At 43.0% G+C, this 71735-nt stretch overlaps 1 protein-coding gene and 3 pseudogenes across 4 annotated transcripts; all 4 read right to left on the minus strand.

Moving 5' to 3' along the window:
* Nucleotides 1–5097: 5097 nt before the first annotated feature.
* On the minus strand, nucleotides 5098–16506 carry LOC311609950 (cell adhesion molecule CEACAM6-like). The gene is made up of 10 exons (XM_084860751.1): nucleotides 16333–16506; nucleotides 14831–15190; nucleotides 11022–11300; nucleotides 10360–10614; nucleotides 8754–9032; nucleotides 7695–7815; nucleotides 6707–6759; nucleotides 6343–6374; nucleotides 5927–5968; nucleotides 5098–5684 (listed from the first exon to the last, which is right to left on the minus strand). Exons 1-10 carry the CDS (start codon nucleotides 16394–16396, stop codon nucleotides 5619–5621), a joined length of 1551 nt encoding a protein of 516 aa, XP_084716877.1. The 5' UTR covers nucleotides 16397–16506; the 3' UTR covers nucleotides 5098–5618.
* A 9763-nt stretch (nucleotides 16507–26269) lies between these two features.
* On the minus strand, nucleotides 26270–27544 carry LOC311633933 (E3 ubiquitin-protein ligase RNF14-like; annotated as a pseudogene). Its single transcript has one exon. The product of its transcript is annotated as an E3 ubiquitin-protein ligase RNF14-like (transcript).
* A 7917-nt stretch (nucleotides 27545–35461) lies between these two features.
* On the minus strand, nucleotides 35462–45061 carry LOC311633875 (ER membrane protein complex subunit 2-like; annotated as a pseudogene). Its single transcript has 3 exons — nucleotides 44871–45061; nucleotides 40716–40758; nucleotides 35462–36225 (listed from the first exon to the last, which is right to left on the minus strand). The product of its transcript is annotated as an ER membrane protein complex subunit 2-like (transcript).
* A 3965-nt stretch (nucleotides 45062–49026) lies between these two features.
* LOC311633876 (peptidyl-prolyl cis-trans isomerase D-like) lies at nucleotides 49027–53014 on the minus strand (annotated as a pseudogene). Its single transcript has 3 exons — nucleotides 52826–53014; nucleotides 50222–50495; nucleotides 49027–49515 (listed from the first exon to the last, which is right to left on the minus strand). The product of its transcript is annotated as a peptidyl-prolyl cis-trans isomerase D-like (transcript).
* Between the last annotated feature and the right edge of the window lie 18721 nt (nucleotides 53015–71735).

Below are 71735 nucleotides of genomic sequence, written 5' to 3' on the forward strand. Positions count from 1 at the left end.
TCACAGAAAATTGGCCTGGAGTCAATTCCTCCCAGTATTCCAACAGCAATCAAGGCTTAATTACACCAAGACTTTGCACTCAGCCCACAAAGGGATATAGCAAAAGCGACCACCTCAGGTGATTGGGGAAGCTGAGCTACTGACCCCTATAGGTCATCGACCACACAAAGCCACTCCATCAACACAGGGAGGCAGCCAAAATGAGGAGACACAGAAGCATGTCACGAATGGGAGAGATTGAGGAAAGTAAACTACTGGACAACACAGAGTTCAGAATCACATTTATAAGGTTACTCAAGAATCTTCTTGCCAAAACCAGTTTGGCTCAGTGGATAGAGCGTCAGTCTGCAGTCTGAAAAGTCCCAGGTTTGATTCCGGTCAAGGGCATGTACATTGGTTGAGGGCACATCCCCAGTAGGGGGTGTGTAGGAGGCGGCTGGTGAATGTTTCTCTCTCATAGATGTTTCTAGCTCTTTATCCCTCTTCCTTCCTTTCTGTGTAAAATCAATATATATATATATATATATATATATATATATATATATATATATAAAGGATCTTCTAAAAACCTTTTAGAAACTTGATGAGACCTCCAAGAAGCTTTGTGAGACCTTCAAAGACCTTAATGAGAATACCAAAAATATAGAAAAGACCAGCCAGAAATTAAGCATACACAGTCTGAAATAAAGAATGTACAGAAACTCAACTATAGATCAATGTGCCCCAAGAATCAAACCAAAGATCTGGAATATAAGAAAGCAAAAATCACCCAACCAGAGATTCAAAAAGAAAGAAGAATCAAAAAGTGTGAGGATAGCATACGGAGCCTCTGGGATGGCTTAGCAGGGGTCCTCAAACTTTTTAAAGTGGCGGCCAGATCACGGTCCCTCAGAGAGCTGGAGGGCCGGACTATATGAACTACTAATTCCTACTGTAACACCTCGGCTGCGCTCACTGCTCAAAAAACCTGGCGGGCCGGATCAGACTCCTCTGCGGGCCGCATGTGGCCCGCGGGCCATAGTTTGAAGACCCCTGGCTTAAAGCCTAACAACATCCGGATTTTTGAGGTACCAGAAGAAGAGAGTGAGCAGGATATTGAAGGCCTTTTGGAAGAAATAATGATAGAAAACTTTCCCTACCTGGTGAAAGAAATAGACCTACAAGTTCAGGAAGTGCACAGGACCCCAAACAAGAGGAATCCAAAGAGGACCACACCAAGACACATCATAATTAAAATGCCAAGGGCAAAAGACAAAGAGAAAATCTTACAAGCAACAAGAGAAAAACAACTAGTTACCTACAACGGAATACCCATACGATTGTCAGCTGATTTCTCAACAGAAACTATGCAGGCCAGACGGGAATGGCAGGAAATATTCAAAATGATGAACAACAAGAACCTACAACCAAGATTACTCTACCCAGAAAAGCTATCATTCAGAATTGAAGGTCAGATAAAGAGCTTCACAGACAAGAATAAGCTAAATGAGTTCATCAACACCAAACCAGGATTACATGAAATGTTGAAGGGTATTCTTTAAGAAGTGGAAGAAGAAGAAAAAGGTAAAGGTAAAAAATTATGAACAACAAAAAGACATCAAATACATACCTACCAACAGTGAATCTAGAAATCAAGTGAATAAAAATTCAGAAGAACAAAATGGACTGGTGAATACAATAGAATCAGGGACATAGAAAGGGATTGGACTAACAATTCTCAGGGGGAAGGGGGTTTGAGAGGTGCAGGAAGATATTGGACAAAAATCTTACACCTATGGATGAAGACAGGGGTGAGGGCAATTTTCCCTATTGGGAAAATTGGGAATGGGGTTGGGAATCAGGTGGAGGGGAGCTATGGGGGAGGGGGGGGGAAGGAAAGAGGAACACCTGCAATAATCTGAGCAATAAATATTTATTTTAAAAAAAGCATAAAAAATAGATATGATCAACATTTAAGCAAACAACAACAAAAGGCCAGAGAGAGAGAATCCAAAATGGCTGCCCAGGTAAACACCTTGCCGCAGCTGCACACAACAATTTCAATAAAATACAACTAAAATATAAAATGGACATTACCCAGAACTACAGGAAAGTCTACTAACTGGAAATTCTACAACGAAAAAAAAAAAAAAAAAAAAAAAAGGGAAAAGTTAGGAAGAGAAATGATGGCATAAAGGTAAAGTTGAGAAAGGGTAAAACTATGCTAAAGGAAACATGAAAATAGGATGTAGAACCCTGATCCCAAAGTAAAATAAAGAGAAAATAAAATGACACTAAAAAAAATTTAAAAAAAAGAAAAAAGGTAAAATAGTAGTAGTAATACTGATTGAAAATAACAATGTAATAATTAAAAAGGTAAAATCAAGTGAGGAAAAAAGAAAAAAAATAGTTTCTTAAGTAAATGATGCAAAAAAGGAAAATAAAAAACATTTTAAAAAATGTGCAGTAGTGAACGTCATTCACTTCCTCTGTTTGTTCTGTTTGGCACATCTGTTTTGCAGGCCAGAAAGTATTGCAGTTCCCTGTGATCCTCATTATTGTATGCCAGTCCTGTTTTTTAATTGTGTCTTAATTTCTCGTATTACTTCATTTTTCATTACACAGAGTCAAATGTAATTTAGCCCCTGGATGACAGTGTTTCTGGATTGACTTCCAGGTCTCTCTAGACTTCTTTCTCTGTGGCTCTCAATACCGGTTTGTGGAGGTTGGCTGCCTCAGAGCTGGCTCTCCGATGGTCACTCCCAGCTCTGATCCCTAGCTTCCAGAAAAACTACTTCCCCCTGCAGTCTCTCAGGGTATCCCCAACTGGGTTATGCTATGTACTGAGCTTAGTAATCAGAATTGGGAAAAGCCCAAGTGTGCAGACAGTGGGTCTGTGCATTAGACTAAGCAGCCTGGCACTCCTTTGAAATTCTTAGTCTGACCCTCCGCATTAGATCAAAATGGGTTGCTTTTTAGAGATCCCTTCTATTAGCAGCTCTGAGGACCCCCTTCCACATTCACAGATAACACCAGCCCCAGCAGTCACGGATTTTTCTTGGCACAGACTTCCCTGGTCCTCCAGCTCCATCAAAGCTTGCATTTCTCTCTCCTGCCAGGACTAGAGACCTCACCTTATCCCAGGTGAAATCTGATCTTTTCGTGGTGGGGTGAAGAGCTCCTTTGAATCCCCTTGTTTGTGTTGATTGGGGACTGGTGTTCTGGAGCTCACAGCTACCAGGTGATCATGGCACTTGTGGATTTCCAGGCTTCAGATAAGATCCTCTTTCCCTTTTAAGATGGCTGGTGCAGTTTCCGAGTCCAAGCCAGTAGCTCCAGGAAGGGACCCAGCCTCAGTGGGGGCTGCCAGGTCAGAGGAACCCCATCCAGCAATCCCCCACCTTCTCCTGGAGTTTAGCTGTCCCTTAATTTGCTAACAAACACTCCCCATGCGACCCTCAGCCGTTCTTTCTTTCTGCTCTGGGACAAGGCTCAGGACCCATCTGTCTATTCCACTGCCCTTTTCTTGTCCTCCTGAATCAACTCTTTGTCTCCCTAACACTCAGGCAGCTCTGTCTACCCAATTACCCAGTCCCCCCAGAACTACAGAATGATCATTGCTGTCCCTGACCCAACAATCTGGAGGCCCAGTCCTATCTTCCTGGTCAGCTGTGAGACCAGACTCTCAGGCTCCATATCCTCATTACCATCACCTGCCAGGAGGTGGCAGCAGCTGAACAAAGGAGAGATGCAGGGACAATTGTTATCACCCTGTGAGTCTACAAGTGGGCATGTGGGGGAAGGTGCTGGAGGTTGGAGGGTTGGGGGAACATCAAGGAAATGATGGAATTTCCTGCTAATTTAGATGCTGGTAGTGTGTGCCTTGGGAATTTAACAGAGAGTTCATGAATATTTTCTTGGAGATAGATAATAAGGTAGTTGTAACTTAATATTTTGGTTCAGATTCTTTGTTTCTTTATGAGTATGGCTAATGGTTTATCAATTTTGTTTATCCTTTCATAGAACCAGCTCTTCATTTCATTGACTTTTTTGTTGATTTTTAGTCTCTATCGCATTTATTTCTTTTCTACTGTTTATTATTTCCTTCCTTCTATTACTCGGGGCTTTTCTTACTGTTCTCTTTCTAGTTCTTGAAGTTGTAGGGTTAAATAGTCTATTGCTGATTTTTCTTGTGTGTGTGTGTGTGTGTGTGTGTGTTTTATTTTATTTATTTATTTATTTATTTATTTATTTATTTATTTATTTATTTATTTAGCTATGCCTGTAGTGCTATGAACTTCCCTTTCAGGACTGCTTTTGCTGTGTCCCAGAGATTTTGGGTTATTGTGTGTTCATTTTCATTTGTTTCTAGGAAGTTTTTGATTTCTTTCTTGATCTTGCTGGTAACCCATTCAGTGTTTAATAACATGCTATTTAATTCCATTTGTTTGAATGTTTTGGGGTGTTTTTACTGTAATTGATTTCTAATTTCATTCTACTGTGATCATTCTGCTTGATCTTATTTCAATCTTCTTGAATTTGTAGCGACTTGTTTAGTGTCCTATCTTTGTGAATGTTCCATGGGCACTTGGGAAGAATGTATATTCTGCTTCATTGTGGTAAAATGTTTTATAAATGTCTGTTAAATCGATCTTTTCCAGTGTGTCTTTTAGTCTCTGTTTTCTTGTTAAATTTTTGTCTGGAAGATCTGTCCAGTTAAGTCAGAGGGTATTTAAATTCCCCTACTATGACTGCTTTGTTGTTGATGTCTCCATTAAAGTCCTCTAGAAGATTTTTTAAATATATTTAGGTGCAGCTATCATGGGTTCATATATGTTCATCAGGGTTATAGCCTCTTGTTAGATCGATCCCTTTAGTATTATGTAGTGCCCTTTGTTGTCTCTTGTAATGGCCTTCATTTTGAAGTCTATTTTGTCAGATATGAGTATTGTTCCTCCAGCTTTTGTTCTTTTTCCATTTGCATGGAAAAGATTATTTTCATCCCTTCACTTTCATCCCGTGTGAGTCTTTTGTAGACAGCATAGAGTTGGGTCATGTTTTTGTATCCATTCAGCTACGCTATACCTTTTGATTGAAGTATTTAATCCATTCACATTTAGGGTTATTATTGAGAGGTATTTATTTAGAGCCATTTTAATTCTGAATGGCTAGGTTTCTCTGTTTCTTCTTTTCAGCCATCTCTAAGAGCACTTTATAAATTTTATTTTTATCTTAAGAGAAACTGTTTTAAATAAAATAATGTTAAATGCAATAAGTATAAACTTCAAGAAAGATGATCTTATTATAAAATTCTATGCAATAAACATTGATATGTTAAGAAAATAGGATTTTAAATATAATAGTATTATCAAAACTGTAATATGATATCATAAACATTGTAGGAAATATTAAAAATTTGCCAATAGCAGGATTATTACTATTATATTCAAAAATATGTTTCCCCTCCTGGTTTTATTTTTGTTCATCAGTTTATCTTGTTCATTATAGTCCACAAATGAGGGAGATCATGTGATATTTATCTTTCTCCCATTGGCTTATTTCACTTAACATGATGCCCAGAGCTGGTTCTCTGGCGCAGGCCACATCCACAGGGCCTGGGGTGTCAGGTCCTGGAGGAACTAAGAAGCCACGTCTGCTCTGGGAATGATCCGGCAGTACACCTCTGTGTTTGGGTTGACTAATTCCTGTCAAAGAAAGAAGAGATCTCTGAGCCCTTCAGCCTTCTCAGAACAAGTGCCATGTTTCACAGATGCCCTGGGGGCTGACTGTGCTTGGGTGTCTGTTCTCATGCTCCTCCCTCCTCTCAACCTCTGTTGTCACTTTCCACTGCCCTTTCCTGAGCTGGAAGCACAGCCAGGGCTGGGCTGGGGGCAGGTCCTGGGGCCTCAGGGACCTGCAGGTTAGAAGGTTCATACCCCACACTCACCTCGTAGATGGGGCCTGCTGTCTTGGGGTCGGGTAGGGGGCCCTGTGCAGAGGGGAGAGAAGTGTCAGATGACGGGGGCAAAGGGCTGCTTTGCCTTTTGAGCAGCTGTCTTCACACCTGTAGCCCAGAACCCCAATCTCAGCCCACACTGCACCCCCACACCCTTGTTAGTCTGGGACCTCTGACTGGTGCTCCCAGTGCCCATTCTGCTCTGTGCTGGACTCCAGTGTTTCCTTCAGACTCCGGCCCTGCCCTGTCCACTCCTCACTGAGGGTCTCAACAGGCCAGGGCGAGGCTCCCCTGCTGGCTGTTCTGGGGAAGGGGTCTATGCTGTGTTGGGAGTTTGGATGGTGCCCCTGCCCTGAGTGTGGGTCACTGAGGCCCTGGGTGAGGGAACAGGGAGAGGATGGACTTACCCGGAAGGCAGAGGTTCCAGTGGGACCCTGGCCTGGGAGCAGAGACAGGAGGCATTAGCACCCAGGGGGGAGGAAGCTTTGGCCTATTCTCCCAGGAGGGGGTGGTTCTTAAGCTCCCAAGAGCCAGGGGTGAAAGGTCATCTCCCAGGGCAAGAGCCTCTTGCCATTTCAGGGTCCAGTGAGGGAGAGGTGGTGACACATGACACAGCCTACACGTTAGGTTGACTGGTGAGTAGGGATCCCTGTACAGAGTGGTGATGAGAATCCCCCTTGAAGCTTAGGGAAGGGCCAGATCCTGAGGAACAAGGGCAGGGGTGGTCACTGTGGGGCAGGCCCAGGGGCTCCATGCTGAACAGACACTCACCTGGGGTGGCTGCTGGAGGTGGGTGCTCTTGGAGGCCACGCGGGTCACTGGCCCTGGGAAAGGACAGACTTACTTGTGAGGGGTGCAGGGAGCTTTGGTGTCACAACAGGGGGCAGGGAGGGTCTCCTTTCCCAGCAGAGGGTGGAGGCCTCTCTCCACTATTTAGGGCGGATGGACCCAGAAGAGGGCAACTGAGGCAAGGCCTTACGGATCCATGGCTGGGCCCAGAGGGGAAGGATTCAAAGGTAGATGGGGGTCTCGGAGGATTAACAGGGAGGAGACTGAGGAACCAGTACAGTAATCCATCCACAGAGTCTGACTTAATGGAAAGGTCAAGGGGACAGCAGTGCCAGCCTCATGTAGCATCGGGATGAGCGTGGTGCCCTGCTGTGGCCAGACCCACCCCTGAAGCCTACAGAGCTCCACTGTGAGAGTGGCTTGTCCTGCCTCCATCCACCTGACATAGAGGCAAAAACTACACCACAGGCTCTGCTGTAGTGCAGTGTCACACAACAGGGTCGTGGTTACCAAACCCTCCTTGTGGGGGCATTTGACCCAACCCTGCCATTTGTCCAGGCTCTTCCACCCTCAGCTGTGTGGCCTTGGCCAGGATGACTTTCAGACCCTGAGGCAACCCATCCCCTCACCTGGGAGGGTGGACTTAGATAAACAACAGAAGGTGCCTTACTGAGCACTTAGTACCTGCAGGCCCCTCTTCAGGTATGTGCAGATAACCAGGACAGTCCTGAGGGCACAGTTCGTTAATCATGCCTCATTTATAGGTGAGGAAGCTATTGAAAAAACCACCTGGTCAGCTGCTGTTGAGGGAGGAGCTGGATGGAAAGAGTTAAGGACATCCGTGGGGAAGTTGGGAGGCTACAGAGAGCAGGTCCAGAACCCTTTGAGAATGGGTTCTTTGTCCTCCTGGCTTGGGCTCTTGGGGGTCAGCCTAAGTCAGGGGACAGGATTAGGGTGAGGGTGAAGGTACCTCTTAGTCCTCCTGAGATACAGGAAATAGCCCAGGGAGGCCCCCAGAGCCACCAAGACAAGGACCCCGATCACACTGCCAACGATGGTCCCCACAGAGTAGTCTGGGTAGGTTTGTTCTGCTGAAAGGAGAAGGGAAAGGGAGATGGGTGAAGGTCCAAGTCCATTCAGGGGAAACCATGACCGTCCTTGCAGGGGGAAGCCTGGTGAGGGAAAAAGGAACTGCCACCTAGTCTGTGCGGTTTGGGAGTGTCAGTCCTCCTGACACCCCACTTCTGCTGTTGCATCATTCTCTGTTTTGTGCATTTGAAACATTCCATTTGCTCTACCTTTGCATGTACTCTCACACCCACTATTCCCATGTCCTGATAATTTTCCTCTTAACTCTTCTTTCCCTCACATATTCTGTCTCTTACCCCTATTTCTTCTTTTCCATCACTATGGACAGTCTTATTATGCACCTTACCTGCCAACTCAGTGCTGATGAGTAATAAGAATGTGCTGAGTATTTTTGATGGTCCAGGCAGGGTGGGAATTACTTTACCTTCATGTCATCTGGTCCTTCCACCCCCACAAGGGATGGGTGGTGTCACCCCCATGAGCATAAACAGAATCAGGGATAGGAGGTGCTTAATTAATGGCTGGCGGTCACAGAACTGGTAAGTGATAAACGACATTTTCACTGATATCTGCTTCACTTTACAGCTACTGACAACAGCGTTCGTAAAAATACCAACAATAATTGATACACTGAATGAGCATGGCCCTGGCTGAGGGCTGTAACTCATTAACCTCACAATAAATATCCTAACAACAGTGTTTAGGTCCAGCTGTTTTATTCCAGGTTAGAGATGCAGAAACTGAGGCTCAGGTGGGTGAGAGCCTTCCCCGTGGTCAGTCTTCCTGTACTCATAAAACCGAGACAATGATGAGATTACTCTAATCCTGGGGTCCTTACCCATGTGCTCTTTATCTCCCATCTCCTTAAGGCTTTCATCCATCTCACCCCCCTACCCATGAAATCTACAAAAGCAAGTGGGAGAGGTCGAGGGTCACTCACATTGCACATCCAGCCTGAAGGGGTCACTTTTGCCGGAACTGCCGGGGTTGAAGACCTCACACTGATAACCCCCAGCGTCCTCCGTCCTGACGGGGTCGATGGTGAGGGTGCTGTTGTCCCAGGACAGCTTCATCCTGTCCGTGAGCAGGAGACTCTGGTTCTTGAAGAGCCACCGGATGGAGATCCCTGCGTCATTTGTGAGGCAGGTCAGGACCACGGCATCCTTATGCTCTGTGACTGTGGCATTGCTCCCTAGGAGGGCGGGCTTCCTCACTGGTTCTGTGGAGAAACAGAAGAGGTGACTGACTGAGGGTGGGCTCCTTCCTCAGAGATGTCAGCCACTCACAGGCCACAGTGATCTCTGTAAAGGTCACCAGAGGAGGACTCTGACCTTTGCAGGGTGATGATATTTGTTTAGGTGACAGACTAGATCAACTCAGGTTGACCCCTGACCTGTTTCCCTGGACATCTGAGGTATTAGCCCCATATCGTGTGTCCAGCATCTTCATCCTCAGGTGGCATTTTCCACCCATTGACTTCTGTCTGACTCTTTTCCAGGCCTTTCTGTGACTTTCTAAATAATCACACCCCCTCTCTGGTATGGTAGCTACACATAGAGATGGGAAGGCATTTCCCTGTTGTTAAATAATTTATTAGAGGATGAGAATGGCCCAGCTATGACCTTAGTACCTAGAGAAGTTTCAATCTAAAGGATTTCTCTGAATAGGACATTCACTTCCTGGCCAATGGATTGACTATCAGGGAGAAGAAAGTCCCTAGAGAGAAGTAATCAGTTTTAACAATAGCTGGTTGTCTTAGCTTTCTCCGTAAACTACATACTTTGTGGCACTGCCCCATCTGTCCCATGAATCTACCTACTTGCCAAGTTAGCACCACCGTTCACTGCTCTCGGTAGGAATGTCACATACACTGGTGTCACACAGTGTTGTACAGCAGGTGACTTCAGAGTCCGGACATAGCTCAGAAGGGTCTACCCTGTGGCTCACTCTCTGGTTTGAGGGAGGCCATGATGTTGATTGGTGATATGATTTGAGCAATCAGAGAATAGACCTCCCATGCCCCATCACCACAGACCCCTGTCTGACCTCAGAGGGCACAGAGCAGCCAGTCACCAGGGGAGCCTGAAACAGAGCAGGGAGCAGGGGTCTGACCTGCTAACCCACCTCATTGGTGGTTTCCCCCATTAGTTTGGGGGAAAGAGGTGAGCATGCTCAAAGCCTTGCATGTTCTTTGTAGCACATGGAGCAGGTAACAGACAAGAGGTGACAGAAGGAAAGTGTTAGTGACAGAAGAAGCAACTTGACCTTGAGAACCTTTGTTTTCCCCTCTGGGAAGCCTCCTCCCTCCACCACTTGACTCTTTCTAGGGCTGGGCGAACCCCTCTTCACTTTCCATGGCTGGACTCCAGAGATCAGAAGAGTAAGGGAGGGGAGTCTACAGAGATATAGTGGGAGGGCTCAGGGGAAGACTGATTTGCTTGTGTCCATGGCCACAGGAAGGGAGACAACACCCTCCAGGTTCTTTTGTGAAAACCAGACAGATATGAACCCCAGAGCCTAGTGCTCATTGTCCAGGAGGCACTTACCATAGACTGTGATATTCTTGATCGTGGTCCTATTGAGCTTAGTGTCAGAGTTATGGGCAAGGCAGGTATAGGATCCACTATTATTCAAAGTGATGTTGGAGATAAAGAGCTCCTGTGTGGGTTGCTGGGAACTCCCATTGATAATCCAAGAATACCGTGCAGGCGGGTTAGAGGCTGCCTGGCAGAAGAGGCTGAGATTTGTCCCACGAAGGTAATGGGAGTTGGAGGGGGAAATGGTGGGGGTGTCTGGGCCATCTGGAGCAGAAAGAACACAGCCACACATGATGTAATCAGAGGGAAGAGCAAGATCCTGGTCTGTGTAAGGGCCACATTCTCCCTCTGAGCTGGGTCAGAGCCTTGTTTTTAAAAGTCCCAACCATAGCCCCTGTGTTCACTGAGCCTGAGTCTGAGACATTAACCTGTTTGTCCCATGAAAGCTTGTTAACCCTGAGCCTCTCCAGACAGGAGTATCCCCTCCCCTCCCAATCTTTCCTCAAGGCCGAGTTTGCCCAGATGTGCCTGGTCCAGGAACAGATCGTCACCCTGGATGTTCAGAGTGGGGGTCTGTGTACATTGACCTGGGGGGAAGGGATGTGGCCTGGCCTCTGGCAGTGTGGATTTGGGTGGGCAGCTTGGCCCAGGCAGGGATAGAAGTTACTCACAAAGAACATTCAGGGTGAATGGGTCACTGCGGCTGGCACTCCCGGGGTTCTGGATTTCACACTCATAGGGTCCCATGTCATTCCTTGTGACAAGGAGTAAAGTGAGAGTCCTGTTGTCCTTGGACAGCTGCAGCCTGGCACTGTCCTGGAGACTCTGACTGTTGATCAACCACAGGTAGCTGGTGTTCTCAGTCTGAGGTTCACACGTTAACATGACAGGGTCCTTGTGCTCCTCCGGGTTGGAGTTGTTGCTTGTGATGTTAGGTTTGGGTAACACCGCTGGGCAGACAACAGAGAGAAAATTGCCCATTGAGACCTCCAAATGCTTCTTCAATCAGAATTGGTGCCTCTCAGCTAACTAGAGTTCTTAAAGAAATAAGGCAGGTCTGTGCATAACAAGAGAAAACAAATGTATGAGGTGCTGAGCACTCCGAGAATGTAAAGCTGCCTGCTCTATGTCTGGGAGAAAAACCACAGGCTTTCTCAGGTATCAGACATCTCTCAGGGTTTGATCACAGAGAAACACAGGACTGGGAGTCAGAGACCACCCAGCACCTGTCCTGGTTCCTCACTGACCAGCTGACTGCCTGGCTGACCTTGGGGTCTCACCCGGAATGTGCTGGTGCTGAGTCCCTTCCAGCTACACAGACCTACATTGCCAGGTTGAGATGTGTTTCCACTGAAGCCTCACATTTTAGGGTTAACCTAGAGATGAGCAATGATTGGCCACCCTATAGTCCTTAAACCCTAGAGGACTGTGCAGTGTGGCCCTGAACTGAGTGTCTGAGCAGAATCAATACATAGGAGACCAGAAGCAAGTCTGGCAGACAATTTATTTCACAGGCTTCAGGGCCATGATTTAGTAAAGAGTGAGGGATAGGGGAGCTGGCTGGCGGTGGTAGCAAAGTCGTGCTCTCTGGCCTTGGTCTGTAATGTCCTTTCTGCCACTGCAGAGGACAGGAATCCTTCCTCAACACCCAGACAATAGCATCTACAGAAGGGGGACTTGTGGAAGATCAGGGGGCATGAACTTGCTGGCCCTCATGGACCATTTCTGTTTGTCAGTTATGAGATAGATTTTGAATTAAACTCTGAAAGAATGTATGAAAATCACGCATGCCCCAAAGTTCTAATGCCAATTTTTCGTGGAATTTCTGTATAAGAACACGAAGTTCATAGACCAAATTCTGCCATACAATCAGGTCACACTGTGATAAAAAAAAAAAAAAAAAAAAGATGCCACAGTTTGTTTGAAATCAGGGACTCCCAGAGAGAAGGTGAGTCCTGCTAAGAGAACAGAAGTGATGGGGTGATGGGGGGGGGGGGGTGAGGTGGAGCATGAGTCCAGGTGTCTCTGCTTTATACAGGGAAGCATGACACCAAATTGGTGGAAAAGACATGTGCCATGTTAGTAAAATTAGGAAAAAGGTCCCCCCCCCCCCGCTTCTATGGACAGTCAGGCAGAGGGGGAGGATCCCCCACATGAGCATGTGGCATATGCTCTTCCTTGTCTTTCTAACTCAGGAAAAAAACTGGAGTTAACTAGTAGTCATATTCATTCAAATGGGCAGCATCTAAGAGAAAGGAGAGTGGCTGGTGCATCTCACAGTCTGAGAGGATCCCATCCTGTGGTCAAGGTGTCTTTATGACACATGTGTGTGAAATAGTCAGTGACCAGTCAGATGGTGCAGGGTCACCAGGCTCACCTTGGGAAGGTCTTGGGAGCCAGTGGAAAAAATGGGAGCCTCACACTAGGACAAGGGTGTGAATCACCAGTCAGAGGTGGAGTGAACCTGTGAGCTTTGGGGGATCAGACCTGTCCTTCTGCCTTTGACTTCCTGGTTGAGTCATGTAGAGAGTCAATATTTTACATGTCCCTGTCATGTGGCCTGTTCCTCTTGGCCTCATGGGGAATAGGAGCATTGATGGGCCCAGCAGAAGCTCTTTCTCTTGGTGACCTGGGAAACTGGCTGATGAGGGAGCTAAGGCTGCTGCTCCACTGTTTTCTGTGTTCTCTTCTATTGCCTGGGAGGTAGGGCCTGGACACAAGTGTTAGCAGGACAATCTGGGGAGACTGCTTGGTGGAGGAAGCAGAGCAGAGCTAGGCAATGTGTCTGGCATGAAGGAGGAAGCACATAAAGGACATGGAAGGAGCAGAGAGAGGCAGAATGTCCTTGGTGGATAGTGGGGGACACAGGTGACTTCAAAAAGCCCACAGCTGCCCCAGGGCAGGAGCAGTGCAGCCTGGAAAACCTTCTCACAGTGGAACAGCCCACAGTCACCAAGTGACGTGGCTCCTGAGCTGGCCTCAGGGACAGAGGTCAGAGGGATGGACATGGCTCTCAGCACCTGTGGGGACAGGGAACAGGTGTGGCTAAAACCTTTTAGGACTCTGCACCCATGTTCCAATCTCTGAGGCAATTATGTATCATTCATTCATTCTGTCATCAGTCACCATAATTCCTTTCCTCCTTCATGAAAGAGCAAGTGAGTGCTGGTCCCTGAGCTGGTAGCAGGTGTAGGGTGGAGAATGAGAAGGCAAAGTCCTTCCCTTCATAGCTAGTGGGAGTGACGCCAACACATCAGGAAACAAATAAGTGGTTTTAAGTCCAGTGCAGGGAGGGGTGGATCGGCTACCTGAGGGGAATGCCCGGTGCATTCCTAGCACTGACTCTGAGTGTTATTGTAGGTAATTTGATTCTAAAGTGAAAATTAATTCTCCACTTTCTTAATTGCCAGACCAGAAAATCTACCTTGAACTTAATTGCCAGACCAGAAAATCTACCTTGAGTGGTAAGAAAAAGCACTGAACTAATGGCTTTTCTCAGGGTCCACAGGCACCTAAGACCCTTGTGGTGGAGGAGAGGGTGGGCTGTGGCTGTGCAAGCACCTTGCTGTTTCTCTGTGAGCCTGATGCAATGGCTGTATCACACTGTGCCTCCATTTACCCTGAATAAAAACAGAAGAAATGCCAAGTGGACTCTGGATTACCACGTTGTCTGGATTGACCTTAAAACATCTATGAGTACTTGACCTGAAGCCCAGTATAGAGGAGACACTGACTTAAATGGCCAGTGCCATTATTTGCCTCCATGAGAAAGAATTCCTGGCTGACCCCTGGTGGATATGGAGCTGACAGGAGCATCTTTTTTCTTCTGTTCCTTCCTGGAGACCTGACCTCCCCCAGGAGTGTCCTAAGTCCCTCAGAAGAGTCAGCTAATGGTACTGGGTATTTTGTCTATCTGTGCTCTCCTGACACCGGCTTATCTGAAGGACTAGGCTCTGTCCCTTTCCTGATGTGGCTCTTGGGGCTGAGCCCTGTCTAGTGAGCAGGAGTAGAGCCACTGCTCCCACCCAGGAGGTGAAACCCAACCTGACCCAGGTTCCCCAGGTTTCCTGAAGTCAGGAGCCCTGGGACAAGGTCTGGGAGGGGTTCCCAGGCTGAGCTTCTCTGTGAGGATTCCAGGGTCCCCTCAGGCCAGGGTGTGAGCAAGCTCTGCAGGGTATACTCAGTGTCATGGTCATGGGGAAGGGGCCAGGGGCTGGACTAAGTCTCTGATGAGTCTCCTTCTTCTGAGTGATTCCCATCAGGCTTCTCTCTGTGGAGAATATCTGCGGATTTAGAATCTGGGAAGGCAAATCTAATCTTGGGAAGTTTGTCTCCACTGTGTGAGTCCTGCACTAAATGCCCAAAGCCAACCTAGAACATGATGCAGAGGTGGATTGAGACAGAGTCCAGGGCTGTCAGTACTGTGTGTGAAGTAGAATTCACCCACCCAACACCCAGACATCTGAGGGCAATCACTCACGGTATACACAGAGCTGTCCAGTTACTTCTGTGATCTCATAATCTTTGTGTATGGCTTGTAGCATATACTTTCCTGTGTCATTCAGGGTGACGTTCTGGAACAGCAGGGATCCATTGTGGTATATTGTCTCTCGATCACTGTATGCAGGCCAGTAGGTAGGTTTTTGAGTGTCTATTACATATGATACAATTTTATGGTTGCTTTCTTCTTTTTCCCCTTTGTACCAAGCATAACCCCTAAGATCCCCAGGCAGGTTGTGGACACGAAGAAGCACATCCTTCCCTTCGGCAGCATTGGGCGGCACTGATTCAATAGTGGGCTGGGCAGTGGATGGCAGGCTCCAGAAGGTTATGAGTGAGGCTAGGAGGGAAGAGAGAAATTGATCAATATTTGGAGCTATGTGTTGGAATGGAGAGATGAGTCCATGAGTCCTGAGCAGGTCTCTTCATCTCAGTCTTGGAGTGTGTGTGTGTGTGTGTGTGTGTGTGTGTGTGTGTAGGTGCGTGGTGTCTCCTGTGGTCAAGCTGAGCAGCATGGCAATCATAACTTCAGCACCTCTGAACTTGTAATTTCCTCTGCTTTGAATACTGTTACCCAGGTATCTGCCCTCAGATCCTTGCTGACACCCAGGGGTATCTTTGGGAGACCCCTTCCCTGATCACCTCCTGTAAAGACCTCTGTCTTCACTTTCTGACCTGTCCCTGGGATGTTTCCTGCATGGCACTAAGGGGTACCTGACATCACATCTAGATCTTCTCTTGTCTGCCTCCTCCCATAGAACATGAGCTTCATGGGGGCTTCTTGTCTTATTTGTTGCACACCCTGTGCCTACAACAGGCTGCAAATATTTGTGGGTGAATGAGTGAGAGTTGCAGGGTCCTGCACCTCCTGGGATGTATCTTCCCATTTCTGAGCTTTGTGGTAAGGACAATTTTTATTGCTCCCGGTTAAATTTTCTATCTCCTCACATAAATTGTTATTATCAAAAGTTTTCAGCCCTAGCCATTTTGGCTCAGGGGATACAGCGTTGTCTTGTGGACTGAAGGGTTTGAGGCTTGATTCCAGTCAGGGTCACATGCTGGGGTTGTGGGCTCATTCCCCAGTGCAGGAGGCAACCAATCAGTGATTCTCTCTCATCATTGGTGCTTCTCTCTTTCTCTCTCCATTCCTTTCTGAAATTAATAATAAAAAAAAATATATATATATAAAAGTTTTCAGCATTCAGCTCTCAGTGATGAGTAACTTGGGAAATGAGCAGCCATTGAGGTTTTCCTGTCCCTCATCGTTTCCACATCATTTTCCTGTTGCTGAGTCCCCTCCCCCACCCTACTTTGCTCCCCTGTCTTCTCCCCTCAAGTCCAAACAGACTTGTTTTCTCTGAGAACCCTGTGCTCCCCAGGAGTCCCATTGTTTACTCTGAGAACCCTGTGCTCCCCAGGAGTCCCCAGCTAGCCTGTGCCTGTCCTCCTCCCTTCAACCACCAGGTAGTTGTCCCCTCTTACCAGCTAGCAGGAGCCCCTGCCTGGGAACAAGTCTTCTGTGGGCAGGGGCTGAGGGGGAATCCATGGTGTCTGCTGCCTGCTCTGTCCCTCCCTCTGTGGGAAGACCTTGGATTCCAGAAATGCTCACAAGCACTGCTGTCCTGGTGGTGGGCTGTGCTGTTTCTCCTCCCTGTGCACTGAGCCTCCTCCTGGGCCAAGATCACGTCCCTGGTCACATGGGCCAGGGGTGGAGTCTGTACCCAGGTTCCTCCCTGCCCTCCTGTTATTCCTGCCTCCCCTTTTCTTTCCTTTTCATTTTCATTCTCTGAAACTGCTGAGGCTTCTACCTTCTTCCGCAGTGACTCCTCCCTATGTACACACACACACACACACACACACACACACACACACCCCTTGCTTGTGTTGTAGGCAGTTAGGCCTGAGCAGAGTAGGACAATAGGCCTTAGGGAAGGTCTCCAGAATGAAAAGCCCCAGGTTTTTGGCATTGTGCAAAACTGGACTGGGACCTTGCCCCCTGGGTAACCTTTCCTACCAGAGCATATCCTGGTTTTCATATCACTGACCTTTCATATCAATGGTCATTTGGTTCAGGCCCTCCCCGGCCTTTCCTTCCCTGGCATATTCTTAGTCATGTGGGTTAGATACTCTTAGAGGGAAGAAACCAGAGGACCTAAGAATAGCCCTTCAGCATTAAGCCTCGAGAACAATGAGGATCCGACTGACATCAAATACATCTAGGCTTCAGTTGTGTTTCAGCTCCAGGCCCAGAAAAGCAGCAAAACCAGATGAGTGTAAACACCACTGATATCAGGATCTACTACATTGACCTTCGACCCTGAAAGGACATACCTGGAAAGCTGATAAATATTTTATTGGGATCCTCCCCTGAGATCTACCAGTTATCCCCAGATAACTACCCTCAAGAATTAGGACCTTCTTCCAAAATAAGAAGGAATTTGGCTTCTGAGGTTTATGCCTTAGTAAGAAAGTATCTTTTCCAATAGCTCCAAGAGGGAATTTTTGGTGTACCAATTGTTCCAAATGCTCCCCACCTGACAAATCCTAAATGAAGCCTATTTAGGGAGTCACACTTTCATAACTTTATCCTAATTCACAATATAGGATCATTTGCAAGTATCTTAGATAATTACTAGTATAGAATCAGCATTTTAGAGCTTAAGGATTAAAAATCCTCTTGTATAGAGAACGAAGATGGCAGCATGGGTAAACACTCCTAAATGGCTGCCTTGCACAACAATTTCAAAAAACAATAAAATAACGTCTATCTCCCCAAAACCAAGGGAAAGCTGGCTGAGAGGAAATCCTAAATCTAGACTGAAAGAGAAAGAAGAGAATCCAGGGCACAAGCGCTGAAAAACTGAGGTAGGGGGGCGCAGACGTGGTATGGGCTGGTTGTGGATCCCAGCTGGCGGAGGGCTGTGCTTTCTTCAACCCAAAGAGAGACAAGCTCCTGATCTCTCTGAAATCCAGTTTCTGGGGAGAGGCTAGACTGTATGCTATCAGGTTGGAAAGTGAGTCTGGCTTGCTTGCAGAACTGAGATTGTTTGCTGTGCTGTGGTGTAAGACACGGGAAGACGCGGAGACATGAGGACACCAGGACACCATCGGAGAGGCAGTGGACGGGCAGCCATCGCTGTTGGCCATGCCCCAGCCTAGTGAAGCCCTGAGGCTTTGCCCTGAGACTCTGCTCCGCAAAACCTACAAATACACAAGCTCCAAGCAGCAGCTTTTGCATATGAATGGCCCTCTCTGTTGCAGTTTAGCAAAATTGCAACCTGGGGCAAACAGATCCAAAGTGGATAGGAGTGTGGTTCATGTTGTAACTCCTGCGACAGTACTGGCCTCAGACAGTAGCCAAACTGCACCTCATTGAGACCCAGAAACCAGAGTTCTAGTGCTCAGTTTCAATCCCTCACACCCATAAGTGACACATTTGGGAGATGGTCTTGGTGAGCACCAAAGCCCCACTGAAACAAGGCATGTCTCCAGCACAGCAGTTATTCCTTTATAGACACTGCAGGTCCTCACAGACAATTGGTCTGGTGTTCAATTGCTCCCAGTGTACCAACAGCAATCAAGGCTTAATTATACCAAGACTTTGCACTAAGCCCACAAAGGGATATAGCAAAAACAACCATCTGAGGTGATTGGGGAAGCTGAGCTACTGGCCTCTATAGGTCACTGACCACACAAAGCCACTTCATCAATACAGGGAGGCAGCCAAAATGAGAAGACACAGAAGCATGATATGAATGGGAGAGATGGAGGAGAGTAAACTACTGGACAACACACAGTTCAGTATCACATTTATAAGATTACTCAAGAATCCTCTAAAAACCTTTGAGAAACTTGATGAGACCTCCAAGAAGCTCTGAGAGACCTTCAAGGACCTTAATGAGAATACAAAAAAAAAAAAAAAAAAAAAAAAAAAAAAAAAAAAGGAAAAGGACCAGGCAGAAATTAAGCATACAAAGTCTGAAATAAAGAATATACAGAAACTTAACTATAGATCAACATGCCCCAAGAACCAAACCAAAGATCTGAAATATAAGAAAGCAAAAATCACCCAACCAGAGACGCAAAAAGAAAGAAGAATCCAAAAGTGTGAGGATAGTGTAAGGAGCCTCCGGTGCGGCTTAAAGCATACCAACATCCGGAATTTTGGGGTGCCAGAAGAAGAGAGTGAGCAGGATATTGAAGGCCTTTTGGAAGAAATAATGACAGAAAACTTTCCCTACCTGTTAAAAAAATAGACCTACAAGTTCAGGAATGTCTTGAAGCATAGGACCCCAAACAGGAGAAATCCAAAGAGGACCACACCAAGACACATCATAATTAAAATGCCAAGGGCAAAAGACAAAGAGAAAATCTTACAAGCAGCAAGAGAAAAACAACTAGTTACCTACTAGTTACCCATACAACTGTCAGCTGATTTCTCAACAGAAACTATGCAGGCCAGAAGGGAGTGGCAAGAAATATTCAAAATGATGAACAATAAGAACCTACAACCAAGATTACTCTACCCAGAAAAGCTATCATTCAGAATTGAAGGTCAGATAAAGAGCTTCACAGACAAGAATAAGCTAAAGGAGTTCATCAACACCAAACCAGGATTACATGAAATGTTGAAGGATATTCTTTAAGAAGCGGAAGAAGAAAAAGGTAAAGGTAAAAAATTATGAACAACAAAAAGACATCAAATACATTCCTACCAACATGTGAATCTAAAAATCAAGAGAATAAAAAAAAAATCTGAAGAACAAAATGGACTGGTGAATATAATAGAATCAGGGACATAGAAAGGGATTGGACTAACAATTCACAGGGGGAAAGGGTCCCTGAGGGGTGCGGGAAGAGATTGGACAAAAATCTTACACCTATGGATGAAGACAGTGGCAGGGGTAAGGGCATGGGGTGGGGTTAGGAACCAGGTGGAGGGGAGCTATTAGGGTGGGGGGAGAGGAACACCTGTAATAATCTGAACAATAAAGATTTATTTTAAAAAAATCCTCTTGTAGGAGCCATACTACATAATAGGAATGCTAGGGAGGGGACCTGCCCAAGATGGGTTTCAATGGCCTATTCCCCCCCGATGCCGTTAGTTCCATGATAAAGTATGGAAAGTAAACCATTGCTTGACCTATCTAAGGTAAATTGATGCTCAGGGAACCTTCTCCCGATTCTTGACCTTGCACAAATAAAAGCACCTATGGGGCCTTGAAAGTTAAATCCCTTTGGCCTGGAAGCTAGAGACATTTTATTTCAACAATGTAGTTTAAGGAAATGAATGTCACAATATATGACCAAGATTGGAGAAAATGTTTCTTTTCCCAACTTTCAAAGGGTGTGATTCTTAAATACTTTTATAATGTCCAAGGTATATACAAGGGTATGTATTGTAACAATTATGGGTGTGAATTTTTTGCACACATATATATTTTTTCTATATTTTATTGATTTTTTAACGAGAGGAAGGGAGAGGGATAGAAAGTCAGAAACATAGATGAGAGAGAAATGTCAATCAGCTGCCTCCTGCACACCCCACACTGGGGACGTGCCTGCAACCAAGGCACATGCCCCTGATGGGAACCAAACCCAGGACCCTTCAGTCCGCAGGCTGACACTCTATCCACTGAGCCAAACCGGTTTCGGCTAAAAAAGGGAAATAGTTTCATAAATTGTTTTTATTTTATAGGTACTAATAGAAAGAAAGCCCCGCCTCCCTCTCTCGCACATTTCCCCCCCTGCTCCCCTCCCCCCCCCCAAAAAAAAGAAGTAGGACACAGTGTCTCTCTTCATCCTCTCTGGGGCATACCTGTGCCTTTCCCTACCCATTTCTTTCCTTAAGGTGCTTAACTTTGTTCTCTTTCTCCTAAGCTTTAAGAGTCCTTCTTTTGCCTCTGTAACTAGTTTCTGAGCCCATTTCTTGTACAGCTCACTTCTACCTCCATGACTTTCTAAATAAACTCTCTCTTATAATTTGAGTTCTTGACTCTTAGCTGAAGTCAAGTACCGAGGTTGCTGAACTGAGAATCTAACTCGGTAGGTCAACACCTGGTACCATCCCGCTGCTCACACTTGGACAAGCAGAAGCTTGGGGTGCACGTATCCGGGGCAAGCAGTAGCCTTCCCACCGCTTCTTTCATCCCCATTTGGCTCTTATCTTCAGAGCAAAAGCCTGGGGTGGCATCAGGAATTCTTGTCACAGGGATGCCACCCCTTTGTGTAGTGTATCATATATGGAACTTTCTAAAGGTTTCAATGCCCATGTGACACCTTAGAAATGCTACTTTGGCAGCTGCCCATATAAGGTAGATGCCCAGCCAGAATGAGACCCTGTGATGTGGGGATGGGGAAGCCACTCCCCCTCTCCTGTGCACAGAGAGGGTCTATTAACAATGCAGATTGTGACTCAAAAGTTGTTTGGTGGACCCGGCAGTCTCCATCTAACTAGCTGTCAGGAGATGCTGCTCATACTGGCCTGCAAAGCACTTTCAATGGCAAGGCTGATGGAGATCCCTGCTCCCTAAAAGGACAACCTACCCACTTAACCTCACCCTTGGCCTGTGCTGTGTCCTGACCATTGGTCTGTCAGCAACACACAGAGAGCCCCAGGGATCCTCAAACCCAGGGCATTGTTTATTTGTGTGACACAGAAACCCAGCTGGCACCACACCTTCCCTGTGTTCTCATACTGCTGGGAAGGTTGCATTTCCTCCCAACAAGAAGGTCACAGAGGTGACTCTGGGAGTAAAAAGGGGTTTTCTGAATGATGTCTAGTGAGGGGATCCACCTCTGTCTTCGGGTGTCACCAGCCTGGTTTCTGCTTCCAGGAACAGAGTCCCAGGACTAGGAGTCTTGGTAGGACCATCAGTGTGTGTGTGTGTGTGTGGGGGGGGGGGAGTGAGAGAAGGGGAGGGGGGAAGACGGGGAGCGGGGGAGAGGAGAAGAAGGGGTCCTGCATGTCCTGGGAAAAGGGGGCTGTGGTGGGAGGTCATGTGGCTGTGAGCTCCCTGGCTCTTGAGGGCCATGATTTTAGGAAAATCTTCCTTCTCTGTTTCTGTTGGCAAAGACAGTCCATATGCTCCCTGACTCTTGGGGCAGCCTCTGTCCTCTGCATGAGGAACTTGCTTGTGGTCATCCTTCCTTCCCCATGGTGGTATGATGCAGGAAGTGGGGAATTGCACAAGGTCCCCAACTCTTCCTGAGAGAGCAGATGCTCCTAGCCCCTAGAAGGAGCTTGGACACATGGGAGGGGCCCATGTCTGTGATATGGACATCAGGTTCCTTTCCCTTCTTCATCAAAACCAGGTTCCTATGTTAATTCCCTGTTGTCTATGTGTCCCAATGTCGCCCCCTGGAGGGCATAATTTGATCTGTGACTGCATCAGGAATGCTGACCAGGGAGCTGACCCTGTGCCCTGGACAGAAGTGGGCTCTGGCCTCCAGGATGAGTGGCCAATCACTGTGGGTCCCAGGCTGCCCAACTTCATCCCAGATTAGGGTGAGTGCAGGGAGAGGGTGGTGGTTGTCCACAGATGACTCCAGTTCCAGTGTAAGGGGAACTACTCACCCAGGAGGTTTCAAGGAAGGGCTTTTGTGGGGCTTCCAGGAGAGGGTGCTGGTGTGGGATTCTGATGCTCAGGATGCACCATGTGTTCCAATCATAGCACTGGGGCACTGCATCCAAGTCACCTGTGTCCTTCACTGTCATTTGCTCTAGGCCTCCCCACTGAGTCTGGGGTCTGGAGCAGCTCCATCTGGAGACTCAGCAAGAGACTGTGAGAGGAGGCCTCCCCCATCCCCCGGGACCCTCAGCCCTCTGAGGTTGAATCCCCCTGGATTCTGGGTTCTCCAGACCCATCTTGCTCAGGAAACTCCCCAGGACATCATGGGCTGCTGAGATGTTTTCAGAAACACAGCAAGGTGACCCACAGATCAGGGCCTTTGGGCACAGGGATTTGCCCCCTGACTTCCTTTGAGGTAAAGGTGGGCTCCTTCCTCCTGTGGTAGTAACTCCACCTGGGTCCAGAGTCCAGAATTTGTGCCAGGTCAGGTGTCACTGAGAAGAGGAAGGGCACAGGCTGTCAACAAGACTCACCCTGGGGGATGAGATGCCACTCACCAGGCAGAGGTGGGGAGGGCTGTGATTTTGCAGGAATGAATGGGGGTGTGACACCTCACTGTTAGGAGAGCCTGCCCTCCCTTTTTGGGACAAACTAGGGTACTTACTGCCCCCTTTTCTACTGACATCAGGCCCTGATCTCCAGGGAACATGCTCTGACCACAGATGTCACAGGTGGTAGGATAAGAGGGCAGGTACAAGGCTTTAATTGTGTGGTTTCCATCATTTACTTAAAGGTGTCTGTGAAACCATGTGAGGGTGCAGACAGGCAGAGCTGGGTATCAGTCTGGCTTCTGTCTCATCTTCACTAACATTGTCGCTAGAATGAGGCTTCTGTTAAAAGTCTCTACCTGGCACAAGGACTGGACCTCTCATCTGTCATCAGGGGTTATCTTAGATGCCAGTGCCCTGGCTCTGCCTCCTACTCTCACTACAGGGTCCCTCATCCTCAGACTCTTGATTCCCTCCTTGCTCAGCATGGCCTCTGTGGCACAAGGTGCAGGCACTCAAAGTGACAAGTGACCAAACCATACCCCTCAGTCACTCCCTGGATTTCAGAGGCAGATGCAGGTGCTGGGATCAGGGCTGCCTCATGATAAAGGGCCTCCAGGTCTGAGTTACCACCACCTGTGGGGACTGGCAGGTCCTATCATAGTGGGTGGCAAGTGGCCTCAGGGTGCACCTGGGAGCACCCAGGAGCTGCCCTGAGAGGTGAGAGCCCTGTGGGTACTTTCATGCAGTGAACTGCCCGGAAGGCCCCGATTGGGTCCTAAAGAGGGCCTGGACTCTTTCTGCCTTGGGCCAAACCCACCAATCAGTGGCAGTGAATGCAAGGACACCAGGGCTCAGGGACAGCATGCAGGGCACACACCGCTATCTTAAGGGCCAGGGGAGCTTAGGAATTAGCTCATCCTTCTCCTGGTGGGAGGTATTGGGATCTAGGTGAGCATCCCCTAGCTTCCTCTAATCTTGCTTTTCAGATATAAAGGAATAAATGGTAATGATTCCTACTGACAAAATAAATGCAGAGTCATGGGTACATGGACTAGATCTCAAAGGGGAGGAAGTTGGGGCGATCACAAGGGATTAGCCAAAAATCATACATGCATAGCCCATGGACCAGGCAATAATGGGTGAAGGCCTGTGGTGGGGTTGGGGCTGGTTGGAAGGGTGGAGGTTATGGGTTGGAGGACATCTGTATTACTGTCAACACTAAAACTTGTTTTAAAAGTTGTAGCTAGCCTCTTGATGGAAGGGAACTCTTACATCATTGTAAAATGAAAATAATGCACTGAAATATTCTTTAAAGGAAAACAACCATTTTCAATTTACCAATAACTGGGATGCAGGTTTTATTTTTCTAGTTCATTTTTTAAAATAAAGCAATTTCCAATTTATTTTTACTTTTAAGATTAAGCACCCTCGCCGAAACCGGTTTGGCTTAATGGATAGAGCGTCGGCTTGCAGACTGAAAGGTCCCGGGTTTGATTCCGGTCAGGGGCACATGCCTTGGTTGCGGGCACATCCTCAGTGGGTGTGTGTGTGTGTGTGTGTGTGTGTGTGTGTGTGCAGGAGGCAGCTAATCGATGATTCTCTCTCATCGATGTTTCTAACTCTCTATCCCTCTCTCTTCCTCTCTGTAAAAAATCAATAAAATATATATTTAAAAAAAAAAAAGATTAAGCACCCTCATTGACCATCCAGAAACAGTCACTGCTAACTCTTTGGACACACATACATAACATGGATAAAAATAATCCCCCAATTTTCAGTGACAAGGTAGGAAAAAATAACATTTTCATAGCTGTGGTTGAGTTCTGCCCTTTTTCAAAAAAAAAAAAAAAATGTTATTTTGCTACTAAACCACTCAAACCAAAAGAAAAGACAATTTTTCAAAAAGCCAACAAAACCCTGAAATAGGGATCTAGGCAAACCAAAATTATCCTCCAATATAGTATTGTTGCGGGGCAGAGGGGGGGAGTGGGGGGGAAAGGCAGGAAACCAAATTCCCAAAGCATACTAGAAGTGATCTATTGATATAAAAATAGTTTAGAAAGTTAGGACTAAACTACAGTAGTGTGGAGTTCATAAAGCACATAATTTGAAGCTCAGCGTGTTCAGCTTGGGAATACATAGGCTTTTTCTTACTCCAGCAATAGAAATAAAAATATGAGCTGATGGTATTGATATTAAAATTGTCCTTACCAGCAGAAGGAGAATGTAGAATGAAAGGTGACAAAAACAACTGTTTTGAATCTAGGCTCTATTGTTGCTCAACAAAGCTGAACAGGGCTAAAATTCTTCTGAGCCAGTATCTATACTAATAAAAGTGTGATATGCTAATTAGACCGGATAGACCAGACAAAGTCAAGGTCCTGGGTGCCTGTGGCCAGCCTGGAGGGAGGAAAGCCTGGGTCCCGGTTGCCTGTGGCTCGCTAGAGGAGGGAAATATGCGTCCAGGGTGCTGGGGCCAAGGCAGAGGTAGTTAGGAGTGATCAGGCAGGTCCTATCATGCAGTGAACTGCCCGGAAGGCGAGTGGTTAGGAGCCAGCAGTCCTGGATTGTATGGGGGATGTCTGGGATTGCAAGAAGGTGCAGGCCAGGCTGAGGGACCCCTTCCCTCTAACCCCCATGCACAAATTTCAGTGAACTACTTATCACCTGGTATATCTGTGACCCACATTGTTTGTGGTATTAAAGAATATTTTTTAAATTATAAATTTCTATTCTGAAAAGCAGTAGACCAAAAAGATACTGGACCATCCAATCAGCTCTAAAGGGCTCCCTCCAAAAAGAACTTAGCAGCAATTTAGGTTGGAATGAATGTAACATGGAGTAGGTGAGATCAGGCTCTCGGTACACTTTTAATAAGGCTTCTAACCACCCCAGCCATAAGGAGACTCCCACAGAAATTTAAAGGGATGCCTCTCAAAGATTAAAAACAAGTCTACAAGTTGAACTCTTGACCTCTCTCCTTACTGAAAACTTGAAGAAGAAAATAAATACTTAAATTTTTAACTATTCAGAGTTTTGGGAACATAGTAATATTTAATATTCTTTAGTTTTCTGAACCTTTGGCTTATAATTTTCCTCAATTATGTTACATTGAAAAATGTCTGAATGTGCCTTAGCCAGTAGTGCCACATGAAAATGTAAACCTCATTCTCCTTATCATCTACATTGGAAGAGTGAATGAATGGTAACCCTAAATACCTGCAAAGTTACTTTGTATATTCAGCAAAAGATCAGGGCAAACCATTTCATGTCCACGTTTTGAGCAGGAGGAATGAACTAATCTTCTTCAATCTCATCTTCCCAAATAGATTCATCAACATCTGCAGCATAGAAAAACCAGTTAAAACACAGGGAAGCAGGATCCTTGAAATGTTTATAAGGGTTTGCGTTAGGGGTGGAGAGAACCCATGCAAATCCAGCAGAAATACTGCATGCAACCAGTACAAGTCATCTTGTTACATCCATCTAATTTCTGCAGTGAGCTTACATGGAGGGACACCATGGTAGGTCAATCTGCCTAAGGTACAGAAGGCAAAATTGCAGTGGGAGCAGATGTCCAATGGTTCAGCCAGGCTCCTACATCATAGGCAATTGGCAGTATGGGTTGTGGGGGGCAGTACACCACATCTGCCATCAGGTCCAACGTAGACAGAAGAAGCCGATCATAACGGGTAAATAACTCTGCTTCTACTAGTTCATTGACCTGACCACTGAAGGGCACTTGGGTTCTGGGCTGTGGAGGCATTAAACTTGGCATTGAACTTGGCCACCTTTGATCTGGATTTCAAAGTAGTCCTGCAGACAGGCCTTGCAGTACACATGCCTGCACTCCAAGAAGTGCATGCATTCACTACTCAGCTTCTCACAGGAACAGATATTGCACAGGAACAATTTACTATGAAATCATTTTATCTGCTGAGCTGGATCAAAGTCCAAGATTTCCTGGATCAGATTTGACAATGATTCCACATCCTGCACGGCTCTCTCATCCACAACTTCCTCTTGGTCTACAGCAGATCCAGCTGCTCCTCTACAATCTACAATCTAGCTCTGTGTTGCTAGAGGCTTGAGCTGTCCTTCTCTGCATCCCGCCCCCCTCCCCCCCCCCCGAGAACCAATTCTGAGCTCAAAAGGAGAGAAAATATTCAGGTACCCTAAGGTCTCTTCCTTAAGAAACTGCTTCCAGGAAAACAGGACCACATTGCCACGGTGTTCTTCCCACAAGTTGTCCATGTGCTTGCAGAGAGCAGACAGCGCTCACAAATACCTTGTAATTTTGTGGCAACTCCAAGTAGATCCTGGTTTCTCCACCTTGGACGGACCCTGCTTTTCTAAATTCATCTCCATCATAAATACTCGCCAGGCCCAGCAATGCATCCTCCTGAGCTTCTTGGTCTTCTACTGACATTTAATTTTCTGAGGAGCTGTTAATAATAACAAGAAGAGAATATGAACACTGCAGTCTATTTCAGTTCAGAGTCTGGAATTCATGCAAATATCCCATTTATTCTCCAGACGGTGGAGATGAGACTGCTGAAGTTGGATAAGAGGCCAAGATTTGGAAGTTATATTAGATATACTATAGAAATCCTGCCATCTACACCCAGGAGCAGGCCCAACCCTCGCTACCTGCCCTAGTGCTGGGACACAGCACTGTGCAGCCTTGTGAGGTCCTAAAGAAGCAGGGCCTGGACTGGGGCAGGGCATGGTCTTAGCTGGGACAGACTGGGAGCACCCTGTCTGGTTTCTGGGGGGCTGAAGCCCTACTGAGCTGCCCTGGCCCAACCACCCTTCTCAGTTTCACAGAGCACTGGCCCCACCGTTCCTTCCGTTCTCGGTCTCACTGTTCCTTCCTGTGAGGCCACCATGCCCTGCCCTGCCCTAAGGTTCCGCCTTCTGCCCTAGCCTCAAGCCCCTCCAAGCCTCTCCCCTGCTCAACCTCTGCAGCGCCTCTTCCCTCTAGTTCATTATTACCACTTTTGGTAGTTTAGCTCTTAGGAAATGGTGAAAGCGGCCCATGATCCATGTTTTAGTTCAAGAATGTGCACTTTATGTGGATTCTCCTGTGATTTTAAGTGTTCACATAGGTCACCTTCTGTGAACACTAATGCCATTTCCCTCTGTCCATTTATTACTCATAACTGGACAGAGAGAGTCACATCTTCCTGGAAAGCATCTGACCACTGCCAGGAGCCAATTCCAGCATGTCATAATTACAAGAGTTTCATCAAAAGATTGGTGAAGCTTGGGGGGCTCAACAAGGGCTGAATCACATATGTAGTTTACCTGTTGGAATGGCTGGAAAAGCATCTCCCCCAAACTTGAATGGGATTGGCTACTGCCAGACAGCTCAGGGCATCTTAATCTACATGTTATTGCCTCCTGTGGCCAAATACCTAAACAGCTGTAGGCTCTCCCCTAATCTGATAATGTTTCTGTAAACCCTATCCTTTGAAACCTTATATTTTGAAGTATATTATCTCCACCTTGCCTTAGAAAAAATTGTGTTAATAAAAGCAAGGAGGGGTCCTGAGTCAAGGAGGGAAGTCTTTAGCTCCTTTAGCTGAAGCTCCTCTGACCCCCAATGCCTTTCAAAATTATCTTTTGTCTTTGGACTCCTTATTGAATTTACGCACAGCTCTTTTCTCCAGATTGCTGAAAACCCTTTCTAATGCTGGGACAAGAACCCTGGCAGACCACTATCGAAAAGAAAGTGTCCAAATGCTTCTGGTTGATGATGATGGCACTGAAGGTGAAGGTCTGTTCAGGGTGGGCCAAAGCAATACTTTTTGGAAAGTTTTCCATCAAAAACCACATGCAGAAGGCACTTGTCACAACATGGGATGGATGAAGGACAGAAATAGAAATCAGCAGTTTAAGTATCACACCCAAGAGTGGACAAAAGATTCTGCCCAGTATGAGAGATAGAGGGACGAATGGTGAGGATACTACAAAGACCCCCACCCAACCCCTTAATGAGGGAACATTAAAGGTATTGTAGTTCAGAGAGGGGCCCAGTGGTTGTCAGCCCACAGGTGCTGGGAAGGAGACCTGACACTGTCCATTTGGGGGGCATAAATGCATTTTTAAGTTATGATGTCACAGTGTATGATTCTGAAAATAAAGAGAAACTCCTATGATGTAATTTTCCTCTTAATAAGATGTTCCTTCCTAATGATAGAAATGACTGCATTTACTGCTAAGATGCTTGAGATGGTAAGAACATCAGAGTAGGCTGTCTAATGGCATGGCATCTAGATTTGTTAGGAGGTATTTTCTCTTCCCAGTGTCTACAGAATTTTCTTCACCCGACTTTGCAGTACAACCCACTGGTGTCACTCTGATTCGTGGGCGCACCCTTTCACAACCCAGTCTTCCAGCTGGTGAGCTAAGGCAGCCATCAGTCATCACGTCTAACTATGCCCCCTTCTGAACCTGAATGTGCCCTCTGTCCTACTTCAGCCCTAATCTCTCAACTATCCTGCCATTTTCTCTCCACTTCAGGCAGGAACAAGCCACTAGAGGGCACCCACACTCCTCCTTGAGCTCCTGTGGACCATTTCCATCACCTGAGACAAATAAATGCGTGTTTTTACTGCAACCCACCCTTCAAGTACTCTTTAGATTTGTTCAGGGTGTTGCTCCTGCCTCATGGACTGCGGAACTGGATTTAAAGTCATTGTAGAGGGAGATGGTTCAGGAGCAGTGGGTAATATAGGATAGACACCCAGGGCCCACATATTCCTGCACAAGGGGTGGTCACAGGGGACAATGGTCGTGAGCCTGTGGCTTGAAGGCCCTGCCATTTAACATTTGTGCACATGGGCCTTGCCTGGGCTGCTGTGAAATATTTCAGACTGGAGTTTTCCTCAGTGGTCGGTGGGTCCTCCTGGGGTATTTAAAGAACTTTCCTATTGAAGAATGAGAAGAGATGTGTTATTGGCCTTAAAATCACATTTTCCCCTAGAGCTGGAAAGCATCTGACCACCATTAAAAAGAAAGTATCCAAATACTATTGGTTGATGATGATGGCAGACAAGGTAGAGGTCTGCTCAGGGTGATGAGGGAGGTTCTCTTCGCACCTGAGAGATAAGGTGGTGTCGGGCTTTGCCATCAACTTCAGATTAGGACCCAGGAAGTGGGAGGGTGAGGACCTACCTGACCTTCTCCACCCTCCTCAGGACACCATTGCCAGGCTCACTGTGGGGAACTCAGCCTCCCTTCTCCCTCCTTGTAGTGCAGGACAGGAACCCAGAGCCCCTTCATGTAGAGTGGATCATGAAGGAGCCCAGGTGAGGGAGGGCAGGTGGATGTGAGGAGAAAGCCTTATTCCTGGAGGTGGGAGCTGTAAGATGAGGGCCAGCAGAAGTCACAAAGCCTGCTTAGCAGCTGCAGCTGAGTCAGTATGCCAAAGCCTTTTCCTCTGCAGAATCCAACCCTTTCCCTGGGAACATTCCATTCCTTCCCCTTCAGTGCTCCCAGGTGAGGCCTCAGTCCTTTCCCACTCAGTCCTGCATCAATTCTCTGTCCCCCTCACACTTGAGCAGCTCTGTCTGTCCAACTACTCAGTCCCCCCAGAGCTGCAGAATGGTCAGTGCTGCCCCTGATCCCACTAGTCTGGAGGCACAGTCCTGCCTCCCTGGTCAGCTGTGGGACTAGGCTCTCAGGCTCCATGTCCTGATTACCATCACCTGCTAGGAGGTGGCAGCAGCTGAACAAATGAGAGATGCAGGGACAGTTGTTATCACCCTGCGTGTCCCAAGTGGACATGTGGGGGAGAGTGTTGGGGTAGTCACCAGGGAAATGATGGCATTTCCTGCTAATTTAGATGCTGGTAGTGTATGCTTTGGGAATTCAACAGAGAATGCATGGATATTTTCTTATATTGGAGGACAGGCATTACCGAATCTGACCCACTGCAAATTCAGCTTCCTGGTTCAGAGCTGGTGTCGGGATGAGGCAGGGACAGCCAGGGAATGTCAGGCAGATTCCTTTGTATTCATAGGGCTGAAGAGATGTGTGTTGTGTTTGGAATAGTGCTCCTTCTTTGTCAGCAGTACCCACCCCCCTCGTACACTCCCTACTTCCTGCAGGTGTTGCCCCTTCCTAGTCCCATCTCAGCTCTCAGAGCAGATTCTGAGCTGACTGCCCAGGGTCAGCTTGGGTGCCATTCACTCTCTTTGCTCTGATCCTGCTGGATGCCTGGTGCTGTCCATGACCATGAAGGTTCCCTGAATGTTGTGTGTGTGTGTGTGTGTGTGTGTGTGTGGATGTGCGTGTGCATGTGCGCGTGCATGTGCTTGTGTGATATACCTCTGCACACTTGTGAATCTCAAGAAAAGAAGATTTTAGAGCCATTTAACCAATAGTTATTTTATTTTTATAGTTCTTTATTGTTGAAAGTATTACATATATCCCCCTTCCCCCCCATTATTCCCTCTAGCCTGCCCCCGCCACAACCCCAAGACCTCAATGCCCATTTTCTATATCCATGGGCCATGGATATATGCATATAAAGTCCTTGGTTGATTATCTATCACCCACCCACCCTCTCCTACCTTTCCTCCAAGATTCCACACTCTATTCCATGCTTTGACTCTCTGGATCCACTCTATCAGTTTATTTTGTTACTTAGATTCCACACTGTGATCATATGATACTTGTCTTTCTCTCTGACTGACTTATTTTACTTAGCATGATACTCCCCAGGTCCTTCCATGCTGTCTCAAAGGATAAGAGGTTGTTCATTATTACTGCTGCATAGTATTCCATGGTATAAATGCACCAAGCTTTTTAATCCACTCATCTACTAATGGGCACTTGTGCTATTTCCAGATCTTAGCTATTATAAATTGTGCTGCTATGAACATAGGGTGGCACACATTCTTTCTGATTTGTATTCTGAGTTTCTTAGGATGTATTCTTAGAAGTAGGAACAGGGGGTCAAATGGCAGTTCCATATTTAATTTTTTGATAAAATTCCATATTGTTTTCTATAATGGTTGCACCAGTCTGCATTCCCACAAGAAATTTCAGGATTCTATTTTCTTCGCATCCTCACCAGCACTTGCCATTTGTTGACTTGTTGATGGTAGCCATTCTGACAGGTGTGAGGTAATACCTCATTGTCATTTTAATTTGCATCTCTCTGATGATCAGTGACTTGGAGTATTTTTTCATATGTCTCTTGGCCATCTGTATGTCCTCTTTGGAGAAGTGTCTATTTAGGTCCTTTGCCCATTTTTTAAATTGGGTTGTCTTTCTTCTGTTAAGTTGTATGAGTCCCTTATATATTTTGGATATTAACCCTTTATCAGATGTATCATTGCCAAATATGTTTTCCCATACATTGGGCTTCGTTTCCATTTTGTTGATTGTTTCTTTTGCTGTGCAGAAGCTTTTTATTTGGATGTAGTCCCATTTGTTTATTTTCTCCTTAGTTTTCTGTAAGTGGAGAAAGGAAGATGTATCCCTAAACATATTGCTCCCAGAGATGTCTGAGATTTTGCAGCCTATGGCTTCTTCTAGGATTTTTATGATTTCATGACTTACATTTAAGTCTTTTATCCATTTTGAGTTTTTTCTTGTGTATGGTATAAGTTCATGGTTTAGTTTCATTTTTTGCACGTATCTGTCCAATTTTCCCCACACCATTTATTGAAAATACTATCTTACTCCATTGTATTCTCTTGCCTCCTTTGTAAAATATTAATTGAGCGCAATGGCTTGGGTTGATTTCTGGGTTTTCTGTTCTGTTCCATTGGTCTATATGCCTGTCCTTGTGCCAGTATCAAATTGTTTCAATTACTGTGGCTTTGTAATATAACTTAAAGTCTGGTATTGTGATTCCTCCAAATTTGTTCTTCTTTCTCAAGATTGCTGATCGGAGTCTTTTTTGGTTCCATATAAATTGTTGGAGTGTTTGTTGTAAATCTGTGAAGTATGTCTTTGGTATTTTAAGAGAGATTGCACTGAATCTGTAGATTGCCTTGGGCAACATAGACATTTTAATGATGTTGATTCTACCAGTCCATGAACACGGTATATTCTTCCACTTGTTTATATCTTCTTCTATTACTTTTTTCAACATCCTGTAGTTTTCTGAATCAGGTCTTTTCCTAAGCATTTTAACTTTTTTGTTGCAATGGTAAGTGGGTTGCTTATTTAGTTTCTCTTTCTGAGTATTCATTATTGATGAATAAAAAAACCCAACAAATTTGGAGCGTTGATTTTGTATCCTGCACCATTGCCAAATTCATTTATTAAATCTAGATTTTTTTTTTGTGTGTGGAGTCTTTAGGGTTTTCTATGTACAATATCATGCCATCTGTGAATAATGAGAGTTTTACTTTCTCCTTTCCAATTTGGATGCCTTTTATTTCCTCTTCTCTGATAACCTTGGCTAAGAGTTCCAATACTATCTACAATAAAAGGGTAATATGCTAATTAGATCAGACATCTTGCTGATGTCCTTTCAGACAAAGCCATGGTGGTAGGGGCTGAGGCAGAGTTCCTTAGGGGTGATCAGGCTGGCATGGGAGGGCGGTTAGGGCAGATTCAGGCCGACAAGGGAGGGCAGTTAGGGGCTATGAGGCTGGCAGGGGAGGGCAGTTAGTGGTGATCAGGCCAGCAGGGGAGGGCAGTAGAGGGCAGTTATGGGTGATCAGGCAGGGGGGGAGCAGTTAGAGGGTGATCAGGCCAGCAGTGGGGAGTAGTTAGGGGATGATCAGACTGGTAGGGGATTAGTTAGGTGGCGATCAGGTTGGCAGGTAGAAGCGGTTAAGGACAATCAGCTTGGCAGGGGAGTAGTTAGGGGCATCAGGCCAGCAGGCAGAGGCAGTTAGGGGTGATCAGGCTGACAGTGGAGGGCAGTTAGGGGCAATCAGGCTGGCAGGGGAGGGCAGTTAGGGAACAATCAGGCAGGCAAGGGAACAGTTAGGGGGCGATCAGGTTGGCAGGCAGAAGTGGTTAGGGGTGATCAGGCTGGCAAGCAGAGGTGGTTAGGGGCCATCAGGTTGGCAGGCAGGTGAGTGGTTAGGAGCCAGTAGTCCTGGATTGGAGAGGGTGAAAGCTGGGCTGAGGGACATCCCCTCCCATGCACAAATTTCATGCACTAGGCCTCTAGTGTTGAAGAAGGTGGTGAAAGTGGATATCCTTGCCTTGTTCCTATTCTTAGGGGAAATGGTTTTAGCTTTTGCCCATTGAGTATGATGTTCACTATAGGTTTGTCATATATGGCCTTTATCATGTTGAGATATGCTCTCTCTCTTTCCACTTTGCTGAGAATTTTTAAAATAAACTAGAGGCCTGGTGCACAAAATTCATGCACTTGAGGGAGTCCCTCAGCCTGGCCTGCTCCTTCTTGCAGTCTGGGAGCCCTTGGGGAATGTCCAACTACAACAGAGGTGGAAGAGGCTCACACCACTGCCACTGGGCTCACCAGCTGTGAGCCTGGCTCTTGCATTGAACATCTGCTCTCCTGGTGGTCAGTGCGCATCATAGCGACTAGTCATTCCATTGTTTGGTTGATTTACACATTAGCCTTTTATTATATAGGATATTTTAAATGCAAAGATTCATGGTTAGATCTTCCATATCTAATTAATAAAGGCTCATGTTGTAGAACGAATACCTCAACTTTTTTGCCTTGCTGCATTAGGACACACTCACCCTTTTGCCTGCCCCTTGAAGGTCTCCCCAAAAGAGTACAGCGCCTTCCCACCCCAGTCCCATTTATCTCAGGCCTGGCCATAAAGACAAGGAATCCAGGGGTCTCCATATCAAAAAACATCTCAGGTAATTCTCAAGAACACTGAGAATTTGAGAAACACTTCATTAAATGGTATAATTTACAGGTTCTACCAATAGGTCAGATGTTGCCATATTATGGGTACAGGGGATTTATGAATTTGTCCTTTTTATTCTAATGTATAAAACAAAACCACTCTATCTAAGCAATTATGTAATCAATTAAATAAAGGTACCTAGATCCTTAGATGAAAATAGTACTGTCAGCTCTGAATCTATGTTTCATGCGCTTTTCTAAAAATTAATAAAAAAGTTTAGCCATCTGAATTAATAAATTTAACTTATTCCAACTGTTATAAATTAATGATTTTTGCCTTGTTTTACCTGTTTCATGACTAAACATTAATTAATTAATTTATATTTAAGAATAAACTATTATGGTTTGTTTAACAAGGTTATTTCTACATCAGATTTTAGTTAAGAAACAATTATTTGTGTGTGATCTGAAGAGAATGATGTATAATCCATAAGATTAGTCTTAAATCTTTCCTCCGTGGACTTCCCCCATCTTGCTGCTTAGCAATAAAAGGCATTCTTAGGTTCATATAAATACATTCTTTACAACTGCTTAACAGGAAATTAATATATAGATATCAGTGGGCATTTAGTAAATAAGTCACAGGCCAACGTGAAAGGTAACGTGAAAAAGATTTGGAAACCTTAAGATTGGGTAATTTGCTGTGTTTCCAACATGTTTTCAAATGCCTTTAGGGAGTATGTGGTTTCCTTTTTACTTCAACCTGCAAACTGATGAGCTCTGTTTATTTGACTGGCTGCCCAACTAGCATATTTTATGTTGTTCTTTTTTCCCCCCACTTGGTTTTGGATTAGAAGCAATATGACTTGTTCATATGTAAAGTCCAAACAGCTCTTATATTGCTGCTGTTCAGTTTTTGCTGTGCAAAATACTTCCTTGAAAGTTTAAGTCCACCTTGGGTGTGCTTTAACTTAGTGTACTGCTGACAGTGTACATGGTTGTGTGGATTAGTCAGCATAGGCCCTCCGAGGAAAAGGCTGCTTTAATGTGGTCATGTTCATTGATACGAAGCCCTGTACATCCAGGCCAGGTGTCTTGATCTCCAACAAATTATTCCAGATACTCAATCACTTCTCAAATGGCCTCCACACTTGCCCCTGGGCTTTTACAGTGGCAATCTTACTCTTTCCAGGTGCAGTGTTAGTGGGACCTTTATGTAAGATTAGATCATACTGCTGTACAGCATCATCATATCTTTCCATGGCTTCAAATCTCATGCCAGTTAGTGCCTGACTCTGTGACTGCCAGGGAACTGTCTTCCCAACTCCTTAGCAAAGCCAAGCAGTGTCTTCCTTCCAATAGTTTAAGGTATATTGATCCAAATATCAGCTCTAAGCTTAGTAGCATCATCATGAATTAATTCCTGTCCAACTTCCACAATTTCTGACTATTTCATGAGTTTTCTTGCCTCTAATTTCTTCCTAAGTGATCTCATAAAGCTCTTCGACCACTTATAAACAATGTTTGGTGAATGATTAACACATGATCACATTGCATCATGCTTGGGAATTGGTTCTGTTGCCTACTGGCGTGACTTTCTGTAGCAGTTTTAATGCTTGTTCCGATGTGTGCTAAGCTCCACCCCAGCCGTGTGCATTTATTTACTTTTGGTGCCTAGTGAAAGCATGGGTTTACTAGACCTATTCAGTATAAATGTAAATTTACTGTAATACATATAGAAACCTTTTCCGGGGAATTAAACTGTTCATACATATTTAATTTTAATTACACAAACATATCTACATAATTAAAATAGAAAAACCAATTTGTCAATTTTTAAACATATGCATTCAGAAAACCTATTTTATTATATAACGAACTTTTGGCTTTAATGAACACCCAAATTAGTCCATTATATAGAGGTTTAACTCTATAAGCAGGATGATTCCCAATGTTTAGAGTGCACTTTGAGCCTAAGTTCCCAAGACCCAAATAAACAAACAAAAAAACTGCCCTGTTAAAGGAGTCATCCTTTTAAAACAAATGGCTGCTCAATGATCTTATGTAACTAAAGTGTTGATTCAGGTAGATCAGGCAGTGTTGACCACAGCACAGACACCTCCTAGCTCAGTTAAAAGATTGTCAAGGGCTATTCTATTAAGAACACCTGTGGCCAGGTAGTCTCAGGATCTTTGCTAGGCAGATATGTCCCTAGCAATGTGATCTGCAATGTCTCCAAGAGTTAAAGAGGGGATTCTGATCATATTCCCATTGGTATATATTCCTCATCAAATGCTTTTTTTTACACCTATGAACATGATCATATAATTTTTATCCCTCATTTTGTTAATGTGGTGTATGGCATTGATTGATTTGCTGGAGACTCCTTGCACCCCCTGAACAAACCTCATTAGATCTTTTAAACGTACTGTTGCATTCAATTTGCTAGTATTTTGTTTAGAATTTATGCATCTGTATAAATCATAGATATTGTTCCGTAATCTGTGTGTGTGTGTGTGTGTGTGTGTGTGTGTGTGTGTGTGTGTGTCTTATCCTTACCAGGTTTTGGTATCAAGGTTATGTTGGCCTCATAGATTAAGTTAGGAAGTCTTGCCTCTTTTTCAGTTTTTTTTTTGTTTGGTTTTTTTTTTTTTTTTTTGGTGGGGGGGTAGGGTGGGGGAGAGGGTTTTAGAAAGATAGGCATCAAATTTTCTTTGACTATTAGGTAGAATTCACTATTGAAGCCATCTCGTCCTAGGCTTTTACTTTGGAGGATACTTTTAAGGATTGTTTCAATTTCCTTACTATTGATCTGTCTATTTTGATTTTCATTTTCTTCATGGATTCAGTCTAGGGAGATTATATATTTCTAAGAACCTGTCCCTTTCTACTAGGTTATTAAATTTGCTGGCATATAGTCTTTCATAGTATTCTAGAATGACTGCATTTCTGTGGTGTATGTTGTAACTTCTCTTTTGTTTTTTTATTTTGTTTGAGTCTTTTCTCTTTTTTCCTTAATAAGTCTATAGAGATTTGTCAATTTTATTTATCTTTTCAAAAAATCAGCTCTTTGCTGCATTATTTCTTTCTATTGTCTTTTTGTTCCTTATTTTGTTAATTCTGCTATGATATTTATAATTACTTTCTGCTGACTTTGGACTGCATTTGTTCTTTTTCTAGTTCATTAAGGTAACATGTTAGGCTGTTTACTTGGGATTTCCTTTTTTAAAAAAAATATATTTTATTGATTTTTTTACAGAGAGGAAGGGAGAGAGATAGAGAGCTAGAAACGTCGATGAGACAGAAACATCGACAAGCTGCCTCCTGCACACCCCCCACCGGGGATGTGCCCGCAACCAAGGTACATGCCCCTGACTGGAATCGAACCTGGTACCTTTCAGTCCGCAGACTGACGCTCTACCACTGAGCCAAACTGGTTTCGGCTACTTGGGATTTCTTATGTTTCTTAAGATAGGTCTATAATGATATGAATTTCCCTCTTATAACTGCTTTTGCTGCATCCCAAAAGTTTTGAAATGTTGTATTGTCATTCCCATATCTTTATGTATCTTTTGAACTCTCCTTTTATTTTTTCTTTAACTGAGTCATCATTTTGTAGCATGTTGTTTAATCTCCATATTTTTATGTTTTTTCCCCACTTTTTTGCAATTGATCTCTAATTTCAAAGCATTTTAGTTGGAGAATATTCTTCTTAAATTAATTGAGGCTAGTTTTGTGACCCAACATATTGTCTATCTTTGAGAATATCCCGTGTGCATGAGAGAAGAATGAATAATCAGCTGTTCTGCATTGAAAGGCTCTGTGAATGTTGATTATGTCCATTTGTTCTTATGTGTCATTTAAGGCTGATATTTCTTTATTAATTTTCTTTTTGTATGATCTATTCTTAGCTGACAATGGGGTATTTAGGTTCTATCTACTATAATTGTGTTTTGGAGAGTCTCTCCCTTTAGTTATTAGCAGCTGATTTTTATATTTTGGTCTTCACAGATTGGGTGCATATATTTGGTAAGTATTATATCTTTTTGATAATTATAAAATGTCCACCTTTTCTCTTGTTACCCTTTTAATCTTGAAATCTATTTTGTCAGATATAAGTATGGCTACATCTGCTTTTCTCTAGATGCCATCTGCGTGGTGAATAATTTTTCACCCTTTCATTTTGTGTCTATATTTGTCTTTGAAGCTAAGATGTATTTCCTAAAGGAGCCATATAGTTGGATTTTTAAAATTTATTATCCATCTGCTACTCTGACTTTTTATTGATGAGTTTGGTACATTGACACTTAGGGTGATTAAATTATTGATGTATAAGAATTTCCTATTACTATTTTTATTTTTTAAAAATCTTCACTGAGGAGGAGATTAAATATGGTGGCAGAGTAAAAGGATGCTGCATGGACATCCTCCCAGGAACAATATGGATTACAACTGAAATATGGAAAGCCTTCCTGAATAACCAATGGAAAAACTTGATACCCAAGGACCAAAGGTGGAGATAGCATAGAGACTGGTAGGAGGGGCAGAGGCACAAAAGGGCTGGCCGGGCTCCCACAGACAGCAACAGAAGTCATGGAGACATGTCTTAGCTATGGGGGTAGGGGGTTTCCACTGAGAACTCTGGGATCTAATTACAAAGCTGGGCTCCACAGCAGAGATCACCAAACTGAGGAGGGTACCCACATAACATCTAGCTATGGAAAGCAGTGGGGTGCTGTCTGCCAGAGAGTGGCAGCTTAAAGTTCAGGCACCCTCTTGAAAGGCCAATGCACAAAAATTCCCTGTTGAGCCACCCTCCTTGTGCTCTGGCAGAGGAAGGGTGAAGTCGACTGGAGCTGTGAGAGTAGAATGCAGACTGGGGCTCGGGGGATAGAACTCAGAAGGCAGACACTCCAAGTTTTTTGAGCTGAGTCATTCCTTCATGCAGTGGAGGGAATCTTTCCCACATAGACATCTGCTTTGCCTGGGGGGAAAATAGTCCTTATTGGAAAACATCTTGCTCTGAGGCCATTTAAGAGGTTAAAAGTAATAATTACCTTCCAGGCAGAAGAAAACTGCCCCACCCTGCTAAAAAACAAACAAATCAACAACTCTCCCTATACCTAAGGATGATTGCCTGGGGACAATTTAAGCCGGAATCCTATTACTCTGTAGACATAGGTGGTCTCAGGAGGCTTTGAGTTTTTTGGTTGACCCAATTAGTCAGAAACAGCCTTTAACACTGTCCTGCACTAGAGATTTAGAAGTGTAGAGGATCTACCTAAGTCTTAGACATAATCACAAATCCAGATAACCAAAATGAGGAAACAAACAACCCCAAATGAAAGAACTAGCAAATTCTCCAGAAGAAGACATAAATGAAGCAGAGATAAGAAATTTATCTGAAACAGAATTTAGAGTAATGATGCTAAAAATGCTCAACAGTATAAAAAACAATATAGTCACTATGAAAAAAGAACAGTCTGAGATAAAGAATGACGTAACACAAATAAAGAACACATTGGAAGGAACACATAGCAGATTGTGGGAAGCTGAGGATCAAATCAGTGAAGTAGAAGACAGAGTTGAAAATATCACTCAGTTAGAGAACAACAACAAAAAAATTAAAAAACAAGAGGACAGCCTAAGGGAGCTGTGGGACAATGTGAAATGTAACAATATTAGAATAGTAGGTGTGCCAGAAGAGGCAGAAAGGAAGAAAGGAATAGAAAAGGTGTTCGAAGAAATAATGGTAGAAAACTTCCCTAACTTGTATAAAGGAAAGTCACACAAGTTCAGGAGGCACAGAGAACCCCAAACAAGAAGAACCCAAACAAATCCATAGTAATTAAAATGCCAAAAATTAAAGACAAAGAGAGATGTATAAGATGAAAATTAAAGGCAGCAAGAGAAAAAACCCCCAAAAAACTTACCTACCAAGGAGTTCATAAGGCTGACACCAGATTTCTCATCAGAAACTCTACAGACCGGAAGCGAATGGCATGAAATCCTCAAGTAATGAAAAGCAAGGATCTGAGACGAAGATTACTATATCCAGCAAGAATATCATTCAAAATAGATGGTCAAATAAAAATCTCTCCAGACAAAATAAGGCTATAGAAATTCATCACCACCAAACCAGCATTATAAGAAATGCTAAAGGGATTGCTGGAAGGATTTGCTGAGAAGAAGAAATGGAGAGAGAAACCTAGCCATACAGAATTAAAATGGCTATAAATAAGTACCTCTCAATAATAGCCCTAGTGTAACTAGATTAAATGCTCTAATCAAAAAGTGTAGGGTAGCTGAGTGGATACAAAAACATTACCCAACTATATGCTGCTACAAGAGACTGACCTTAAAACAAAAGACACACACAGCACTGAAACTGGTTTGGCTCAGCGGTAGAGTGTCGGCCTGCGGACTGAAAGGTCCCAGGTTCGATTCCGGTCAAGGGCATGTACGTTGGTTGTGGGCACATCCCCGGTAGGGGGTGTGTAAGAGCAGCTGGTCGATGTTTCTCTCTCATCGACGTTTCTAGTTCTCTCTATTTCTCCCTTCCTCACTGTAAAAAGTCAATAAAATATATATTAAAAAAAAAAGACACACAGAGGATCAAAGTGAAGGGATGGGAAAAAAAATTTCCATGCAAATGGAAAAGGAAAAAAAAAAAAGCTGGAGTAGCAATACTTATATACAACAAAATAGAGTTTAAAAGCATCATGCTAAGTGAAATAAATAAGTCGGAGAAAGATAAATATCATACGATCTCACTCATTGGTGGAATATAATGAACAACACAAATTGGTGAACAAAAATAGAGCCAGAGGGGAAAATATTCTAGAATATAATAGAAGTAATCCTGTTATTGGCAGATTTTTAATATTTCCTATATCTTTTGTGATATCATACTATGTTAACACAGTTTTGGTAATATTATTATACTTAAAATCCTTTTATCCTTAAAATATTAATATTTATTGCATGTAATATTATTATACGTAAGATCATTATTCTTGAACTAGAGGCCCAGTGCACGAAATTTGTGCATGGGGGTGTGTGTATCCCTCAGCCCAGCCTGCACCCTCTCCAATCTGAGACCCCTCAAGGAATGTTCGACTGCCCATTTAGTCCTGATCCCAGTGGTATTGGGCCTAAACGGGTAGTCAGACATCACTCTCACAATTCAGGACTGCTGGCTCCCAACTGCTTGCCTGCCTGCCTGCCTGATTGCCCCTAACTGCTTCTGCCTGCCAGCCTGATCACCCCAAACTACTCCCCTGCCATCCTGATCAATGCCTAACTGCTCCCCTGCTAGCCTAGTTGCCCATAACTGCCCTCCCCTGCAGACTTGGTTGTCCCCAACTGTCCTGCTGGCTTGTCACCTCTAACTACCCTCCCTGGCCAGCCTGGTCACCATTAACTGCCCTCCCTTTCAGGCCTTGTCCCTCCTAACTGCTCTCCCTTACAGGCCTGGTTGTCCCTTTGTTCAGTCACCCCTAACTGCCCTATCCTGCCAACCTGGTTGCCCCCAACTGCCCTTTCCTGCAGCCTGGTCACTCCCAACTGCCTCCTCTGCCAGCCTGGTTGCTCCCAACTGCCCTCCCTTGCAGGCCTTGTCTCCCCTAACTGTCCCCCCCTGCAGGCCTGGTTGCCCCAAAATGCCTTCATCTGACAGCCTGGCCACCCCTAACTGCCCTCTCCGGCAGGCCTGATTGCCCACAACTGCTGTCCCCTTCTGGCCATCTTGTGGCAGCCATCTTGTGTCCACATGGGGGCAGCCATCTTTGATCACATGGGGTGGCCATCTTGTGTGTTGGAGTGATGGTCAATTTGCATATGACCTCTTTATTATATAGGATACTGGGGTTTATTGCATGTAACATTATCATATTTTAAAATCATTTTCATATTTTAAAATAATTTTTCTTGAGATATTAATGTGTATGCATGTAACATTTTTTATATTTAAATTGTTTTTCTTAAAATAAAAAAGAACACAGAAAAAATAAAAAAACTTCACAGGATTTTTTCCCCATTGAGTTTTAGAGAAAGTGGAATGTGAGAGGGATGGAAAGAGAGAGAAACATGCATGTGAGAGAGAGACATTGATTGGTTGTCTCTTGCACACAGCTGATCTGGAGCAGGGGATCAAACCTGTAGCCTAGGTACTGCCCTTGACTGGGAATCGAACTTGGGACCCTTCCATATATGGGCCAACGCTCTAACCACTGAGAAACACTGACCAAGGTTCCTATCAGGATTTTATCTTTTCTGGAAGCTCTGTGATTTCATTGTTTCTTTTTCCTTGTGTATCTGTTATATTAGTTTGGTGGTAGTTTATGATTTTTCTTCTGTTTCCCCCTTTTTATGTTATGTGTCTCAGTTCTATTTTTTTTTTTTTGTGTGTGTGTGTGTGTGTGGTTACCCTTAGGTTTATGTAAAAATATGTTTCATATATACAGTAGTTCTTTTTCTTCTGATGGCTATTTTATTCACCTGTGCAAATTCAGACCTTTATCTCTCCCTTTTTATGTTTTTGTTGTCACAAATTATCTTTATTATGCTAAGTTCATTTCCAAATTGCAATAACAAATTGATGCTCAAACACTGAGCCACACTGGCTAGGTTATTGTCTTCTACTAAAAATAATATTTGTTTACCTTCCTTAAATTTTATGTGATATTTAAGTATATATTATAGTACCCTATTCTGAACTAAGGCTACAATTTCCTCCGTCTGTCTGAGTCATCTTACTCATAGTTTTGTACCTTTTTGTTTCAGGTAGAATAGCACCCTTTAGTATTTCCTGTTGTACAGGTCTTGTCATGGTAAATTCCCTCAGTTTTTGCATGTCTGGAAAACTCTTTATTTCTCCTTCCTATCTAAAAGATAACTGTGCTGGATACATTGTTTTTTTTTTCTTCTTTTAATAGTTTGAATATTGGGTTCCATTCTCTCCTAGTTTGTAAAGTTTCTGCTGAAAAATTTGCTGATAACCTCATGGGATTTTTTTTATAGATTACCATATTGTTTTCTCTGGCCACCTTGATAATTTTTTTTTGTCATTAATTGTTGACTGTTTTAATATAATATTCCTTGGAGAAGGGCTCTTTGGATTGAAATAATTAGATGTTCTATTTGCTTCTTGATTGAGAGGATTCATTTTTTTCCATAGGTTTTTGGAACTTCTTATTGACTTTTGAATAGGCTTTCTGTTCCCATCTGCATCATTTTTATATTTCTATATTTGATATCACTCATTCTTTTCTTCATCTGGCCAGCTCTGTTTCCTAGATTCTTTAGTTCATTCTTCATCTCTTTCACTGAGTTCTTTAGTTCCAGAATTTCTGTTTGTTTGTTTTTAATAATTTTAATCTCTTTCATAAACTACTCTAATGTTCATTGATTTTATTTCTGAACTTACTTAACTGCCTTTATGAGTTTTGCATCTCACTGAGTTTTTTCAGAACTGCAATATTGAGTTCTCTGTCATTTAAGCACATATTTTCATGCCTTTAGGTTTGTTTTATGGAGATTTTTCATTTTATATTTGAGGTACCTTGATACCTTGGTTATTCATGATACTTGATGAATTATTTCTCTGCCTGGAAATAATTCATTTTGGAAACGAAATCCTGCTTTTTACAAGTGTTTAGCTTTCAGTATGTAGCAGGTTGATAAGAAGAGGTCTTTCTTTTATTTTCCAGTAGGTGGCAGTGAAGAGCCAGTTTTTATTTTTATTTTCTTTTGTGGTGGCCTCAGCCTGGAAAACTCCCTGTATTCGCTGGGAATGCTGGCATCCTCTCCTTGACAAGGTATCCTTGGACTCAGCACCACCCCTGTAGGGGAATGTGGTGGCGATAGGGTTCCAGGCCCAGGAAATTCCAGCACTGCCTCTTGCAACTGGATGCTGCCCACAGTGCTATCCTGTGGAGGTGTCCTAGGTGCCTCCCTTGGGTTCCACTGCAGTGGGTGGGGTGCCGGTGGCTGGGAGAGGTGGGCTCATGATTTTATTCTCCTCGCAGCCAGATCTCAATGGCCACACCTGTATTTCCACCCCTTGTCACCAGGATTAGTCACAGTGTGTACCTGTTACTCAGGAAACACTCTTTCTGTTTCCTCAGTCTCAGGGCTGCAAAGGATGCTCTGTAACCGCACACTGACTGCCCCAGCTTCTGTTTGGGCCCACTGTGAGCTCCAGGAGGTGCGGGGAGAAGGCTAGGCATCTGTGACTTGTTTTCTGCCTGGTAATGGCGGTTGCCAGACCACAGCTGTCCCATCGCTGTGCTCCATCTCTGTCCCTGCCCCTGGGTTCAGCCACAGTATACGCTGACCACTTAGGCAGGAATATTGATAATATCTATCTGCTCCTTAGGCCTGCAGAGCATGCTCAGTGAAACATGATTTCTCCCTGCTCCAGAGTCCCACAATGAGCTCCTGGCTTCACCTGTGGCCCTGTCTCTGTTCTTCTCCATCTCCTCCTCTTCTGCTTGCTCTGACTTGCCCACCTTCAGATGTTTCAACATGTGGATCAGAGGTGTTTGTGTGTTCAGCAGGGTATCTTCTGTTGAATTATAAGCTGCCAACCTGTAACTTCAAGGGGAGAGACCGAGAGGACTCTTCGGGCTGCCAGGCAGCTTGTATCATTTTCTAACCAGGAAAACAAGGCCCTGCCAACATGGGCAAACCCCAAATCATGGGAAGCTTCCTTGCTTTTTTTCCCCTCTCTCTCCTAGAACAGATAAGGACCAATTAAATAATCTAAAAAGCATTGCTCATCTGTGCCTCAGCAATCTAGTCATTCATAAGTCCAAGGAGGATGATAACCCACTACATTCAGGAATAAATGCTATTAGGGCACAATTGTTCATTCAAGCCTGAGGATGGTGAGGTTTTTCTCTAGCCTGAAGTAAAATGTTACTGTAAATTCCAGAGGATAAGCCCTTAGCAAGGGCTTGGGAGATACAGATGATGGTATTATCTTTCCGGATCAGAGCCAGAGTGAAGGAAAAAAGAAAAGAAGAAAAAATTTGTGGATAAAAATGTGGTTCTATAATAAATATGAAAAGTCTAGTGACCAAAAGTAACCTCACAGGGTAATCTGATCATAAATTCCTAACTAGGCCAGGCATGGTGGGTAGTCAGACTCCAGGCATATAACTTTCTAAAAAAAGGTTTATCTTTGCCTGAAGCAAGACCTGCCCACCTTGGTTCTGTGCACATTGATTAATATACCTTTGAAATGCCTTTTTTTTTCAGAGCACATAATCTTTTCTATTTTTAAAAGAAGGCTGCATTTAAAGTATATTTTTATTGACTTTTCAGAGAGGAAGGGAGAGGGAGAGAGAGAGAGAAACATCAATAATGATAGAGAATCATTGATCAGTTGCCTCCCGCATGCCCCCTACTGGAGACTAAGCCCACAACCCCACATGTACTCTTGACTGGAATCTAGTCTGCAGGTCTGAGCCAAACTGGCTAGGATGAGAACACATAATCTTATTAACTACCCTGGAATCCAACCCCAACTTCATGTAATCTTTGTTACATCCCTTCCTTAACTCCAAATGCGTAAAAGAAACTGAGTCTTTGAGGCTGAACTGAGAGAGCAGCTGCTTTCACCCTCTTGCACGTATGGTCTTTTTCCTATGACTAGACCCCAGCCATCTCCTCACTGACACAGCTCACATTCTTCCAGGGACTGACAGGGATGCCTTGGGACCCTCCAATGTGCACACACTTGAGGAGAGAGAAAGGAAGATAATTTTTGTCCTCAGGGGAGGGAGGGTCTAGCTGCCCAGGAGAGAGAAAGGACGGTATTGGGCATGTGTGCGGAGATTCTCAGAAACTGTAACTTGCCAACTAGCTTACGTGCACAGCATGCAAGGAACAAAGGAGAAGTTAAGTAATTTTTTTTTGTTCAATCAACAAATACTCTTTAGTCCCTCTCTATGCCAGGTGCTGGGCTAGACCCTGGGGATCATGTCTCTGCCCCATTGGAGCTTATATTTTGGTGGGAAAGAGAAAAAACAAAATAAGTAGAACAATACTCTAACTTCACTTGGTGTAGGGGCAGTGGTCAGCATACTCTAATCAACAGAGCCAAATATCTACAATACAATGATTGAAATCACTTTTGAGAGCCAAATTTTTTAAACTTAAACTTCTTCTAACACCACTTCTTCAAAATAGACTCACCCAGGCCATGGTATTTTGTGGAAGAGCCACAGTCAAGGGGCCAAGGAGCCGCATGTGGCTCTCGAGCTGCAGTTTGCCGACCACTGGTGTAGGGCTCTAGAAGAAAAGCAGGGTAATGGGCTCCTCTCTAGGGCTTTCTTTTTGCCTGGTGCAAACTGGCCATTGTACAGGGGAGGAAGACACGGAAGGAGGGGGCAGAAGGACCACTCCTACCCTCTGATCTCAATGTTATTTAGAGAGGAGAATATATTTCTGGGAGCTGCCAAATGGGATCCACCTGCCTGAAAATAGAAAGGTCCAGGAAGGAGGATTTCTTTGGGAAGAATAGGCCGGGAGAGAGCCCGAGGATCAGCCCACTTTTGCAGAGACAATGAGAAGGAGACCCCAGGGGACCACATAGAGGCAGAGGTGTTGGTTAATTTTATGTGTCAATTTTGCAGGACTATCATGTCCAGACATTTGGTCAAATATTATCATAAATATTTCTGTGAAGGTGGTTTTGGGATTGGCTTAATATAAATTTTTTTAAAAAAATTCTCACCCAAGAGTATTTTTTCAAAAATTGATTTTAGAGAGCGGAAAAGACATAAACAGCTATGTGAGAGAGAAGTATCAATCAATTGCTGTTGTATGTGCCTCAACCAGGCACCAAACCTGCAGCCTGGGCATGTGTCCTGACTAGGAATTGAACTTGCCACCTTTTGGTGTACAGGACAATGCTCCAACCAACAGCCACACTGGCTAGGGTGCTTAACATTTTAAAATCAAATCATTGACATATATTTTTTCAATTATAGTTGGTATACATTATTATATTAGTTTCAAGTATGCACCCAAGTGATTAGACATTACATAACTTCTTGGTGCTCACCCAATAAATCTAGCACTCATCTGCAACCATACATACAGTTATTAGAATATTATTGACTACATTCCCTATATTGTACTTTACATCTCCATGACTATTCTGTAACAACCAGCTTGTACTTAATCCCTCCACCTTTTTCATACTAACATTTGGCAACTGTCAAAATATTCTTTCCATCTATGAGTCTGTTTTTGTTCTGCTTGTTAATTTATTTTGTTTTATAGATTTAATTGTTGATAGACATATATTTATTAACATTTTACTGTTTATATTTTTAATCTTTTTTTTTTTTCCAAGAAGTTTGGTGGTAATGAATTCCTTTAGCTTTTTCTTGTCTTGGAAGCTCTTTATCTGATCTTCAATTCTAAATCATAGCTTTGCTGGGTAGAGTAATTTTGGTTGTAGATCCTTGCTTTTTACTAGTATTACATTGAATATATCTTGCCAATCTCTTCTGGCCTACAAGGTTTCTGTTGAGAAATCAGTTGACAGTCTTATGGGAGCTCACTTGTAGGTAACCAACTGCTTTTCTCTTGCTGCTTTTAAGGTTGATCCTTTGTTTTTAACCTCTTTGCATTTTAATTATGATGTGTTTTGGTATGGACTTCTTTGGGTTCATCTTGTTTAGGACTCTCTGAACTTCCTGGACTTGTATGTCTATTTTCTTCACCAAGTTAGAAAACTTTTCTGCTATTATTTTATCAATTTCCTGCTCTCTCTCTCTTTTTCTGGCACTCATATGATGTGAATCTTGAAGTTGTCCCAAAGGCTCCTTATACTATCCTAATTTTTCTGGATTCATTTTTCTTTTTGATGTTTTGATTGGGTTTTTTTGCTTTCTTGTCATACTAATCTCTGATTTGATCCTCAGCTTCATCTACTCAATTTTTTAATCTGTTTATTCAACAAGATGTATCTTTAGTTTAAAAATAGTTGAACACCATTATTCTTTGTGAATAATACAGATAGTCATGGGGGGTGAGGTGGGATCAACTTCACTGTACTTCGTAACACTTTTACTAAGAGTGAACTGGTATCAGTATTCCTAAACTGTAAACAATGGGGAACTGAAGTATCAAAGGAAACACATTAGGGATCATGTATTAATAGACAAAATCCCTTAACTTTTCTTATTGTCTTTATACACCAATGTGTAATATTTAAGCATAACTGAATTCCTTATTGAGCAAATAGTTTTGCATATGCTGCTTTCTTTTTATCTTTCTGTGCCTTTATCTTTTGTTTAATTTCAGCAATTCTGCATGGATAACTTTATCTTTTGGTGCTATCTTCTGAGCTTTATTAAGATCAGACAATGCTCGGACATATTCTTTCAATCCTTGCCATCCTTGAACTTTATGGTACAATGCTTTGGTATTTGATGGATCTATTTCAAGAGCCTCTAGACAGCTGTCAATTGCTCTTTGCCAATTTGACATCTGCAGTTTACAAGTACCAATATTCAGCATGCTACTTAAAGCTACAGGTTGCAGCTTCAATCTATCTGTATTCTCAATAACAGGTTTTGAACTTTCCACACATCTTAAAACCTTTGTATATTTTTTTAATGGCCATCTCCCAGTTCAGGGATTTGAAAAATTTATTTTTAATCATTAAAAAAATATTTTATTGATTTTTTTACAGAGAGGAAGTGAGAGAGATAGAGAGCTAGAAACGTCGATGAGAGAGTAACCTCGACCAGCTGTCTCTTGCACATCCCCCCACAGGGGATGTGCCCGCAACCAAGGTACATGCCCTTGACTGGAATCGAACCCAGGACCTTTCAGTCCGCAGACCGACGCTCTACCACTGAGCCAAACCGGCTTTGGCTATTTTCAATCATTTTTAAGTCTTCTGTTATTTTTTATTTTTATTTAACAATATATTTTTATTGATTTCAGGAAGGGAAAGGGAAAGTTAGAAATATTAATGATGAGAATCATTAGTTGGTTGCCTCCTGCACGCCCCCTACTAAGGATTGAGCCGGCAACCCAGGCATATGGCCTTGACTGGAATCAAACCCGGAACCCTTCAGTCCTCAGACTGATGCTTTATCAGAAAAACTGGATAGGGCAAGTCTTCTGTCATTCAGGAAGTTTTTCTGTGTTTTAGCTGAAATTCCAGTTTGTTCCTGGGAGCATGTCCATGCAACATCCACTTACTCTGTTGCCATTTTTAATCTTTCACTGCTAATTTTTAGATCCACAGTTTCAGGTCTATCTCTGGCTATGCATCAGAATCATCTGTGAAACTTGTTCAAATATGGATCCCAGGGTCCCACGCTCAGAGATTCCAATTCTCTAAGTGTGGGTGGGCTGCTGATGACAGAGGCTGTGTGGTGCAGTGGTCGAGTGTGGGGGCTTTTGAGCCAGACCATCCTTGGGGAAATCTGGATGACTGTTCCCAGAGCCATCTTTTGGGATATTCCCCAATTACCCCCATCCCTTCAATTCTCTGCATTCTGCAATAATGCACAAATGGCAGATTTTCCACTTCAACATTTTCCAAAATTCTTGCCACCCCAATCCTTTAATTACTTGGGCAAATATCACATGTTTTTTATCCACAAGAGGAGTTGGAACTGTTGTGATAAAGAACTGAGAACAATTAGTTTTGCAGCTTGCATTTGCCATGCTCAATAAATCCTCCTAAGTGTGCTTGTAATTGTATATTACAATTTAGGTTGTGATCTGTCCTAATTTCTCCTACTGGAATCTCCTGCACACAGAGGGTTATACTCTATGACAGAAGAAAAAGCTTCCAGAGAAAGCTGGGAGGCAAATTATGTGAGTGGTCTGTCATGCCCCAGCATTTTCAGCAAGGTGCAGCAAAGTAGCCCTCTTATCTGCAGGGAATAGGATCCAAGATCCTAGTGGCTGGAACCATAGATAGTACAGAAGTCTATGTGTGCTTTTCCATATATACAGACATCTATGGTACATTTTAATTTATAAATTAGGCACAATATGAAATTAACAACATTTGCAAATACTATGGGCAGTATGTTCCAGCACTCCGAGATGACATGTGACACGAAGGATAGCACCTATATATACTATGTCTTTTTTGATGTGATAACTTAGCTGGCTACTAACATCCATCATCAATTTCACGGCACTGTTTTGACAAAGGATGTGATTAAATTCTCAAAGAACAAAATGAGTGTGCTAGTCTTCTCCAGTCGAAATATGAGCAGGTATAGAGAGGTAGCATGGTATAGGGTGTCTATAAACAGAGGAAGATGAATTTAATACAAGAAAAGTATGAGTAATTTATGACTAAAACAGCAGAAGTAACCCTTACACAGAGTTAGAGATTTGAGACTAATCTGAGGTGATGTTTGGTGATTCAAAACTGCTCTTTATTCTTACAGTATTTCTCATTCTTTTACATTCTCTATGAAAGGAGGAAAGGTAGAGCATTACATTCTATGTAAGGCTAGAAGTGGGCATTCTTGAGTTTTTCCTTCCCTTGTTATTGGGCCCATCATGAGAACAGCCCTATAGAGAACACAGTTTGCAACTGAAGAAACAAATGTAATGTTAGCTTTAACCAAGAAGGTGAAAGACCTGTGCTCTGAAAATGATTACACTTTAGGAAAGGAATGGAGAAAACACAAATTAGTGGGAAAATATCCTGTGATCTGGGATTGCAAGAATTAATATTGTTAAAATGACTTCATACCAAAAACAACCTATAGGCTCAATGCAAATCCTATCAAATTTCCAGTGAAAATTTTCACAGAAATAGAACAAACAATCTTAAGTTTTGTTCAGAACCACAAATGACCACAAATAACCATAATAATCTTGGGAAAGAAAAACAAAGCTGAAGGCATCACACTTTTCTTTTTTTAAACTTTATTGTTGAGAATATAATAGGTGTCTCCCATGACTCCCCCAATGTCCCCCTTTACCATTTTCCAGCTCAGGCCTTTACCACCCTACTTTCTGTGTCCATAGGTAATGTAAATATCCATATAAAACCCTTGGTTAATCTCTTCCAGTGTCCTCTCCATCTGAGATTATCAATATGTTCCATGTTTCGTGTCTCTGATTCTCTTTTACTCATCATTTTATTTTGTTCATTCCTTAATTTAGTTTTTAAGATTCAATTAGATATGCATTTATTGCCACTTTATTGTTTATTTTTTTGACCTTTCTTCTGCTGCTTCTTCTTCCTCTTTTCCAAGAATATCAAACACAGTTTGATGTAATACTGGATTGGCAGTGATAAACTGTTAGCTCTGTCTTTTTGACTAAAGGACTATTAGCACACACAAGTTGGAGAAGATGGACAAAGGGATGATTCATGTTCTGGGTGGGATGGATCAAGGCCAAACAAAATTTCATCACCCTACTCGGTATGGCAGACAAGTTAAGACTTATGTATGGTTTATTTAAGGATTGTCTATTTAACACAGTTGGTCTGAGGAAGCGGAAGCAGTGGAGAATAATACTCCAAAATAAATAAAGGGGAGCTTCTGTAAGTTTATGTGTCCAATTGCAGGTCTCTCTCTTTTTTTTTTTTTTTTCCCCTATAGGGCGGGTACAAAGAGCCAAATGAAGAATGGCAAGCATTAGGAATACCCACATTCTTGAGGGGTCTAAAAAAAAGCAGTGAAAGAATTGCTTTCTACCAGATGACAAGTATACTGCTTCTTCTTCCTCTTTATAAATAAAAGGAAAAATTTTCTGTGATCTGGGATTGCAAGAAATAATATTGTTAAAATGTTTTTATATTTCTTGTTCATTTATTTTGATTATCAGATTCAATTGTTGGTAGATATGCATTTATTGCCACTTCATTGTTCATATTTTTTATCTTTTCTTCTGCTGTTTCCTCTTTCTCTTTGTAAACAACACCCAGCACAGTTTCATGTAATACTGGTTTGGTGGTGATAAACTCTGTTAGCTTTGTCTTGTTTCACTAGATCACAGAGTTGGTATATCAGGTATAGTTAAACCATAACCACAACCGTTGGATTTGGAAACATCTTCTTCTTCCCAAAACTATACTTGATATTTATTAAAAATTTATCCACAATCAGAGTGTATGCAGCTGGAGCAAGACCTTCAGGATAAAACACAGTGTCTTCTTCAACAGAAACTCTCACATCTTTCTGAAACACCACAGACACTGGTTCTGTGGAGATTTCATGAACCATTCTGGGAGATACAATCTTATCTTATCCACAACAAAGGAAGACACAGGTCCACTATCAATGTCACAGAACTCTGTTTGACAAAGGACATGATTATGTTCTCAAAGAACGTAGTAAGTGTACTAGGCATTTTCAGTATACACATGAGGAGTGTAGAGAGGTAGCCGGGGAGATAGGCTTTATAGAAAAAAGAGGATGAGTGTATTACCAGAAAAGCACAAGCAATTTGTGGCTACAACAGCAGAAGTAATCCTCACACAGAGTTAGAGGTTTGAGAGTAATCTGAGGTGATGTTTGGTGATACAAAACTGCTCTTTATGCTGACAGGTCTTCTTCTTCCTCTTTTTAAAGAATATTGAGCACAGTTTCATGTAATACTGGTTTGGCGGTGGTAAACTCTGTTAGCGCTGTCTTATTTGACTAAAGGAGGATTAGCACACACAAATTGGAGAAGCTGGACAATGGGATGAGTCATGTTCTGGGTGGGATGGAGCAAGGCTGAACAAAATTTCATCACCCTATTCGGTATGGCACACAAGTTAAGACTTAGGGTGCATTGTTTGTTTCTGTAATTGTGTATTTAACACATTGGGTCTGAGGAAGTCAAAGCAGGAGAGAGGAAAATGCCATATAAAGCTCTTAATCTTCAATTCTAAAGGAGTAATCTTGGTTTGTCTTGGTATTCATCACTTTCAGTATGTCTTGCCACTTCCTTTTGGCCTGCAAAGTTTCTGTTGAGAAATTAGGTGGTTTTAGTAAGAGCAATGCCTTGTAGGTAACTAACTGAGTGATTGATTATCAGAAAAGCATGGGTAATTCATTTCCAAAACAGCACAAGTAATCCTTACACCGAGTTAGAGCTTTGAGAATAGTGATGTTTGGTGCTTTAAAACTGCTGTTTATTCTTACAGCCCTTCTCCTTCTTTTGCATTCTCTATGGAAGGCAGAAGGGCAGAGCATTACATTCTATGTAAGGCTAGATGTGGGCATTCTTGAGTTTTTCCTTTCCTTGTTATTGGGCCCATCATGAAAACAGCCCATCAGGCTGGTAACTGAAGAAACTCATGTAGTGTTAGCTTTAACCAAGGAGGTGAAAGACGTATGCTCTGAAAACTATTACACTTTATGAAAGGAATGGAAAAAACACAAATAAGTGGGAAAATATCCTGTGATCTGGGATTGCAAGAATTATTATTGTTAACATGTTTCTATATCAAAAGCAACCTATAGACTCAATGCCAATCCTATCAAATTTTCAGTGAAAATTTTCACAGAAATAGAACAAACAATCTTAAGTTTTGTTCAGAGCATAAGTGACCACAAATAACCATAATAATCTTGGGAAAGAAAAACAAAGCTGGAGGCATCACACTTTTTTCTTTTTCTTCTCTTTAAACTTTATTGTTGAGAGTATCTTAGGGCTCCCCCTTGAGTCCCTCCGTGCCCCACATTGCCTCCCTTCACCTGTTTCCCAGCTCAGGCCTTCACCACCCTATTGTCTGTGTCCATAGGTAATGCATATATCCATATTAGACCCTTGATTAATCTCTTCCAGTGCCTTCCCCATCTGGGATTTGTCAATCTTTTTCATGTTCCATGTCTCTGATTCTATTTTATTCGTCAGTTTATTTTGTTCATTAAATTTATTATTGATTTTGTTTATCAGAATAAATTGTAAATAGATATGCATTTGTTGCCAGTGTATTGTTCACATTTCTGTCTCTTCTGCTTCCCCCTTTTAAAGAATACCGCACACAGTTTCATGTAAAACTGGGTTTGGCAGTGATAAACTATGTTAGCTTTGTCTTGTTTGACTATATCCATGGTTGTCAAACTGTAGTTCATGAGACACATGCCGCTCTTTGGCCCCTTGAGTGTGGCTCTTCCAAAAAATACCACGGCTTGGGTGAGTCTATTTTGAAGAAGTGGCATTAGAAGAAGTTTAAGTTTAAAAAATTTGGCTCTCAAAAGTAATTTGTACTGTTGATATTTGGCTCTGTTGACTAATGAGTTTGCAGACCACTGGACTAGATCACATAGTTGGTATATCAGCTATAGTTAAACCACAACCACAACTGTTGGATTTGAAAACATTTTCTTTCCAAAATTATACTCGGTATTTATTAAAAATTTATCCACAATCAGAGTGTATTCAGCTGGAGCAAGACCTTCCAGGATAAAACACAGTGTCTTCTTCAACATAAACTCTCACATCTTTCTGAAACACGACAGACACTGGTTCTGTGGAGATTTCATGAACCATTTTGGGAGATACAATCTTATCTTATCCACAACAAAGGAAGACACAGGTCCACTATCAATGTCACAGAACTCTGTTTGACAAAGGATGTGATTATATTCTCACAGAACGTAGTAAGTGTACTAGTCATCTTCGGCGTACACATGAGTGTCTAGAGGTAGCCTGGGAGATCGGCTTTATAGAGAAAAGAGGATGAGTGTATTACCAGAAAAGCACAAGCAATTTGTGGCTACAACAGCACAAGTAATCCTCACACAGAGTTAGAGGTTTGAGAGTAATCTGAGGTGATGTTTGGTGATACAAAACTGCTCTTTATGCTGACAGGTCTTCTTCTTCCTCTTTTTAAAGAATATTGAGCACAGTTTCATGTAATACTGGTTTGGCGGTGGTAAACTCTGTTAGCTCTGTCTTATTTGACCAAAGGATGATTAGCACACACAAATTGGAGAAGCTGGACAATGGGATGAGTCATGTTCTGGGTGGGATGGAGCAAGGCTGGACATAATTTCATCACCGTGCTCTGAACTACACACAAGTTAAGACTTAGGGTCTGAGGAAGTGAAAGCGAGAGAGAGGAAAACGCCAAATAAAGCTCTTAATCTGACCTTCAATTCTAAATGATAATCTTGGTTTGTCCTTGGTATTCATCACTTTGAGTATTTCTTGCCACTCCCTTCTGGCCTGCAAAGTTTCTGTTGAGAAATCAGGTGCTTTTTGTAGGAGCAGTGCCTTGTAGGTAACTAACTGAGTGATTGATTACCAGAAAGTGATGTTTGTGTTTGTTCCATACTTTAGTTGTAATTTTAATGTGGTTGTGGGAGGCGGTGAGTATACGAGTTTATATATGCTGTTATCTTGGTTCTCTCAGGCATCACACTGTCTGATTTCAAACTATACTACAATGCTACAGTGCTCAGAGGAGTATTTTATTGGCATAAAAACAGACATATAGATCAATGGAACAGAATGGAGAACCCATAAATAAATACATGCATATATGGTCAAATTAATTTACAACAAAGGAGATAAGATATACAATGGGAAAAGGACAGTCTTTTCAGCAAATGGTGTTGTGAACAGGTCACATGCAAAGGATTAACACTGGACCTTTACATTATACCACACAGAAAAATAAACTCAAAATGAATTAAATATTTTAAAGCAAGACCTGAAATCATAAAAGAAACATAGAGCATAAACTCCCTGAAATCAGTCTTTTCAATAGTTTTTGGGATTTGACACCTAAAGCAAAGGCAACAGAAGGAAAATACACAAGCTGGTCTACATATAACTAAAAAGCTTCTTCACAGCCAATGAAATCATCAACAAAATGAAAAGGCTACCTACCAAATGTTAGGAAACATTTGCTAAGAGGTTAATATCCAGAATGTGTGATAAGGCATTAATATCCAGAATGTATAAATAACTCATACAAAATAACTCATATAATTCACTAACAAAAAATCCCCTATTTATTCTAAAAATAAACAGAGGAACCGGGTAAACATTTTTTTAAAAGAATATACAGATGTCCAAAAGGTAATGAAAAGGTGCTCACCATCACTAATCATCAAGGAATGCAAATCAAAACCACCATCAGATAGCACCCCACATATGTCAGAATGGCTATTACCAATAAGACAAGTAATGACAAGTGTGATGAGGATGTGAAGAAAATCAAATCTTTTTGTACTGTTGGTACAAATGTAATTTGGTATAGTCATTATGTGAAATAGTATAAAAATTTTTCAAATGTCAGAACTGAATTACTGTATGATCCAGCAATTTCACTACAGCATAGGGGTGTGGATTAAATGGGTGAAGGGGGTTAAAAGGTACAAACTTTTTGTTATAAAGGAAATGTCAAAAGGATGTAATGTGCAGCATGGCGACTATAGTTAATATTACTGTTATGTATATTTGAAAGTATCTAAAAGAATAGATCTTAATATTTCATCACAAGGGAAAAATTTGTAGCTAGTTATGGTGGTGGATGTTAAGTAGACTTGTGGGGGGATTGTTGCATAATATATATAAACTAGAGGCCCAGTGCATGAAAATTTATGCGTTGGAAGGGGGGGTCCCTCAGACCAGGCTGCCCCCTTTCACAGTCTGGGAATCCTTAGGAGTGGGAGATGACCTGGCGATCAAGGGAAGGCAATATCCTATCATACCTCTGCTGCTGCCACTGCTGGCAGTGCAAGACTTGACCGACCCTAGTTAACTGAGCCTCAAGCAGCCCTGGGTGGCTGGGCAGCCACCATCTGAGGCTTGCCTGCTTCTTGGGCTGGCCCTGGGCAGCTGGGGGGTTGAGAGGACTTGGTACTGCCATCTTTGAGGGTGTGAGTCAATTAGCATATTCCCTCCTTATCAGATAGGATATGAAATCATTATGTTGTACAATAAAAACCAATATAATTTTATATTTAAGAATAAAATAAAGGAACAAGCAAAATGGAAACAGATTCATAGATACAGAAAACAGACTAATGGTCGCTAGAGGAAATGGGGTTTGAGGGACTGGGTGAAAAATGTGACAGGATTAAGAAGTACAAATTGGTAGTTACAAAATTGTATTGGGGGTGTAACATAGGATAGTGGTTCTCAACCTTCCTAATGCTGTGACCCTTTAATACAGTTCCTCATGTTGTGGTGACCCCCAACCATAAAATTATTTTTGTTGCTACTTCATAACTGTAATTTTGCTACTGTTATGAATCATAATATAAATATCTGATATGTAGGATGTATTTTCATTGTTACAAATTGAACATAATTAAAGCATAGTGATTAATCACAAAAACAATATATAATTATATATTGTGAAATATTTATATCTAATTACAGTATGGTGTAGTATGAGTAACAGTCTTAACATAGCAACAGTAAACTACATTGCTACATTTTGTGACAGTATGCATAAAAAGCCAATGTCAGTGTGAAGGTAGAGATTGCTTCTTTCTCTCCAGATCAGAAATTTTAGGGGCAGTCTTTGCAAGAGCACAACGAAGACCATCTTCCACAACAAGTCTATTTCAGTATTTAGACTTGATAACCAACAAGCTGGAAAACCCTGTTTCACAAAGATATGTTGCTGGAAATGGAAGAAGAAGGCACAACATAGTCTCAGACAGAACAGGATAAGACTGCAAACACTTGATCTAGAATTTTGTAACTGGCATTGTAGAAAAATCAGTTCTCGCTGCATCACTGTTAATAAGTTTAATGAACTCTTCTTGTGCTGTCTCAGGAACATCTTCAACTTTGATTGTGAATGGGCTTCTGGCAAGTGCAAATGGGTGTTAGGTAGATTTGGAAAGTAAGAGGAAATTTCATTTGCAAGCATGTGTAAGAGTTCTTTCACAGAAATTATCATCATAATCCTTTTGTCTGGTTCAATGTCAATTCCTCAAAGAAAGCAGATAAGGTAGACAACATGTAAATTTTATTTTCATCTATTTTTTTTTTTTTTGCCAAAGCTTAAGTTTCATTTACAATTGATTTGATCTTTTTAGACAAATAGAGGCATGCTACACTTGGTCCTTGCAGTGATAAATTTAACTCATTCAAGATGGCAAAGATGCCAACCAAGTAAGCTATTTTCTGCAGTTCACTTTTATCGCTGAAAAATGCTTCAAACTGTAGTCTTGCTTTCTGATTAAAAAATGTTTTGAGTTCATCATGTAGCTCAAAAACACGTTTTAAAACTTTTCCTCTCAACAACCATCTCACTTTAGTAAAATAGCAGAGCATTCTTTGGCACATCCAACTTGTTGCACACTTGTGAAAAATTGACAGAACTTATGTTGCTTTTCATTACTTATTGTAACTCTTGTGGCAGCTTCTTTTTGCGGATGAATCATACAGTGAGTTCCGATGACTTTTTTTTTTTCTTTTTTTTATTATTTATTTATTTATTTATTTATTTATTTATTTATTTTTTACATATTTTCTTGATTTTTTTTTTATTGCCCCCCTCCCTCCTTCCCACACATCCCCTCCCTCCCCATAGTTTTATGTCCATTGGTTGTACTTATATGCATTTATACAAGTCCTTCGGTTGATCTATTATCTCCCCCTGATATCCCTACCCTCCCCACTGTAATTTGACAGTCTGCCTGTTGCTTTACTTTCTCTATATCTGTCTCTTGGTTCATCAGTTTATAAAGATCTTTATCTTTATCCACCGATGTGTGAGGTCATGTGGTGTTTCTCTTTCGTTGATTGGCTTATTTCACTCAGCATGATGCTCTCCAATTCCATCCAGGTTGCTGCAAATGATGAGAATTCCTTCTTCTTTATGGCAGCATAGTATTCCATTGTGTAGATATACCATAGTTTTTGGATCCAATCATCTGCTGACGGGCACCTAGGCTGTTTCCAAATTCTGGCTATTGTAGATTGTGCTGCTATGAACATAGGGGTGCATATATCCTTTCTGATTGGTGTTTCTAGTTTCTTGGGATATATTCCTAGAAGTGGGATTACTGGGTCAAATGGGAGTTCCATTTTCAGTTTTTTGAGGAAACTCCACACTGTTCTCCACAGTGGTTGCACCAGTCTGCATTCCCACCAGCAGTGCACGAGGGTTCCTTTTTCTCCGCAACCTCGCCAACACTTGTCGTTTGTTGATTTGTTGATGTTGGCCATTCTGACAGGTGTGAGATGGTACCGCATTGTTGTTTTGATTTGCACCTCTCGGATAATTAGTGACTTTGAGCATGTTTTCATGTGCCTTTTGGCCTTCCTTCTGTCTTCTTTTGAAAATATTCTGTTTAGGTCCATTGCCCATTTTTTAATTGGATCATTCATCTTCCTTTTATTTAGTTGTATAAGCTGTCTGTAAATGTTGGAGATTAAACCTTTATCAGTGGTAATATTTGCAAATATGATCTCCCACACCGTGGGCTTTCTTGTTGTTTTATTGATGGTTTCTTTTGCTGTAAAAAAGCTTTTTATTTTGAAGTAGTCCCATTTGTTTATTTTCTCTTTAGCTTCCATTGCCCTAGGGGCAGTATCAGTGAAGAAGTTATTTTGGCATACGTCTGAGATTTTGCTACCTGTGGATGCTTCTAGTATTTTTATGGTTTCCCGTCTGATGTTTAAGTCCTGTATCCATTTTGAGTTTATCCTTGTGAATGGTGTAAGTTGGTGATCTAGTTTCATTCTTTTGCATGTGTCTGTCCAATTTTCCCAACACCATTTATTGAAGAGACTGTCTTGACTCCATTGTATATTCGTGCCTCCTTTGTCAAATATTAATTGAGCATAGTGATTTGGGTTGATATCTGGGTTCTCAATTCTATTCCATTGATCTATTTGTCTGTTCTTGTGCCAGTACCAGGCTGTTTTGAGAACAGTGGCTTTGTAGTATAGTTTGAAGTCTGGTATTGAGATCCCTCCTACTTTACTCTTCTTTCTCAGAATTGCTGTGGCTATTCGGGGTCTTTTATTGTTCCAAATGAACTTTTGGAGAGTTCTTTCTAGGTCAGTGAAATATGTCGTTGGTATTTTAATGGGGAGTGCATTGAACCTATAGATTGCTTTAGGAAGTATGGACATTTTGATGATGTTGATTCTACCAATCCATGAACATGGTATGTTCTTCCATCTCCTTACATCTTCCTCTATCTCTTTTTTCAGTGTCGTGTAGTTTTCCGCAAATAGGTCCTTTATTTCTTTAGTTAAATTTATTCCTAGGTATCTTAATTTTTTTGGTGCGATGGTGAATGGAATTGCTTTTTTAGCCTCTGTTTCTGTAGTTTCACTGTTGGTGTATAGAAATGCCATGGATTTCTTGGCATTAATTTTATATCCTGCTACGTTGCCAAATTCATTTATTAAGTCAATTAGTTTTTTAATGGAGTCTTTTGGGTTTTTTATGTACAATATCATGTCATCTGCAAATAAGGATAACTTTACTTCTTCTTTTCCAATTTGGATGCCTTTTATTTCCTCCTCTTGTCTAATTGCAATGGCTAGTACTTCCAGAACTATGTCAAACAGGAGTGGCGAGAGTGGGCATCCCTGTCTTGTTCCTGTTCTTAGAGGGAATGGTTTTAGTTTTTGCCCATTGAGTATAATGTTGGCTGTGGGTTTATCATATATAGCTTTTATTATGTTGAGGTATGATCCTTGTACTCCCACTTTTTTAAGAGTTTTTAACAGGAAAGGGTGTTGGATTTTGTCAAATGCTTTTTCTGCGTCAATTGATATGACTATATGATTTTTATCTTTCAATTTGTTTATGTGATGTATCACGTTTATTGATTTGCGGATATTGTACCATCCTTGCATTCCTGGAATAAATCCTACTTGGTCATGGTGTATGATCTTTGTGATGTTCTTCTGGAGTCGATTTGCTAGAATTTTGTTGAGGATTTTGGCATCTATGTTCATGAGGGATATTGGCCTGTAATTCTCTTTCATTGAGTTGTCTTTATCTGGTTTTGGTATTAGGGTGATGTTGGCTTCATAGAAGGAGTTCGGAAGTGTTCCTTCCTCTTGGATTTTTTGGAATAGTCTGAGGAGGATAGGTTTTAGTTCTTCCTTGAATGTTTGGTAAAACTCTCCTGTGAAGCCATCTGGCCCTGGGCTTTTGTTTGCTGGAAGCTTTTTGATGACGGTTTCAATTTCTTCCCACGTCACTGGTCTATTGAGATTTTTAGATTCTTCCTGATTGAGTTTTGGCAGTTTGTATTTTTCTAGGAATATGTCCATTTCCTCCAGGTTGTTTAGTTTGTTGGAATAGAGTTGTTCGTAGTATTTTGTAACAATCTGTTGTATTTCGGTGGGGTCTGTTGTTATTTCACCTCTTTCATTTCTGATTTTGTTTATTTGGGTCCTCTCTCTTTGTTTCTTGGTTAGCCTGGCTAGAGGTCCATCAATCTTGTTTATCCTTTCGAAGAACCAGCTCTTGGTTTTGTTGATCTTATGTATTGTTTCTTTGGTCTCTATGTCATTTATCTGTGCTCTGATTTTTGTTATTTCCTTCCTTCTGCTTACACTGGGCTTTTCTTGTTGCTCTTTTTCTAACTCTTTGAGTTGTAGAGTTAGTTCATCTGTTACCATTTTTTCTAGTTTTTTGCAATAGTCTTGTAAGGATATGAACTTCCCTCTCAAAACTGCTTTTGCTGTGTCCCATAGATTTTGGATTGTTGTGTTTTCATTTTCATTTGTTGCCAGGATGTTTTTAATTTCTTCCTTGATTTCTCTGGTAACCCAGTCCTTGTTTAATAGCATGTTGTTTAGTCTCCATGTATTTGATTTCTTTGGATTATTTTTATTGTAATTAATTTCCAGTTTTATGCCACTATGGTCTGAGAAGATGCTTGATATGATTTCTATCTTCTTGAATTTGAATAGACTTTGCCTATGTCCCAAAATGTGGTCTATCTTTGAGAATGTCCCATGTGCACTTGAGAAGAATGTATATTCTGTGGCTTTGGGGTGGAATGTTCTAAAGATGTCAATTAATTCCATCTGGTCTAGTGAGTCGTTTAGGATTGATATTTCTTTGCTGATTTTTTGTTTAGATGATTTGTCGAAGGGTGACAGTGGGGTATTAAAATCTCCTACTATGATTGTATTGCTATTAATCTCTCCCTTAATGTCCTCCAGCAGTTTTTTTTATGTATTTGGGTGCTCCTGTATTGGGTGCATATATATTTACCAGGGTTATTTCTTCTTGTTGGATTGTACCCTTTAGTATTATGAAGTGACCTTCATTATCTCTTGTTATGTCCTTCACTCTGAGATCTAATTTGTCAGATATAAGTATTGCTACCCCAGCTTTTCTTTCCTTTCCATTTGCCTGGAAAACTTTTTTCCATCCCTTCACCCTCAGTCTGTGTGCATCTTTTTTTCTGAGGTGGGTTTCTTGTAGGCAACAGATGTAAGGGTCTTGTTTTCTTATCCAATCTGACACCCTATGTCTTTTGATTGGAGCATTTAATCCATTTACATTTAAGGTTATTATTGATAGGTACTCATTTGATGGCATTTTTATTCTATACCCATGTTCCTTCTTCAATTCCTATTTCTTTATTTTTACAGTAGACCCTTTAGCATTTCTTGCATTGCTGGTTTGGTGGAGATAAATTCCTTCAGTCTTTTTTTGTCTGTGAAGCTCCTGATTTCCCCTTCAATTTTGATTGATAGTCTTGCTGGGTACAGTATTCTTGGATTCAAACCCTTCCTTTGCATGACTTTGTATATTTCATCCCATTCCCTTCTGGCCTGATATGTTTCTGTTGAGAAATCAGTTGCTAGTCTGATGGGGGTTCCTTTGTAAGTAACTTTCTGTCTCTCTCTGGCTGCTTTTAAGATTCTTACTTTGTTGTTGTTGTTTGCCACTTTAATTATAATGTGCCTTGGCGTCTGTCTTCTGGGATTCATTTTGCTTGGGACTCTGCGAGCATCTTGGATTTGTGTGGGTTTTTTCTTCTCTATCTCAGGAAAGTTTTCTGTCATTATTTCTTGAAATACTTTTTCCACGTCTACCTCAGTTTCCTTTCCTTCTGGAACCCCTATTATTCGAATATTATTTTGTTTTGTAATGTCCCAAAGCTCCCGTAGGCTCTCCTCCTGCTTTTTAATCTTTTTTTCTAGAAGCTGCTCTAATTGGGTATTTTTTTCCATCTTGTCTTCTAGCTCACTGATGCGGTCTTCCGCTTCATCTAGTCTACTCTTGATGCTTTCTATTGAGTTCTTCATGGTAGCGATGTCATTTTTCATTTCTTCTTGGTTCTTCCTCAATTCCTGATGGTTCTTCCTCATTTCTTCTTGGTTATTGTCAAATTTCTCTTCCATTCTTTTTAGCCAACCAATAATCATTATTCTGAACTCTTGCTCTGGTAGGCTGCTTGCCTCTGGCTCGTTTACTTCCTTTTCTGGTGATGCCTGCTTTTCTTTCATTTGTGGGGTGTTTCTTTGTCTTCCCATGGTATCTCTTTTCAGGATGTCTGGTTATGTGGTGTTCTTTCTCTTGCGTTAATTTATAGGTGCAAAATACAACACTACCATGTACAACACGAGAGGCACTTAACAGGAATGTATTTACAATATTAATAACCTCTAATAAAGGTAACCCCTAGCGATAGGCAAATTAGGGTATAGGAGAGAAGGAAGGAAGGAAGGTAAAAATAAAATAAAGAAAAATTAAAAAAAAAAAAAGTCAAAGAAGAAATAAAGTAATGACAAAATGAAGTTAGAAAACAGGGAGAAAAAGAAGAGAGAGAGAGAAAGAGAGAGAGAGAGAGAGAGAGAGAGAGAGAGAGAGAGAGAGAGAAGAAGCAAACTAAAAAAATGGGAAACAAACTATATATATGTGGAGAAAATTGCCATAGATCAACCACTGAGCCCAGCCAATGCCGGTAACAATACTTGGAGATTAATACAAACTACAATACAATATCCACTATTATTAAGTAAGGTTATGATATACAGAAGTCAAAGAAACAAACAAAAACAGAGGATTTAAAAAAAAATACAAAGCAACAATAACAACACTGGAATAAGCATAACAATTTCACTGAAAAGCACCAATATTCACAATAATCAACCTTCACTCAAACAATGAGAAAAGGATAGAAAGTAGAACCGTTTTTTTTTTGTGTTTTTTTTTTTTTTTTAACTAGTTAATATAGTGCAGAGAGTGATATTTATACACTTGTATCAGGGGTTGGAACTTAGGTCTATGAGTATAGTGAGAGCTTTAGCAGGGGGTATACAGAAAGAATAGAGGAAAAACTAAAGCCGGAAAGGGATAGGATAAACTGGAGACTAAAAGGTTAAAGTTTAGTAAGAGAGTGATGGGGTAAAGGTCGAATTGAGATAGGGTTGAATGATGCTATAGTAGAGATTAAAATAGAATGAAGGTTACTCCCAATGTAAAATAAAGACGAAGTAAAATGGTACTGGGGAGGAAAAGAAAAAGAAAGAAAAAAAAATTGCAAAATAGCAGTAGTAATAGTGAAGATAGAGACTGAAAAATGTAATAATTGAAAAGGTAAAATCAAGTAAGGAAAAAAGAAAAAAAATGGTTTCTGAAGTAAAAGATGTAAAAAATGAAAATTAAATAAAAAATGTAAAAAATGAAAATAAAATAAAGAATAGTATAATTAGCATAAAATTGTCCAGTAGAGTTCAATCACTTCCTCTGTTATTGTATTTGGTATGCCTGGTTCTTGGATCAGAGAGTCTTGCAGTTCCCAGCTTTCCACTGCACCTCAGTTTTGTAAGGTAGTCCTTAATTTTAGGTAGGCTATATCTTAGTTATTTGTGTCCATTTATTTTTGATTAATTAAAAGAAAAAGAAAAAGAAAAAAGAAAAAAAAAAAAAAGGCAGTTTGTAGTTCAGCCCTTAGGTGTCAGTGTTACTGGTTTGACCTCCCAGACTTTGGTTGCTCTGGCCCTCTTTCTCTCTGGGGGCGGGCCCTCGCAGCTCTCCTGGGCTACAATATAGGCGGGGCCGCGGCCGCACTGGGGTCGGGGCCTCGCGGCGCTCCTCCGGGGCGCAGCGCTCAGGGCCGCACTGGGGGCAGGGCCTCTCGGCGCTCTGGGGCCGCTGCGCTCAGGGCCGCGCTGGGGGCGGGGCCTCGCGGCGCTCCGGGCCGCGGTGCTCTGGGCTGCACTGGGGGCAGGGCCTCATGGCGCTCAGGGGCGCAGCGCTCAGGGCCGCACTGGGGGCAGGGCCTCTCGGCGCTCTGGGGCCGCTGCGCTCAGGGCCGCGCTGGGGGCGGGGCCTCGCGGCGCTCCGGGCCGCGGTGCTCTGGGCTGCACTGGGGGCAGGGCCTCATGGCGCTCAGGGGCGCAGCGCTCAGGGCCGCTCTGGGGGCGGGGCCTCGCTGGAGCAATGGCGCTATCGCAGCCTGAACTCTCAGCCTAGCCACGCAAACTCTGACCTTTCTGTGGGTGGTTGAAGAGCTTCCTTGAATCCACCCGCTTGCTCCGATCGGGGCGCCACAGGTGCTCGATGGACTCCTCGGCTGTGGGTTTTCCAGGCCTCAGAGAAGCTGCTCCCTTCCTGGTAGGGTGGCGCCGCCTTTGCGCTGAGCCCGGAGCTCCGGGAGAAGTCGGGAGTGCTGGCCGCTTGGTCAGGAAAAATTGTCCAGCGGACACTTCCTTACCTTCCTAGAGTGATCCGCTGCCCCTTAGCTGCTAATCAACATTCCCTGAGCGACTCAGATGTTGCTTCTATCTGTTTTGGGACCGGGGTCAGAACAAGTCCATCTGTTCGGTCGCCATCTTCAAGCTCCGCCCCTCCGATGACTTTTGGTGACTCATTCAGTACCAAATGTTGAAATCAAGATTGACTTCCTAGCATAGCTGGAGCATCATCTGTACAAACACCACAAACCTTTTCCTAAGAGATCTTATGCTCCTTCAGAAATGAACCAACTGTGTCAAATACATCACGTGCAATAGTTGTTGTTTCAAGAGATTTGCAACAACAACAACAAAAAAAACTCATCTTATTTAAAAAAATATATTTTATTGATTTTTTACAGAGAGGAAGGGAGAGGGATAGAGAGTCAGAAACATCGATGAGAGAGAAACATCGATCAGCTGCCTCCTGCACACTTCCTACTGGGGATGTGCCCACAATCAAGATACATGCCCTTGACTGGAATTGAACCTGGTACCTTTTAGTTGCTCTATCCACTGAGCAAGAAACTCATATTTAAAGTTGGCATCATTACATGGATGGAACTGGAGAGCATTATGCTAAGTAAAATAAGCCAGTCATAAAGACAAATACCACATGATCTCACTCATCTCTGGGAAATAATGAACAACATAAATTAATGATCAAAAAAAGATACAGAGGCAGGGAAGCATTGATCAGACTATCAAACCGCAAAGGGAAGATAGGGGATGGTAGGGGTAAGGGGGAGCGATCAACCAAAGGACTTCTATGCATGCATATAAGCCTAACCAGTGGACACAGACAACATGGGGGTGAGGGCAGGAGTGGGGTGGGTGGGAAGATAATGGGGGGATGAGGACAAATATGTAATACCTTAACCAACAAAGAAATTAAAATATAAAAAAGTCACCATCATTAATATATCTCATGTAAACCAATAACTGTGAACAGTTTGCAACGTCTGTAGATTCATCTAGCTAGATACTAAATATTGGAAGTGGAGAAGATTTAATTTCCTGGATTACCTGATCAAGAATAACCCCAGACATGAACTCTCACTAGATTTTTAACAATGGCCATTTTTAAGTTTTTTGTCATTTACCAACAGTTATTATTATACTCTAATACTTTGGGTGGAAAATGTTCCTTCAAATACAGGGTAGGGCAAAAGTAGGTTTTCATTTATGACTACATAAAAACAGAGTTTATTTTTGTATTATAATTTATTAATTATAGTTTATTTTTTTGTATTATGATTTATTAATTATTGAATTATTTTTCATATGAACAACTGTGAACCAACTTTTGCCTCACCTGGTATGCTTCATCTTTAGCAACATTTATATAAAAGTAAACAAAGAAAGCACTGACAAATACTCTAAAATGAAGGTTTCAGATAACTTTAGAAACATAACACTGAGCTGAATGCATAAAGAAACTCTTCAATTTAAAAACAACAAAGCCAAACTACCCAATTAAAAAAAAGCAAAAACTTCATAAGACATTTCTTTACAGATATACAATGGCCACCAAGCTTATAACAAGATACTCAATCTCATTAAATTTTAGATAAGGGCCAGTCCAAACAACAATGAGATACCATCTTAAGTAACCTGTGTGGCATGAGCAATCGCAATCCCCGGCCCACTTAGTGTGCTGTCTCACTGTGTCCTAGCATACAGCCCTTGGGCAGACCCAACTCTCTAGGCTCTTGCTTCTTGACCAACACTCATTGCAACCCTGGGATGCCCAGGGACAAACATGGCTATCTCTGTTCATTCTAGGAATTCCTGAGCCCAGACATCTCCCAGGCTCCCAAGCTCAGGGACTGACCGATCCTCTTGGCTCTCCCAAGGACAGGCTACTGGGTCAGGTGGATGTGCCCAGGAAGGAGGGGCCATTAAGACCACCAGACAGACAGGCTCTCTGGCAGTCTTCTTGGGCAGGAAGCCAGCCAGGATGCTGTCCTATCACTAGATGAGTGGATTAAAAAGCTGTGGTACATATATACACTGGAATCTTTCCCAGCCATAAAAAAAGAATGAAATCTTACCATTTGCAACAGATTTGATGGACATAGAGGGTATTATGCTAAGTGAAACAAGTCAGTCAGAGAAAGGGAAGTGCTATATGATTTCACTTATAGGTGGAAGCTAAAGAACAATATAAACGAACAAACCGAACAGAATGAGACTCACAGATACAGAGAACAGAGTGATGGTTGCCAGATGGGAGGGTGTTTGGGGACTGGGTGAAAAAGGGGAGGGCATTCAGAAGTACACATTGGTAGTTATAAAATAGTCATGGGGATGTAAAGTATATCATAGGAAATATAGTTAATAATATTGTAAAAACTATATTGCTAGGAGGGAAATGAAAATATCCAGCGGAACACATTTGAAAGTATACAATTATCTAACCACTGTGCTGTGCACCGGAAACAAACACAAAGTAGTGTTGAAAGTAAACTGCATTGAAAAAGAAGGACCTTGGTTTGCTCATCTCTACAGAGCACACAGTTGTGCTTCATGCAGGGCTTCTAGGTCTCTCTCTAGAATTCTCTGCTTCTGAGGTCACAAGGACAGTAAGATTCCAGAATCTCGCGGTTGGGGCTCCAGCTCTCACTCTGTGCTTTGGCAGCGATGAGGAAAAAGCCCTTCTGTTTTCCTACTGTCCCCCGCTCCCCCTCACCCCCTCCCACTTCCTCCTCACCTGGTTTCCCACGCTGCCTTTGGCAGGCCCCCACTCAGGGCCCTCGGCCTGGCCCTCCCCCTACTCCCCAATCTCGCCAAACCAAGTTGCCATCTCTCACCAATGGGCACCCTCCTCACTTGGTGGCCCAAAAGGCCTGCAGCCTTCACAGGTCTCCTGCGGTCTCCTGCTCCAACTGCCCAGCCAGTTCTTCTTCTTCCCTCCACCCTGTTCAGCTGGCCTCCCTCTCTGCTCTTCATTCTTCCTTTGTCCCACACCCCCCTTCTAGACCTTCTCTGGCCTCTAGACACCTGAGCAGACAACTCACCTGTCTATCCTCTCCTCCTTCCCAGTCACCTCCTCCCACCATCTCCCCTCTGTTGGGCCATCCTGCAAACTCTCCCCAGGACCTGGAGGCCCTGCCATTGGAGGCTCAGACATCCCCGTGCTTCAGGAGTCAGGCACCTGCTGGTCATAGGGAGCAGGACATGGTGGGCAGCAGCTACAGGTAATCCTGGTGGGCCCTCCAGCACTCCAGAAAGAGCCATCTCTGCAGTGAGTTCTCTGCCATCTGGGCATATGGCCTGAGTCTCCGGGTGGATGTCCCACCTGTGGGTTGGTCCACAGGCCAAAGAAAATGTAACAAGCTACTAGGTGTCCACACATGGGCCTCATCAGGCTCTCGGAGCTGCCATTGGAAGAGGGGTGGCAGGGCTTGGGCTCAGGGCATCTTTCCCTGCAGGCCCTTCTCCTCCACGTGGCCAAGCACAGTCCTCTCATTCAGAAGGGGCAACTGTGCCCTATGCCTGGTACATCCCCACCCCCCAACCAGCCTTCCCAAGAGACCATGACTAGAGGCCCTCTGGCTAAGCAAAGACTGCCTGGGTGGGGCCCAGTGGCAGGGGGAGGAGAGGTGCATCCCTGCTGTAAGGTATGGCATCCCTTGAGGCTGGGGAAGGCTTGGGACCCTTCTAGGGCAAAGCATCCTTCCCAGTGATACTGGGCACTCAGAGGGCAGTTGCTGAGCTCTGCAGCTATGGCCATCAGAGTAGCTGGGTCAGGACCATATTTCTGCAGCCTCCTTGGGGACAGATGTAGGCTTTTGGGGGGTGTGGGAGAAAGTTGCAGCTGGAGGGGCTTATCTGAGGCCTCAAAGCCTCCACACCTTACTTCCTCCCCCCATGCAGGCCCCAGGGCAGCCAGGGCTACTCGCGCTTCCCACCTGTGACAGAAGCAAAGAAAGGCCAGACTGGCCCAAAGTGGGGGAACCCACACTTAAACTCTGCTGTTTGCCCAGCTGGGCCAGCCAGATCCAGATTGGACCACCGAAAATCAGCATCACGTCCCCTTCTTCCCCTCCGAAAGGTGAGTCTTGGGAGTGCTGACTGAAAACTCACAAGCCACACAGCTGTGGGCCTTCCTGACCACAGCCTGGGGTGCTCAGGGTCCAGAACTTACTTTCCTTTGGCCCCTGCAGAAGTCTCAGCCTTGACATCGCCTTCCTGTGGGGTGGTCATGCTCTGAAGATACTTGCCTCTGGACCCCTTCTCCTGGTTCCGTTCTCTTCTTGATGGTGTAAAAGGACACATTTGCACCGCTGTCGCTACCAGAGACCTGCAGACACTTGTAGTTTGGGGTTGAGAAGCCCTCGGTCTCCTGCTCAGTGGCCTAGAAGACACTGTATGAATGACTTTGGAGCCAGGGGTTTGATGCAAGAACCTCTGTGGACTCTGGGAGCTGGGCAGCCTGGAGGGTACACCTAGTCTTTTTTAGGACAACAGAAGTGGACTTCTCCTATGAACACCACCCAGGACCACACCAACCCTTTTTGGTTTGGAAACTTTTCTGAGAAACATCTGGGTTTCCAACTAGCCCCAGTTCTGAGCCCCTCCCTTATCTCCACGGCCTGTGGTCCCCCAGGCACCAGCATCTCAGACAGAACTGACCATGGAGAGAGCTGTGCTATGTCCACCCAAGGAAGGAAACCAATGACCCAGTTCCTTGGGGTCATGAGACAACAGCCCGTCCCCCTAGAGCTCCCCACCTCCTTCCTACCGAGGCAAAGATAAGTCTGGGTTCTCAGAGGCTCAGCCCAGACCCCAAGGGGCAGGGTAATGGAGAGACTTGGGGAGGAAGCCTGTGGTTCAGGTTCATGGTTGGCTAGTTCCGTCACTCTCCTCTCCATCTTGCCAACTTTCCCTCTTAGAAGATGCATCTGACCCCTGTGTGAAGAGGTGGGAGCCATGACGTAGCCTATTTTCTTTCCCAAGTGCTACCTGGTGCAGCGTTTAGGCAGCTCCTCAGAAAGGCCAGGCCCTCCTATAACCCTGGAAGCTGTTGACTGAGGCCTGGAGGAGATGCAGCTGGAATCAGGTTCCCATGAACACACCGTGAGACTCAGAGGTTTTATTTCTTCCAACCCAGGAGGGCGTCCTTTAATTTCCAGAGGGAAATGAACATGAGGCAAGGTCATGGGACCTCATGGAGAGCTTTTGGCTGTCCCACGGCCTCAGAGGAGGGGGCTGGTGTGAGGGCCCAGAGCCCACTTGGAGCCCTGCCCTTAGCCTATTGCTTGGGGTGTGGAGAGTTCCAAATTTTCCAGAGCTGGTAGAATTAAGACGACC

This window comes from Pipistrellus hanaki, assembly GCF_964339955.1.
Source record: "Pipistrellus hanaki genome assembly, chromosome: 15".
Classification (NCBI taxonomy): Eukaryota; Metazoa; Chordata; class Mammalia; order Chiroptera; family Vespertilionidae; genus Pipistrellus; species Pipistrellus hanaki.

Bases quoted from the DNA above. Each gene is read 5' to 3' on its own strand.
- LOC311609950 (XM_084860751.1), bottom strand. From the start codon at position 16,396: ATGGATTCCCCCTCAGCCCCTGCCCACAGAAGACTTGTTCCCAGGCAG. The intron at 6,375-6,706 runs GTGAGTGTCTGT...CTCTGCTCCCAG, and splicing joins ACCTCCAGCAGCCACCCCAG to GCCAGGGTCCCACTGGAACC. The intron at 5,969-6,342 runs GTAAGTCCATCC...CCCTCTGCACAG, and splicing joins CTGGAACCTCTGCCTTCCGG to GGCCCCCTACCCGACCCCAA.